The sequence below is a fragment of the Cuculus canorus genome, chromosome 1, assembly GCF_017976375.1.
Source record: "Cuculus canorus isolate bCucCan1 chromosome 1, bCucCan1.pri, whole genome shotgun sequence".
NCBI lineage: Eukaryota > Metazoa > Chordata > Aves > Cuculiformes > Cuculidae > Cuculus > Cuculus canorus.
In genome coordinates this window covers 2,379,016-2,451,104 of record NC_071401.1, presented here as the reverse complement: position 1 = coordinate 2,451,104, position 72,089 = coordinate 2,379,016, and the positions used below count along the sequence as shown (strand labels likewise).

General features: G+C 44.2%; 1 protein-coding gene across 2 annotated transcripts; it reads left to right on the top strand.

The window, feature by feature from the left end:
* The first annotated feature begins 34,229 nt into the window (after positions 1 to 34,229).
* On the top strand, positions 34,230 to 66,381 carry IRS2 (insulin receptor substrate 2). Of its 2 annotated transcripts, none has more exons than XM_054058997.1 (2): positions 34,230 to 37,883; positions 63,975 to 66,381. In XM_054058997.1, exons 1-2 carry the CDS (start codon positions 34,382 to 34,384, stop codon positions 63,977 to 63,979), a joined length of 3,507 nt encoding a protein of 1,168 aa, XP_053914972.1. In that variant the 5' UTR covers positions 34,230 to 34,381; the 3' UTR covers positions 63,980 to 66,381. The 2 variants fall into 2 exon arrangements, with proteins under 2 accessions (XP_053914972.1, XP_053914964.1); XM_054058989.1 differs by lacking the exon at positions 63,975 to 66,381 and adding an exon at positions 39,177 to 40,952.
* Positions 66,382 to 72,089: the final 5,708 nt, after the last annotated feature.

Genomic DNA, 72,089 nt, shown 5'->3' with positions numbered 1-72,089 from the left:
GTAATTAAAACCTATTTAAACATTTTTCTAGTGAAGTAATGGTACCTCTGAACAACTGTCCTGGATTCACCTGGAATGGTTAATTTTCTTCAGCTTCTCATACTGGCCTGCCAACGAGAAGGTGGGGGTTGGACATGGAACCCCAAAAAGAACTGAGTTAGAAACTGGGACTCGTTTCCTAACCAGTCTTATAGGCACCTGGCACAAAGATGATGGCATTGAGTGGGTATAACACATCACCTATCAACGCATTAGCCTCAAGGACAATAAAAAGGCATAATGGACTGTTAAAGACTACACTGAGAGCAATGGATGGGGTGGTGGGATGTCCAAACATTGGGATACATGCTTAGCAAAACCCACCTGATTAGTTAACACCAGGGTGATCTACCAATCAAGCTGGCCCAACCCAATTGAAATTTCCACATATCGTAGGATAAAGTCCCCACAGGGTATACCAAGAAGATGTCAGGGAAGACAGTCTGGGTTAGGCTTGCCTCAGGCAAAGGCAAACCTGTCCACAGGATGGTTTTGCTCAAGGACCTGCATGCACTTGGTGGGTGATGCAGAGGGAATGGGAATCCCAGCGTGTACCTCAAGGTTTGATTTTGGGTGAGAATAGTCAGTGAATTAAATTTTATGGTGATAATTGCTAAATAACCCTATCACTGTATGTCATCACTTCTACAGCTGCTATATGCCACATCAGTGGTATTACAGTAACAATCATCCAAACTAATGAAGAACGAACTCTGATCAAACTGAGCGAAGAGTAGTGGTGATGGAACCAGAATTGCCTTCAGCAACTGGTGCCGAGCAACTTCCTTGAGATCAACATCTTCAACTTGCAGATCATGGACATGGATTATAGAATCATAGAATCACCAGACTGGAAAAGACCTCTGAGATCATCGAGTCAGCGATACCTATTTGCCACTAAACTGCATCCTCAAGTACCATATCTACTCAACTTTTAAATACCTTGGGGATGGTGACTCCACCACCTTCCTGGGCAGACTTTGCCAGTGTCTAATGATCCTGTCAGTGAAAATTTTTTTCCTAATGTCCAATCTGAACCTCCCTTGATGCAGCTCGAGGCCATTCCCCCTTATCCTATCACCTGTCACTTGAGAGAACAGGCCAGCATCCTCCTCTCTACAACCTCCTTTCAGGTAGTTGTAGAGAGCATTAAGGTCTCCCCTCAGCCTCCTCATCTCCAGGCTAAACAACCCCAGCTCTCTCAGCCGCTCCTTGTAAGACTTGTTCTCCAGCCCCATACATCAGCTGCAAGCTCTGGATCTCAGGGTGCAACAATCCAACACCACACATCATCTGTCCTGCCCTTAATGACAGATGAAGCCCAAAGTCATGGATTAAATGAACTCCATAGATATTTTAGAGGGATGGCCCGTACACTAAACTAATGATGTATGTGATAAATGCAAATGAAAGAATACTTTTAAAAGAGCACAGTTGGGTCAACATAGAATAGTATATTGCTCCTGTTGGCTGCTGTGCTCCTCTGGAATAAACTGTTGGTAAACCTGACAAAACAGACACTGTGCCAGCTCTTCAGCTGTCACAGCCTCAAGCCTGGCGTGCTACCTTAAATGGCCATTAATTCCAGTTTAACCTAATGGGCTGGACTGTGGGCTGGTGTGGCCGGGAAGCAAACACACTATTTTCACTCTAGGTATGCTAACCTCCACAGAGAGTTGCAGCAGAGGGCTGGGGAAGCTATCTGCTTAAATTGTTCCAGCATGAATCACCAAAGTTTTCCTGGTGGCACTCTACTTTAAGGCACATTTATGCAGTTAGCTTGCTGCTGTTTGTGAGTAAAATATCCTTTTGCTTTACGCTCTTCTGAGCATTAAAGAGTCTGCATCTTGGTCTCCAGCATTTCATGCTGCACAAAATTGGTATATATGGTGACCTGGACAATCAAATTGCCTTCACACAGTGATCACACATATTTTCTTACCTTCTCTGTCTTTCTCTTTCAGGGCTTTACTGTCACAAAAGCTCTAATGAATACTCTTCCAAGAAGGTTGGTGTGTTCTCATAAGAAGACCAGTAGTGTAAAAGGTCTACTTCTTCGTAAATTGCCGAAAAATAAGGCATGGAACAAAATTAAAACTGACCTTTTTTTGAGACTCTCATCTAGTTCATCTTCTGTAATCCATCCTGTTCATATATTACCTTTCCCATTAAGCAGTTTTACCTGAGTTGCCAATTGACTTTTAATTCTAGACTGAATCAATCCATTCTAACTGGTCTAGGGTTAAACTTAGAACCAACCTTTATACCTATTAAATTTGGGGGGAAAAACCCTCTCATTTTTATGGTGGGTGTAAGATAATTCAATTTGGATTGTCTGCACCTTTGTAGTTATGCCCTTCAACCTTACATCTAAAGCAGAGAGTGGAGTTTGCACACTCACTGTGCCATGTGATTTAGGACCTCTACACAGTAACGTGATGTCCATTTGATCCTGTTCTCACCACTGAGAATTTAGAGGGACAAGCAAATCGTGGCATTTAAAGAGGTTGCCACCTGTAGACAGTTGGTCCTCCATCCCTCCTTTTTTCCCAACAAAAGGTTACAGCTGCCTCAGGAGAATGGCAGCACAGAACACAAGAACGATCCTCAAATTTTTTATAAACTTCTGATTAAAATATTTTTTTATACAGTTTTGAATAAAATAAACCATCAGGTTTTGCACTGATATGGTAACATTTGGACTTGCATTTGATCCACCTAACTCCTGTCTGGGAGATGGTTTTCTGGCTGAGCAGTTGTCACACAGGTCATGACATTGCCTATAATGGACTTTGTTTTGTAAACAGCAGCACACTCTGATAATGTTTTAATCTCCTAGATCCTCGGGATCCTCTCAGGAGAGGCACCCCTCTGTTTTCCCCCATTACCTCCTTTAATCTTTCTTAGGTCAACTGGATTGGTTAATACAACCTGCCAATACATGGCTATGGATGATAGTCATTTCAGGCATCAGAGAGAGACCTAAAAGAGGATGCATGTCCACAATCTAAGGTATTAAAGTGGGAAGCATGAGTGACCAACCTAGGGCAAGACAAAGTGTTTCCCAGACACAATTCTCTGTTCTCACCTTTACTGTGGGGATGACTAAGTTAGGAATGAACTTGCTAATGGCCATAAATTAAATAACCACATATCAGTGCTGCTTTATTTTAACACGCCTAAAAGATTTGAGGTGATATCTGCTTCCCAAAAAGCCTACCCCATCTTGCGATGGAGTTAGTAAACTCTAAAGAGGGGAGAAAGCGAGACCAAAAAGATGACTGTCAGCAGGAAACATTACAGTCACACCAGGAGAAGCCATTCTTGCTGCTGAGTCAGTCTCCTATGTGAGCATGAGTCAAATCCCTTAACTGTGGCAGCACAACCATGGAAGATTTCTAGTTATAGCACTTTATTGGGGCTCCTAAGCAAAGTCTAAGGGAGGAGAAACCTCTGTATTTAAAAATTAAACAGCTGACAGAACTGAATCTTTTCCAATAGGAGTAACACCAGGTTAAAGTCTATAATAGAAAAGCTGTTACCTTACAGGGATGCTTTAGTGAGAAAATTCATAGAATCATAGAATCATAGAATAGTTTGGGTTGAAAGGGACTTTAAAGATCATCCAGTTCCAACGCCACTGCCGTGGGCAGGGACACCTCCCACCAGATCACGCTGCCCAAGGCCCCATCCAACCTGGCCTTGAACACCTCTAGGGATGGGGCAGCCACAGCTTCCCTGGGCAACCTGTGCCTCACCACTCTGATAGTGAAGAAATTTCTCCTTATGTCTAGTCTAAATCTGCCCCTCTGCAGTTTATACCCATTGCCTCTCGTCCTATTACTACAATCCTTTGTGAACAGTCACTCCTCAACTTTCTTGGGGGCCCCTTTCAGGTACTGGAAGGTCGTTCTAAAGGTCTCATCGGAGACTTCTCCAAGCTGAACAACCTCAACTCTCTCAGCCTGTCCTCACAGGGGAGGTGCTTCAGTCCTTGAAGCGTCTTCGTAGCCCTCCTCTGAATGCGTTCCAACAGTTCCATATCCTTCTTATGCTGAGGATTCCAGAACTGGACACAGTACTCCAGATGAGGTCTCGCAAGAGACGAATAGAGGGGCAGAATCCCCTCCATCACCTGCTGGTCACACTTCTTTTGATGCAGTCCAGGATACAGTTGGCCTTCTGGGCTGCGATCACATATTGATGGCTCATGTTGAGCTTCTCATCGAGCAGCACCCCCAAGTCCTTCTGTGCAGGACTGCTCTCAATCACATCAACCCCCATCCTGTATTGAAACCGCAGACTGCCCCGACCCAGGTGTAGTATCTGAAGAGATTTGTTTAAAAACGCTCACCTGTATGTAACTTTATTTACTTTCTCATAGTTTGTGCTGCTAGAAGATTGCTAAAGTTCTTTAAAAACATTTAAAAAAAAAAAAAAAAGCATTAAAATGTGCCTGGATCCTGGCTTGTCACTCAGAGACAGCATTCGTTTCCGATGCACGCACACACAGAGAATTGCGTATGTAAAATCTACTCAGCCTTGTATGATGAGCCCAAAACCAAAAAATTAACAGCATGAAAAAAAAGGGTGGAAGAATATAGCAATTTCAGTAGGCAGGCACTGACTCTGTATTTTCCATAAAATATGAAGGCATAACCAACCTTTTTTTTCTCTTAGTGACCTAAACTCAAACGAGTTTTTCATATTCTCACGATTCCACAGGCAGAGCCGACAGTTCTTAAAATATATGTAAATAAGTGTTAGTTACAAAGACAGTCCAGTCAGAGATGTAATGAACCCAAATAGATTTAGCCTTAGCTCAGCTCAGTGTTATTTTCCAAGCTCCTCTCTTCACATGCAAGAGTCATGCATTTAGAACAGGCTGCCTGAGGTCATAGACAGGATTTAACGAGTGCAAGCCTGCTTAAGGAGGCCGATTGGAACTGAGTGGATACAGGGCCTTATTTATGACACAAACATAATCTGAATGAAATTGGTTTAGGTCTTGTTCGTGTTTAAGAGGACTGTGCTACCCTTATGCAATATTTGCATTGGAAAATAAGAGATTTGCATGGGAGTGAATCACTAAAATTATTCACAAGGCATTACAGGATTTTACAGTGGATCTTTCATAAGGGAATCAGGACAGATACTGTGGCATTGACTTCAAAATCAAATTTGGATGCTATGTGTGATGTTTTGTTCATTTTTTTTTTAGTAAAAAGACCATCATTTGGAATTTAAAATAGAAATCTCTTGCCTTTTAAATAAAACCTTTTGTTCCAGAACCCTTACAACCTATCTATCTGCATCATGGTGTTAGTGCAGGCATTGAACACGGAGAAACAATTTAGGCAGAATGAGAAAGCAGCGTTTGGAGCACATAAGGTCATCTCTTGAATAGGAGGATTTTCTGCTAGCAGCTGCCACTGCTGAATCTGACCAGTGACTGGAAGGCATCATGCCAGAAGCTAGGACTTAAAAAGATCTTTAGGCTGGGGAGCACAAAATTGAAATGGAGAGGAGCTGATCAGCTTTTTTTCTAGTTTTAAAGATAGGTCAGGGAGGTGAATCGGGCAAAGATTGATGGGGTTGGCTCTTCTGGGTTTTTCTACGAGGAAACTTACTGAGGTAAACTTAATTAGCTTTGAAGCCAGTATAGTTGCAGTAGTGCCTGTCCATGTTATTTACCTATAGGAGGATGTCTTCATTTTCCACCTGTCAGTAAAATATTCAAGATAAATCAGAGAAATCATTCTTACTCCATTAGAGAAGCGCACATATGGAAGTTTGCTCTGGTACAAAGTCAGGGCCAAATCCACGTCAGGCGAGATTTATCAGAATAGCCATCCCTGTAAGACCTCTTGAATTAGGGAGAGCCTTTATGAGCAAGAAAAGTGCTTTACCTATGTAACACACACCAGTCTAAAGTGCAAAATAAGCTGTACCACTTTTGTGTCATGATAAGTGGGCTTCCCCTTAGGCTGTTACCACTATAAAAAGGATGCAAGACAAACCACCTCAATGACCATTTGTACAGCTGCCAAGTGTACCGCTGTTCAGTGTTACTGCTTAGGCCAACCTCTATGTCTGTTTAAATTCACATCTATCTTCTTTTATGTTATGCCATTCGCAAGACCGGTCCTGCAAAAAGCTGCCATCAGCGACGCTCATGCAATGTTTGGTCTGTACTGTGGCTACTGTTTGTGTTCTAATGCCACAGTGAACACACAGAAGAACACAGCTAACACATAGTTTTGCAGAGATAATCTAAAGGAGATGACTCTATTGATTTGGACCTGACTTTCCTAAAAAGCTTAATAATTTATCATCAATTATCTGTCAACATATGACAGATCCCTTGCACTAAAAACACAGTCAAGATAAGGTGTTTTAGTTTTGTACTAAGGTGAATTTTACAAGGTCAGTTCCAGGCAAGAGGACAGGACTGATCTTGCTGAATTAACCTTGTGGTAAAATTAAAGTATCCAGCACTCAGCTCTGTTTCCAGTTTGGCATATCGGACATATATTAGTGATTTTAATGCACAAAAATATCATATCTTTGTTTTTAGCAGCAAAGACCTAGTCTTTATACTCTGGTTTTGCATTACCTCAGAAGCAATTCATAGAATAATAGGATCACAGAATGGTTTGGGTTGGAAGGGACCTTAAAGATCATCCAGTTCCAAGCCCCTTGATATGGGCAGGGACACCTCCCACCAGACCTGGCTGCTCAAGGACCCATCCAACCTGGTCTTCAACACTTCCAGGGATGGGGCAGGCATAACTTCCCTGGGCAACCTGTGCCACTGTCTCAACACTCTCGGGGTGAAGAATTTCTTCCTTATGTCTGTTCTAAACCTTTCCCCTTCCAATTTAAAGCCATCCCCCCTCGTCCTATCACTACATGCCCTTGTAAAATTCTGTAGTCCATCCTCCACACAGCACAAAGCTTATCAAAGATAAAACTCTACATACAACTGAAATGTGCTGCGGCCACCCCTATCCATGACAAGTCCTCTGAAACAGGGAGCAGTATGGCCTGAGTGTTTCATTATCCTCAGTGATGCAATTTGCATTTGGAATTAGCATGTCTGCACAGTGCTCTGGAATCACTATGTCTACACAGCTGTTACAACATTGCTGCTTTGCATTCTTGGAAGATTCCACAGTTCATTTCTTTGCCCCTCTGTTTTTTCCCATGCTGCTCATTGTGAAAGATCCCACCAGAAGGCACTGGAGTATTTCCCACAATTTCTTTCATTTCATCACAAAGTTCCAAGTGAGTTCTGTTTTCAAAGATCTGTTAGGCATCAGGCAGAAAGCACTGAAGACCACTGGGAGGTTCTTGGTGCTATTTGTATATCTATAGGGACAGGGACATGCGCACAGCTGAAGTTGAGCAGATACAACTGACTAAACTAAGCATGAAATGGTGAGGCTCAGTCGTGATGCAGAACAGGGACAGTCAGCAATTTCAATAGAGTTTGAGTATATTAATGTTCAAGAGCCTAAAACGGAGCAATTGCCCTGCAACTGTAAGAATGGAACATGCCTTAAGGATTTCTCTTGGTGTGGTGAAATACACTCATGCATTTTCATCTTGGGGCTCACTGTTCTCATTTGGTCACCATTTCTGCAGAGAGAAATGCATGGGGAAAATGGTCAGGATTATTGTGAAGGAGTCACGTACAACAACTGAAAAACTTTCTGGCTTATATGAGTTGGCAACACACAGGCATTTATTGATGAGTTTAAGTACTTCAAGGTAGCTGATTGTGTTTAGGTCATTAGATTTAGACTATACATAAGAAGGAATTTCTTCACGATGAGAGTGGTGAAGCATTGGAACAGGTTACCCAGGGAAGTTGTGGCTGCCCCGTTCCTGCAATTGGTGAAGGCCAGGTTGGAGGGGGCCTTGGGCAGCCTGATCTAGTGGGACATGACCCTGCCCATGGCAGGGGGCTTGGAACTGAATGGGCTTTGAGGTCCCTTCCAACCCAAAGTATGTTATGATTCAATGATTCTATGATTAATGTGACTGATAAAGCTATTCTCACTTGAGATTGTACCAAATGGAAGGCAGCATTTTTACTATGACATAGCAAAACCAGGATCACCATGGCAGACTTCCTTATATTAGAAGTGATGGGTAGGACTAAGAAACTGACATTTTCAGAAATGCTGGGCTATTTAATGCAATTTTTTTTTTAAGGGCAAATACAGAAAACAATAGTTCCATGGTTATTCTTCTCTGTCCAAAAGAACTAGCATACCCACACAGTCATGTTTTCCCTGTTTATGAAGCCTTTCACTGGATGCTCAACTAAAGAACAGGTCACTTATACCCAACCAAATGGTGTGATTTTAAACTGTCCATCAACAACCCTCAAAAACTGGATGCTTGATTGGCAAGATCTGTCTCGTGTGAGAATTATTTCCTCTGTGTCATACAGATTCTTTCATAGCAAAGTAGGCAGAGAAACACTGAGTAAAAGAAAGTAGTGATTGTGCACTCCTCCATCCAATCTAGAAGAAAACAGTCAGTGATACTCTACAATTCAAATGTGAAATTAATGCAAATTTGTGAACAAAACAGAGCAGGAGTCCTCTTAGAGCAAGAGTAGGAAAATTCATATACATGAAGGGGTTTAATATATCATACACACGGACTTTATTGAATTCTGCAAAGCTTTTTATATAATCAAGCAATGCTATGAAAATCATTTCAGAAGATATGTTAGTTAAGACAAGACACCAGAGGAAAATATTCTCTGGCACTGTAGAAATTCACTGTCCCTTTGGGCAGATGAATGTGTGTACGTGGTCTCACACTGTGCTCATTTTATTCATGGCTTTGCAGTCTGGAAGGACAAACTTGTACCTGGAAACTGCTTTTAAGACTTTCCTGTCCTCTGCCTCCCAAAAAAGCTGTCTGAAGGATCACAGTCATTTTCCTGTCCTCTCTCTCCTTTTAGTCATGCTAAAGTTAACTTTCTTCCAATTTCTCCCTCTTTTTATCACTCTGTTGTGTACACAAAATCAGTAAACACGTCATCCCTTGATTTCCTTTCCTTCTTGCGTAGATTGAACAGGTGTTCATCCAGTGGAGGCACCTGTGGCCATGGTTGCTGCAATGTGGCATGGGTGGGAAAGATAAAAAGGAACAGGTAGTCATGCTAAAGAAAAAGTCTCTGTGCCAAGAATAATAGAATATTGCTCTTTCCTTAATTGTGCAATATCCAAAATAGAGTACTATCTTTGCCTGAAGATTTCTTTTCTAATACCCATAGGTTAAGTCTAAAGTCATCTGCTAAGTGAACAGGATTCTGCAGTCAACAAAGATTAAAAAAAATGCTTGGTATCTCCACAGTTATTCAAATATCTGTGTTGTCAGGGTTGGGTGATTTATTTTGTAGCAACATTCTCCAAAGCTGAAGGCATAATGAAAATAAGTCAGAAAATTTATTCTAGCATCTTTTTCTATCCTGTACTTGCTCTTAGAATAAACATGCCTTCTACACGGCAGGCCACACAGAGCTGCCACCTTGGATGTCTGTCATAGTATAATAAGGGTCAGAAGATTTAGTTGCAATCCCCATATATGACTGAAGTAGCTGGTAGAATGAGAAAGATAATAATCATGAAGGGCTGTTCAGCAGACTTTGTCTGAGAGTTGTTCCACATTTATAAGAGGGGGAACTGAGGTCTTGCACATTGAGGCACTTCAGCGTTCAACTCCAAAGCTAAGTGCTTTTATTCTGCTGCTGGTTCCTCAGAAATTTCAGTGTAAACTTTCATTAACCAATAGCAACGTAAGATTCTAGCTCTTCAAGGAAGGTGACGTCAGTATGCAGACCGTTTGTGTTATAGAGTCAGAGATGGATAGGAATCTTGTTACCTATCACGAGACACAAATTCAAGAACTGCTGTGAATTGCAATGAAGTCTACCCACATTCAACTCAGTTCAGAATATGTCATTTGAGTCAAGGAAACAAAAGTTATCATAGAATTATAGAACTGTTTAGGTCGGAAGGGACATCATCCATTTCCAATCCCCTCGCCATGGGCAGCGATACCTTCCATTAGATCAGGCTGATCAAGGTCCCATCCAACCTGGCCTTGAACACCTCCGGAGATGGGGCAGCCTCACCTTCCCTGGGAAACCTGTGCCAGTGCCTCGCTACTCTCATGTTGAAGAAATTCCTCCTTATGTCTAGTCTAAATCTTCCTCCTTCTCATTTAAAGCCATTCCCCCTTGTCCTACCACTACATGCCCTTGAGAAAAGTCCCCCCTCCCGCTTTCTTGTGGGCCTCCTTCAGGTACTGGAAGACACTCTAAGGTCTCCCTACACTCTTCTCCAGGCTGAACAACACCCATGCTCTCAGCCCATCCTCACAGCAGAGGTGCTCCAGCCTTCAGATCATTTTTGTGGCATTCCTCTGCGTAAGATACCATGAGGCACATAACATTCCTTGAATTCTCGGAACTATGAAAGTTAGGAGCACTCCAGCTAATCCTAGAAGCCACAGAGTTGTGCAAGTCTTCTTGAAGATTATGTGTAAAACAGGGATGTATATGTATTGCTTAACCTTTGATGAAGCATCTGTTATGGTAGAAATACCGTGTATTAATTATAAATGAATGTGTCTTTAGGAGACACAGCCAGGCACTAGTTCTTAAATGTATTTGTTCCTACCACGCTCCTTGGAAGAGGCAGTATGATCATAACCAGATTAGCATATAAAGGCTGTAGCATACACCTTGGCATAATGCTTTATGCTTCAAAAGATAGCAGAGGTATTCAAACTTTTGGCATAGATGCATAATTTGTGACAAGATACAGGTCTCAAGACTTGTTGCTTGCTCCAAGTCCTTGGTTGTTAGAGATAGATTCACAACAAGAATCTCTGATGCTGTGCGTGGTTAAGCCTTTGGGGCATGCAATTAGGAGCCTGAATGCCTTCCAGTACCTGAAGAGGACCTACAAGAAAGCTGTGGAGGGACTATTTACAAGGGTATAGAGTGGTAGAAAGGAGGGGAATGGTTGTAAACAGGAAGGGGGAAGATTTAGACATTAGGAAGAAATTCTTCATGATGAGGGTGGTGAGACACTGGCACAGGTTGCCCAGGGAAGTTGTGGCTGCCCCATCCCTGGAAGTGTTGAAGGCCAGGTTGGATGGGGCCTTGGGCAGCCTGATCTAGTGGGAGGTGTCCCTACCCATGGCAGGGGGGTTGGAACTGAATAGGCTTTGAGGTCCCTTCCAACCCAAACTATTCTAAGATTCTATGATTCTATAATTCTATGCCATGATTTCCGATCTACAGTATGGGTAGTGAGAAAGTTTTGGCTTGTCTACAGGTTTTGTTGGCATAGCCAGCATAAAAAGAGGGAAACTGCTCAATACTGCAAATGTCTGAAATAAATTATTTTATTTGAAATGTTTTTCAATCCCAAGAGCAGTCAAGAAAATATTATCAATAGGAAAGGTATTTACTAAAACCAGAATTTCACTTAAACAATGCATTGTTATTTCTGGAGGTCTCCTACTTTATGACCCAAGAAGAGTACTCTTTGTTCAAATTATAGGCTTAATAACTGCATTGATGATTATCAAAAGTATTTTGGTGAGCCTAAGACTGGATTTTGAACCTGTGTTGCAAAACCCTGCTTTGAGGATTTGCTCCCTTCATCAGTAGAGCAGAATTCTCAAAGGCAAAAGAAATTCTTTACTCAGTAGTCAAAGTCTTCTTGAAGCAATCTGGCGAGCTATTTGCACCAAGTCAGTGTGTTGAAATGTTTTGCCAAATTGCTTAGTAGGTTAAAACGAGTTATTTGAAATCACCTTCAACACATCCCTTCAGATATCTCTCTTACAGGTCATCCATGCCATTATGGTTTAATGTGGAAGAGACTGAATCAGGTTAAATAATAGTTACCTGAATTAGAGCATGCTGACTTGACTTAGAATCACAGAATCATAGAATAGTTTGGGTTGGAAGGGACCTTAAAGATCATCCAGTTCCAACCCCCCTGTTATGGGCAGAGACACCTCCCATTAGATTAGGCTACCCAAGGCCCCATCCAACCCAGCCTTCAACACCTCTGGGGATGGGGCAGCCACCACTTCCGTGGGCAACCTGTGCCAGTGCCTCATCACTCTCATTGTGAAGAAATTCCTCCTTATGTCTGATCTAAATCTGCCCCTCTCCAGTTTGTACCCATTGCCCCTAGTCCTATCACTACAAGACTTTGTAAAAAGCCCCTCCCCAGCTTTCTTGTAGCCCCCTTCAGGAACTGGAAGGTTGCTGTAAGGTCTCCTTACAGACTTCTCCAGGCTGAACAAGACCAACTCTCTCAGCCTGTCCTTGTATAGGAGGTGCTCCAGCCCTCTGGTCATCTTTGTAGCCCTCCTCTGGACCCATTCCAACAGTTCTGTATCCTTCTTATGTTGAGGATTCCAAAACTGGACACAACACTCCAGATGAGGTCTCACAAAAGAGGAATAGAGGGGATTTAGTCTAATTCATTCAACATAGAGTAATCTCAAATATCTACTTATAAACATTCAGTGCAAAGCTGTATAGTTAAGAAATTTAAGTTCTTTCATCAAATTTAACCAAAAATAATAAAAAAACCCTCACAGAATCATAGTCCCGCTTGCAATTTTGGTAAAGAAAATGAATGGGTTTGAATAATTTTTGTATCTTGAAGATTCAGAAGCCCAGTTGCTTCTTTTCCTCATGATTATATAATGGACATTTTTTCAGTTAAAAAAGAGAAATGCTTTATAGGTGGCCAGAAGTAGAAGTCTGCAGTGCAAAGGACTGGATCAGGACTAATCACCCTGGGCTCCTTTTGTCGTCCGCTGGAAAAAAAAAAACGGGAGGAGGAAGACAGAAAAAGCATTTTAAGGCATGATTCATACCATCCTAATGTAGGCATCTAAAATAGGTCAGATTCATTGAGCTCTAAAATGTCTGGTTTTCTCTATGGACAGAGGTATGGTGACCCCAGGGAATCACTAGCATACAAGTGGATATCTATGTTATCAAGCAAGGTGAAATGATTTCCACTCTGTGTAACTTTTGTGACCAGGAACAAATATACATAAAAGAATCACAGAATCATAGAGTCATAGAATAGTTTGTTTTGGAAGGGATCTCAAAGATCATCCAGGTCCAACCCCTCCTGCGTTGGGCAGGGACATGTCCCACTAGATCACAAAATTACCGAACGGACCTTAAAGATCATCTATTTCCAACCCCTCTGCCGTGGGCAGGGACACCTCCCACTAAATCAGGCTGCCCAAGCCCCCATCCACCCTGGCCTTGAACACCTCCAGGGATATGGCAGCCACAACTTCCCTGGGCAACCTGTGCCAGTGTCTCACCACTCTGATAGTGAAGAAATTCCTCCTTATGTCTAGTCTAAATCTGCCCCTCTCCAGTTTATACCCTCCTCAGAGCCTTCTCTTCTCCAGGCTGAACAACCCTAACTCTCTCAGCCTGTCCTTGTATGGGAGGCGCTCCAGCCCTCCGATCATCCTTGTAGTCCTCTTCTGGACCCATTCCAACAGTTCCATATCCTTCTTATGTTGAGGATTCCAGACTGGACACAATACAGGAAACATTGCTTCTATAAAAAGGTTTTAATACAACATTGCGTGCTAACACTCTTGTTCCACATTCCCTACAACATCCTAGATGCTCTAAAAAGTATAGATTGAAATTTCTGTCACAAGAGAAAACGTAATACGGCATTATCCTTTATCCTGCCTCGAGAAAGTGATTGCTCACTAAACTTAAAACTAACGCTTGCCAGGAAGCACAGAGCCGTGATCCAATTAAAATGTTCACATAGAATTCAGTGCTGATTAGTATGTGCATTATAATTAGTGCATACAGCAGTACCTCAGGGTAGGTATACATGTATGTGTATATACACATACTAATAGAAGGGTTAAAAGACAATTATAGGTAATAACGGCAGTTAAGAAAAACTGAGAGCTAACAGACAAGTCATATAAATTAATCAATTAATAAAAGCTGCATATTAGTATCCAAAAAATATATCTATGAAAATTTATGGGTAAACACAATAAGAACATGTCATTCGTGGTGTCCCTCAGGGATCCATATTGGGACCAGTGCTGTTTAATATCTTCATCAATGATACAGGCAGTGAGATAGAGTGCACCCTCAGCAAGTTTGACAGATGAGACCAAGCTGCATAGTTGTCACACCAGAAGGATGGGATGTCATCCAGAGGGATCTGGACAACCCGAAGAAGTGGGTCTGTGTGAACCTTATGAGGTTCAACAGGGCCAAGAGCAACATCCTACACCTGGCTTAGGGCAACCTGTGGTTTCAGTAGAGGATGGGGGATGACATGATTGAGAGTAGCCCTGCAGAGAAGGACTTGGGGGTGCTCATTGATAGGAAGTTTGACACGAGCCACCAATACGCACTCATAGCCCAGAAAGCCAACCGTATCCTGGGCTGCATCAAAAGAATTGTGGCCAGCAGGTGACGGAGGGGATTCTGCCCCTCTATTTCTCTCTTGTGACACTTCATCTGGAGTACTGTGTCCAGTTCTGGAATCTTCAACATAAGAAGGATATAGAACTGTTGGAATGCATCCAGAGGAGGGCTACAAAGACGATTCGAGGGCTGGAGCACCTCCCATATGTGGACAGGCTGAGAGTTGGTCTTGTTCAGCCTGGAGAAATGAAGGCTCCAAGGAGACATTAGAGCAGCTTCCAGTACCTGAAGGGGCTACAGGAAAGCTGGGGAGGGACTTCTTACATGGGCATGGAGTGATAGGGGAAGGGGGAATGGCTATAAATTGGAGGGGGGAAGATTATATCAGACATTAGAAAGAAATTGTTGACACTGAGGGTGGTGAAACACTGGCACAGGTTGCCCAGGGAAGTTGTGGCTGCTGCCTCCCTGGAAGTGTTGAAGGCCAGGTCGGATGGGGCCTTGAGTAGCCTGGTGAGAGGTTGCTGCTAGTGGGAGGTGTCTCTGCCCATGGGAGGGGGATTGGAACTGGATGATCTTTAAGGTCCCTTCCAACTCAAACCATTCTATGATTCTGTGATTTGTTATATTCTTAATTTCTGTAGGACTACTCAGTACAACAGAGATCCTAGTGATGACAATTCCATTGCTAGCTGTGGAAAAGAAAAAGCATTCATTGAATATTTGTACTTTGCATTTAGAAAGGCAAATGGAGTCTGTATTGCCAAAGTATCATTTATACTGATATTCTATTAAATGGATGGTATAGAGCATCTATCAATTTATTTTAATTGGCAGGACCAGATCTGAAGATTTCATTAGGAATCTTGTACTGCTGCTCAGTGGCAAAAAGCTTTGGCATACTGGAGAAGTCCAAGAGGCCTTGAAAAATCTAAAGCTGTGTTGGTATTTCAACAGCATAAACAGGATGACCAAGGTAACTGTAGATGAGTTAACTCGACCTTGGTTCCGTGTGAAAGAATGGAACAGCTGAACTGGGATCCTGCCCAGAAGGAAATAAAAAATGGTAACATAATTACTGCCAGTCAACATGACTTTATGCAAAACAGGTTAAGTTAAACAAACTGTACAGTACTTTTATGAGATAAGACTTTTGATTATTTGATTTGCTTAATAAAGGTAACTAAGTTGACAAAACAATGTCTTTCAGACTTCCATCAAGCATTGATATCACAACAACGATTAAAATACTCCAACCAGAACAAAACTAAGAAAACAAAAATTAAATGAGACTAAACTGTATAACTCAGAAATTCAATGTATTGCTATTAACTAAAAATTAGCAGGTGTTACCAGTGTGGTGCTACAGAGATCCCTTCCTATCTGAGACGTTGTTATTCCATGTTGCGAATGTTAATCCTATGGCATGAGAAAAAAACACAAAACTGGTAATATTTCTAGAAATGCAAATGACCAAAGAAGGAGAAGAATCATGAGGATAGAATCATAGAATCATAGAAAGGTTTGGGTTGGAAGGGACCTTAAAGATCATCTGGTTCCAACCCCACTGCCATGGACAGGGACACCTCTCACTAGATCAGGCTGCCCAAGGCACCATCCAATCTAGCCTTCAACACCTCCAGGGATGGGGCAGCCACAACTTCCCTGGGCAACCTGGGCCAGTGCCTCACCACTCTCATCGTGAAGAAATTCCCCCTTATGTCTAGTTTAAATCTGCTCCTCTCCTGTTTATACCCATTGCCCCTCGTCCTATCACTACAGTCCTTTGTAACAGTCCCTCCTCTGCTTTCTTGTTGGCCTCCTTCAGTTAATGGAAGGTCGCTATAAGGTCTCCTTGGAGCATTCTCTTCTCCAGGCTGAACAACACCAACTCTCAGCCTGTCCTCGTAGAAGAGGTTTTCCAGCCCTCTGACCCTCTTTGTGGCCTTCTCTGGACCCATTCCAACAGTTCCATATCCTTCTTCTGTTGGCGATTCCAGAACTGGAATACAAGCAGGAAGTGATATAGACAGCTTTCTAGCTAAGCAGAAACGATACAGGTATTAACAGTGCCAATTATACTCTATATATTTGGGGAGAAGGACATACAGATTACATTTACTCTAAAAAATGGGAAGGCAATGGTTCATTGTCATTGTTTTAGTGCAAAATAGTAGAAAGTTGACTAATATGATCCACAGTCTTACTCTGGAAGCGTCAGAGATGGTCTGCTAACAGGTATGGTGGTGAGATCAAATTAAGCTCTCTATAGAGAAAGGCAGAAACAATGAAATCTGCCACCCTACAAACACTTATTACTCTGTTTTGGACTATACACACACAGCAGTTTCTCAGGGATATATTGTAAACACAGTGGATGGAGAACTGATTAGCAGAGGTTATGAACATCTGCATAAATTCCTTCAAGTACCTGAAGGGGGCTTCAAGAAAGCTGTGGAGGGACTGTTTGCAAAGGTTTTCAGTGATAGGACAAGGGGCAATGGCTATAAACTGGAGAGGGGCAGATTTAGACTAGACATAAAGGGGAATTTCTTCACGATGAGAGTGGTGAGACACTGGCACAGGTTGCCCAGGGAAGCTGTGGCTGCCCCATCCCTGGAGGTGTTCAAGGTCAGGTTGGATGGTGCCTTGGGCAGCCTTATCTAGTGGGACATGCCCCTGTCCCTGGCAGGGGGGTTGGAACCGGATGATCTTTAAGGTTCCTTCCAACCCAAACTATTCTATGATTCTGTGATAAATAAAGCACAGAAGAACAGCAGGGATTTTTTTCCTTGATATGCTTGGGGAAGCAAGATTTTGGCTGCATTATTTGTAAATAAGATTGCACAACTTTGCTAGACCTTGTGGTGGTTTTGTTTTTGTTTGGGATTTTTTGTTTTGAGTAAACACAAAGCAAGTCTCAGAGCGAATCAAGAACCTCAAGACAGCGCTGAAATTTTGAGATGTTTAACGGGAAACCCATCCTGATAGCATCCTGCTTATTTTCCTGTCTCTTAGTCCCCAGGGACTTGAGGTGTAAGAGGTGGAATGGTCCCTGGGACACCTGTGGGACAGTCATTGTTGGAATCGGAGGGCAGAGTCATCTCTCCACATCCCCCTCCCCTCTGAATTCCTCCCTTTTCTTATAGTCTCTCTTCTCTAGGAGTATCAGATAAAGACACTAATTTTCCACTCCTTTTTCCCTTCCTGGAATGCTTTAAAAGGGAAATGACAAAGAACCACTGCAGGTCTTACCCTACTCTTATAGTTCAGAAGGAAGAAAACTTGTAAAGAAGCAGTTTGATGCTAACTTGAGAAGTTACAACAGATTGCATGGAGCCAGCCCCAGGACCATGATCTCTTTATCTTCTCCAGCCTCCAGCACTAGGTCTTCAGATGGAAACGAGGGAGTAGGACAAGGGGCCTCTCAATGTTTGGGTTTCATTTCTGTAAGGAGCCAAACCTGAAGTGCCAGCTTCGGATGAAGAAACTGCTTGGGGTTTGTTAATGCAGTGGGGTCAGGTTGGCTGCTGTAGGGAAGCCAGGATGAAACTGAAGAGAAATACGTGGGGAGATGCATATCTGTTGGTATTAGTCAGTACCTGTGGATGAGATAGAAGTAATGGCTGATAATGTGATGGGGAATCAGACTAGGCCATCAGGTCATCTAGTGAGGCAGCAGCCCTCATGCTGCCCTGCCACATGGCCATACACCCCCACACCAAGGGAGGCAAAGCGTCCTTGGTGTCTTACTACGTTATGGTCCTGCCACCTTCCCACTCTGATCACAGAATCATAGAATGGTTTAGATCTGAAGGGACCTTAAAGATCATCCAGTTCCAACCTCCCCTGCTATGAACAAGGACACCTCCCACTAGGCCAGGCTGTATAAGGCTCCATCCAACACGGCCTTCAACACCTCCAAGGAGGGGGCATCCACAACTTCCCTGGGCAACACGTGCCAGTGTCTCACCACTCTCAGCATCAAGAATTCCTCCCTAATGTCTCATCTAAATCTTCTCCCTTCCAATTTAAAGCCATTCCCCTCCTTTCTATTACTCCATGCCCATGTAAAAAGTCCCTCCCCAGCTTTCTTGTAGCCCCCTTCAGGTACTGGAAGGCTGATATAAGGTCTCCCTGTAGCCTTCTCTTTTCCAGGTTGAACAACCCCAACTCTCTCAGCCCGTCTCTCAGCCTGATCTGACATGTGATCCTATATTTGATCAGTTTGTCAGTCGGCTGCATCGAGTACATCAGTCCATAGAGTAAAAAGAGCCTGCAGCAAAAATGGGCATGATATGAGCCAAAGAGGGAGAAGTGTCAGGCAGGACCAAGTGTACAAATACCACGGTTAGTGCATGACATTTGGCAGACTGGGAACTGAGAGACAAGTGTGGGGCAGCAGTGACATCAGAGCTGCAGGACACACAAAAAAAAATCATGTAATCTTATAATCACTGACATTCATGTGAAATCAGAAGATCAATATACATGTGAAAAGGGATAAAATAGATAGGTTACAAATAAAACACTGATAACCAACATTCCTGGAGGTGTTCAAGGCCAGGTTGGATGGGGCCTTGGGAAGCCTTATCTAGTGGGACGTGTCCCTGCCCATGGCAGAGGGGTTGGAACTGGATGATCTTTAAGGTCCCTTTCAACCCAAACTACTCTATGATTCTATGAATCCAAAGAAATCAAAGAATCATTATAGAATCATCCATCCTGGCCTTGAACACCTCCAGGGATGAGGCATCCCCAGCTTCCCTGCGCAACCTGTTCCAGTGCCTCACCACCCCATGATCAAGAATTTCTTCCTAATGTCTAATCTAAATCTTCCCCCTTCCAATTTAAAGACATCCCTCTCATCCTGTTAGTCCATGCCCTTCTCAAAAGTCCCTCCCAGCTTTCTTGTAGGGCCAGGATATTTCTGTTTGAGACCAGTGATAGAATTCAGTATTTCTTCAATGCAACACTTACAGACAATTTGCCCAAACACAATCAGACTCCAGCAGAAGAGGGTTTTGTAAGCTGCTATTCCAAAGTTTTGTTTCTTTCCAGGTAGCCGCCTGAAAATCTGTTCATTTACTTCTTTCCCTAGACAGGTTACTTCTTTCTTTCTTTCTGTTTGCCTCTTACTGCTCCTGGAGGCAGTTCCCCAGCAGAACAATCACAAGCATTCAGCTTTCCTCTCTGCCCTACAGTTAATTTGGCTATTCGACTTTGTTTCTGATGGCCTTTGTGTCTGCTTTAGGTAGAATCATAGAATAGTTTAGATTGGAAGGGACTTTAAAGATCATCTAGTTCCAACCCAACTGTGATGGGCAGGTAGTAACCCTTTTTCCTCTAGCTTTTTTTCTCTAAACTTCAGAAGGCAGCCTAATTTCCTCCCTCATTTATCTTGCTATCAGGATAATGTTCCTAATAGCAGCAGTAAAGAAGCATTGAAGTAGATGGTCAAGGGTTTTTTATAGAGTCCCCATCACTGGAGCATTTTGAGCTGCACAAATATTTACTGGGAATGACACAAGTACAGTTGTCCTGACTTAGGGCAGTGTGATAGTCCAGATGATCTCATGTTTACTTCCAGAGCCGTTTTATTGGATTTCTATGATACGTACACCTTATAAATAGCCCCAGGTTTATTACTGCTGAAAGGGAAAAAAGGTCTTCTTGGGCAGCCTGATCTTGTGGGAGGTATCCCTGCCCACCACAGGGGGGCTGGAATTGGATGATCTTTAAGGTCCCTTCCAACCCAAACTATTCTATGATTCTGTGATTCTTTCTGTCTCTCCCTTTTTTTTTAATCTTTTCTTTTTCTGTCACTTATTTGATTGTGCAAATTAAAGACTATAAGACTATGATTATGAATCGTTGCTTACTCTTACTGTTTGAGATAAGCTATTGGCGCGATTCTTACTCATGCACAACATTTGCCGATTTAATTTGTGCAGGCACGTGACCACTGGGGAGATAAAGAGACATTTGAGGAAACAGACTCACTACAGAGGGAAATCCTGCCTGTTTTTTTCAAGGCTTGCCCTTAAAAGGACTGACTGCTTTCAAGAAGAATTATCATCTTTCTGCATTATTTAGGCAGTGTCTGGGAAACTCACTGGAGCCTCAGGCTCCCATTGTGTTGAACATTGTGTAGATGAGTAATTAATGATGTGCCTCCTTCTGTTTTGTTTAATATATATATTGTATGTATAAAATGAATTGAGGAAGATTGCTGATGCGGGGAGTCAAATGGGAGAAAGGCAATTCTGCAGTTCTCCAGTCCCATGAATGGTGTGGCTGAGAAGCAGTGGCTTCAGCTTGCGCGTTGCCTGACTGATGGACACTGCAGGCATGCTCAGCATTTAATGGCTTTAAATTGGAAAGGGGAAGAGTTAAATTAGACATTAGGAAGAAATTCTTGATGATGAGACACTGGCATAGGTTGCCCAGGGAAGCTGTGGATGTACCCTCCCTGAAAGGACAGCTTGGATGAGGCCTTGAGCAGCCTGGTGTAGTGGGAGGTGTCCCTGCCCATGGCATGGACTGTCATGGGTGGATGGATTGTGGGGTCAAAGAGGGAGGAGTGGGTATATCCAAGATTCTTGTTGTAGCAACCGCTACAGTGGTTGGAGACAATTTATGTGTCTAAACAATAATAATAAGGCCAACCAAATCCTGGGCTGCATCAAAAGCAGTGCGTCCAGCACGATGACGGAGGGGATTCTGCCCCTCTATTCCTCTCTTGTGAGACGTCACCTGGAGTCTTGTGTCCAGTTCTGGAATCTTCAACATAATAAGGATATGGAGCTGTTGGAACGGGTCCAGAGGAGGGCTACAAGGATGATCAGAGGGCTGGAGCACCTCCCATACAAGGACAGGCTGAGAGAGTTGGGGTTGTTCAGCCTGAGGAAGAGAAGGCTCTGAGAAGACCTTATAGTGACCTTCCAGTACCTGAAGGGGCCTCCAAGAAAGCTGAGGAGGGACTGTTTACAAAGGCTTGTAGAGATAGGATTAGGGTCAATGGGTATAAACTGGTGAGGGACAGATTTAGACTAGACATAAGGAAGAATTTCTTCACGATGAGAGTGGTGAGGCACTGGCACAGGTTGCCCAGGGAAGTTGTGGCTGTCACATCCCTGGAAGCGTTGAAGGCCAGGTTGGATGGGGCCTTGGGCAGCCTGGTCTAGTGGGATGTGTCCCTGTCCACGCCAGTGGGGTTGGAACTGGATGATCTTTAAGGTCCCTTCTAACCCAAACTGTTCTATGATTCTATGACAATTACTTGTTAAAAAATTACTGTCAACTAATTTCCACAAAAGAAAAAAAAAAAAGATTCATACATGTTCTGCTGAGTGTTTATAGATGCAAAACAAAATGGTCACTTAATGTCAATGAAATATTCATGTGAACATTACATTTTCATTACTAAAGTGGGAGACCACAAAATCAAATACAAGTGAAGAGTGTGCTTTCAATTAAACTGCTGATTAAGCAAAGGAACAGCGTTTGTAAGAGGGTGGAATGAAGTAATCATGGCAAATGAACATGTTTTTAATTTCATCTTTTCAATTTAATTTTAGACATCAGGAAAAATTTCTTCACCAGAAGGGTTCCCAGGCACTGGCAGAGGCTGCCCAGAGAGCTGGTTGAGTCCCCATCCCTGGAGGTTTTTAGGACTGGTAGATGAGGTGCTCAGGGATATGAATTTAGTAGTGCACAGGTACAGTAGGACTTGATGATCTCAAAGGTCTTTTCCAACCACAGAATTCTATGATTCTATAATCATGCAATAAGGGAATGTTTCCGGGTACCTCATTCCATTCCTACACACCTCTGTTTTATTTTGTTCTCATTAGAATCACAGAATAGAATCATAGAATAGTTTGGGTTAAGGGACCTTAAAGATCATCCAGTTCCAGCACGTCCCACTAGAACAGGCTGCCCAAGGCCCCATCCAACCTGGCCTTCAACACCTCCAGGGATGGGGCAGCCACAACTTTCCTGGGCAACCTGTGCCAGTGCCTCATCACTCTCATCGTGAAGAAATCCCTCCTTATGTCTAGTCTAAATCTGCCCCTCTCCAGTTTATAGCCACTGACCTTAGCCCTGTCACTACATGTCTTTATAAACAGTCCCTCCTTAGCTTTCTTGTAGGCCCCCTTCAGGTACTGGGAGGTCACTATAAGGTCTCCTTGGAGCCTTCTCTTCTTCATCTGGAGCTGTATAAGGAGCTGGAAGAAGCCTCTGAAATGTAGCTTCCTAGGAATACGTTTTTCTTGCATGCTCCAGTGAGCTGAAAGGGTCTCCCCTGTCTGCTACCAAGCATTATGAGTTAACAAAACACATCTTTTCTCTCAAATAACTTGGATCTGGTGAGAGATCCCTGGGCTGCACCGTAGTTTCGCCTTTGATTTACCTTTCCCAAACCATACATCTACCCAACAGTTTACCAAAATGATTTCCTGAAATGGTGGCCATCTTTGTGACAAAATGACCTTCTTAGCTTTGTTTAGAAAGGCATAAGCACAACAATTGTGCTAAACATGTAACTACCACATCGGTATAAATTACACAGATGCGATTTATTGATTGTGGAAAGATTGGGTAGTTTTAAAGTCAATGGTTGGCTGTCAAGTGGTTAATTGAACATTGGCTGAAAAATGCCACTGGGTAAGTGATCTAGATATTTTTGCAGGATAATCAGGTTTTAAAACTATATCTGTCTGCCACCTTCCCTTGTTGGCTACATTTAAAGAAATACTGAGTTAGAAATCAGAGTCCTCAAGACATTCACTGTATCCTTGGATGCATCAAAAGAAGTGTGGCCAGCAGATCAAGGGAAGGGATTCTGCCCCTCTGTCCCTCTCTTGTAAGACCTCCTCTGGAGTACTGTGTCCAGTTCTGGAATCCTCAACAGAAGAAGGGACTTTTTACAAAGGCATGGAGTGATAGGACGAGGGCAATGGCTACAAACTGGAGAGGGACAGATTCAGACTAGACATAAGGAGAAATTTCTTCACAATGAGAGTGGTGAGGCACTGGCACAGGTTGCCCAGGGAAGTTGTGGCTGCCCCATCCCTGAAGGTGTTGAAGGCCAGGCTGGGCAGAGCCTTGGGCAGCCTGATCCAGTGGGACGTGTCCCTGCCCATGACAGGGGTGTTGGAACTGGATGATCTTTGAGGTCCCTTCCAACCCGAACTATTCTATGATTCTATGATGCTATGATTCTATGTTTATATGATTCATATTTGGCATCCTTACTTTAACCAATTGTTTAGACTGATGATACTGAATTTTACAATCCTGTTTAATGATTTGTTGATTTTAGTTGCTTTTTTTGCTTTCAGCTGACAGAGAAGAAAATAGATTGTTCACTTTCGAAGGCTGTCTATAATTAATTTTTATTTGCTTTTTCCATGTGCCGGTTCAACCTTGTAACCATGCTGCAACACATTGCATTAATGTATTATTTTAAACAGCTATCTTGCCTCCAGTAGGATTTCAATAAGTTAAAAAATGGTATAATCTTCCCAAACATCCCCTCTGAACTGTTTTGGCAAGACTTGGGAACACACAACAATTGATGAAGCTGTCTTCTCTTTGAAAAGAATCCCACAGAATTGACTACATTTTCACTCAAGTTCATTAATTTCAGTAAACTAATTTTTGTCCCTGGTTATAAATTTTTTAGTGCTGTATAAGCCAGGGGTCTTATATATAAATACAGCAGCTGTACTCTGCATTTCGTGGAATGGTTTGGGTTGAAAGGGACCTCAAAGATCATCCAATTCCAACACCCTGACACGGGCAGGGACATGTCCCACTAGATCAAGCTGCCCAAGGCCCCATCCGACCTGGACTTGAACACCTTCAGGGATGGGACAGCCACAATTTCCCTGGGCAACCTGTTCCAGTGCCTCACCACTCTCATCATGAAGAAATTCCTCATGTCTAGTTTAAATCAGCTCCTCTCCAGTTTATAGCCATTGCCACTAGTCCTATCACTACAAGCCTTTGTAAACAGTCCCTCCCCAGCTTTCCTGAAGCCCCTTCAGGTACTGGAAGATCGCTCTAAGGTGTCCTTGGAGCCTTCTCGTCTCCAGGCTAAACAACCCCAACTCCCTCAGCCTGTCCTCATATGGGAGGTGCTCCCGCAATGGTTTTGCTGAAAATCAGAAAACTGGAAGGTATTTGTACTTCAGAGTTGCTTATTGCTCTCTGAATGCTAAGTGACAGCTGTGGGACAGACACTTAGCCAGCAAGGGAAGCCGTGGGGGGAGGAAAACAGCGATGTTTCATTTTTTCTGTCTCCCTCCTCACAGATGGTCTACTGATGATGGTAGAGAAAGAAGGAAGACACCAGCTGTTGGGTCATTGTTTCAGAAAGGGCAGAATTACAGGCTATTTAGAAAAGGGATTAAAAACAGAAGGCCACAGTATCCTTAGTGTGATGGTGAAGGTGCTGAGGGGCAGGGATCATATAATCATAGAATAGTTTGGGTTGGAAGGGACCTTAAAGATCACCCAGCTCCAAGCCCCCTGCCATAGGCAGGGACACCTCCAGCTAGATCAGGTTGCCCAAGGCCCCATCCAACCTGGCCTTGAACACCTCCAGGGATGGGGCAGCCACAACTTCCCTGGGCAACCTGTGCCGGTTCATCATCACTCTCATCGTGAAGAAATCCCTCCTTATGTCTAGTCTAAATCTGCCCCTCTCCAGTTTATACCCATTGCCCCCAGTCCTATCACAATAAGCCTTTGTGATTGCTCCAGAAGGAGTGAAAAACAGCATTCTCCCCCTCCACAAAAAACTCCTAGTTTAACAACCATTTGTTGATACTCTCAGAAAAGTGCCTAAGGGACATCAGGAACTGCTGCCTTCTCCACTCCCAACTCCTCCTCTGTTTTTCTTTCTCCCAAGGTTACATTTGTCACCCTGGAAGGCAGCGGGGGCACCGTGGCCAGAGGGTGGCAGCATGCACGAAGGGAGAGGAGGAAAGAAGAGGAGGAGGAGGATGAAGGAGGAGTGGGAGAAGAGGGGGATTTGGGGACATCGCTGGGCTCCCACTGCTGCTGCCTCTGAGCCCACTGCGCCTCCTCCATCACCGCCAGGAATGGGAAAACCAGACCAAACAAATCAAACCCACACCAAACCTGCAAACAACAAAAAAACTAAACCAAACCAAACCAAAAATAACCCCAAACAAACCAAAAAATACCAAACGAACCAAAAAAAGAAGATGTTCTAAGAAGAAAATCCTGGTGATTGCAAAGCGCTGACTCATCTCAATCCCCAGTGTGTAATTTTTGCGCCAGCAGAATCTGGTGCCTCTCACCTGCCTGGGTGATTTCTTCCCTGCCTGGGATTATCCCCAAGGAGGGTTAAAAAAAGAAGGGATTTCCACCGAACACATGGAATCCACCAGGATGGGGTTGTGGCGGTGCATTGGGATGGGGATGGGGAGTTGGAGGTGGCCAGGAAATCAGTCATAGAATCATAGAATAGTCTGGGTTGGAAGGGGCCTTAAAGATCATCCAGTTCCAAACCTGCCTGCCATGGGCAGGAGCACCTCCCATTAGATCAGGCTGCCCAAGGCCCCATCCAACCTGGCCTTGAACACCTCCAGGGATGGGGCAGCCACAACTTCCCTGGGCAACCTGTGCCAGGGCCTCACCACTCTCATCATGAAGAAATTCCTCCTAATGTCTTGTCTAAATCTGCCCCTCTCCAATTTATACCCACTGCCCCTAGTCCTATCAATACAAGACTTTTTACAAAGTCCCTCTCCAGCTTTCTTGGAGGCCCCCTTTGGGTACTGCAAGGTCCCTATAGTGTCTCCTTAGAGCTGTCTCTTCTCCAGGCGGAACAACCCCAACTCAGCCTGTCCTTGTACGGGAGGTGCTCCAATCCTCTGATCATCTTTGTAGCCCTTCTCTGGACCTATGGAGTTCCAACAACTCCATATGCTTCTTACGTTGAAGATTCCAGAACTGGACACAAGACTCCAGATGAGGTCTCACAAGAGAGGAATAGAGGGGCAGAATCACCTCCCTCACCCTGCTGGGCACGCTTCTTTTGATGCAGCCCAGGACGCGGTTGGCTTTCTGGGCTGTGAGCACACATTGTTGGCTCATATGGAGCTTCTCATCGACCAGCACCCCCAATTCATTCTCTGCAGGGTTGCTCTCAAATTATTATTATTAACATCAAGAATTACTGAATATGTACAGAGTTGCATAACTGTGACTCCAATTTATTTAAATTCTCTGGAAATCTGTGGGTGCAATATTCACTCAGGCAAATAATCTTTGCTTAAGAAGCAAGTGTTTACAGAGTCTATGATTTCTGATTCTCTTTCCCTCATGTACAATTGTTTGCACAGGATCAGGGGGAAAAAAAGATAGGCAGAAAATCTGCAGACTCAATTTAAGAGGGTAGGGCAACTGTATCCCTGAGTATTACTCTTGTTATAGAGGGATAAAACGTGCTGTAAGCAGTTACTGAATGAGTACTATCAACAAACTATTTTGTAAAACTATCTGGAAAGATGGCCTGTCCTCTTTTCCAAATACCACAGCCGTCACAACTGGGTAGTAGCGCAGTCATGGTACATTAGCACTCAAAGGAGCTGAGAAAGGTTAGAGTGAAAGAAGTTGATAGGAGTTCACGTCCTTTAACAGTAAGGTTATGAAATGTATAACCAGAATGACACTGTCTCAGAAGTAGGCAAATAAACGTACAAGGGAATGAACTGACTTCACCTGTTTATGTAGAAGCTCAAGGACATCAAAATATAAATCACTCTGTTTTGTTGGAACAGGTAACTGCACTCTTGATAGTGTAAGAAAGTGTTGCTGACGCACATAATCTTTCTCTATACTTTTTTCCCATGGCTTCACTACCATCAGCTCTGTGATCCTGGCAACAGGTAGAAGGGAACAGCCAAGCCAAACATCGAACACATCCCTTTCAAGTGTGACTCCTTACGCTGATACTGAAAGATCTTTCAAAATGAGACTTAGAGTAAGAACAAACAAAAAAATGTATTTTTATTGAAATTCAACCTCTTTGTGCTTCTCAGAAGTGTTTTGTGAATAGTCTGGCTGTGACTTTGGGTGGTATTTAAATATAGCTGTATATTCACAGGGCCTGGTGCTTCAAAGCCCCTAAAGTGAGGCTGGAGCACTTCCCATACGAGTACACGTTGAGAGAGTTGGGCTTGTTCAGCCTGGAGAAAAGAAGGCTCCGAGGAGAACTTTTAGTGACCATCTAGTACCTGAAGGGCCTCCAAGAAAGCTGGAGAGGGACTGTTTACAAAGGTTTGTAGTGATAGAATGAGGGGCAATGGGTATAAACTGGAGACGGGCAGATTTAGACTAGACATAAGGAGGTATTTCTTCACCCTGAGAGCGGTGAGACACTGGAACACGTTGCCCCAGGGAAGTTGTGGCTGCCCCATCCCTGGAGGTGTACAAGGCCAGGTTGGATGGGGCCTCGGGCAGCCTCATCTAGCAGGACGTGTCCGTATCCATGGCCGGGGGGTTGGAACTGGGTGATCTTTAAGGCCCCTTCCAACCCAAACTACTTTATGATTCTCTGTGTGTGCGTGAACTGAAAAACAACTGGATTCTCTGTGTGTTGGGTTTGTAGAACCCAGCTTCTGCATGTAACTAAACCCTGTTGCACAGCCCTAGAAGTAATACTTTTATCTGACCATTTAACTACTATTCAGTCTTCCTGAGCAAAATTCCATGAAATTCACTGCCTGCCTGCAAAACATACTGTTGTTTCTCGCTGTTTATCATTTATCCATAATAATTCAGTAACAAAAACACAGAGTTTAAAATACATTCATTCTTAAATGAAATAATCACGCTTCTTTCTTTTTTTAGCTTGGAAGCATGGCAAAGTGAAACCAGCAGGGCTCCATGCCAGCAAAACTGTATTTGCAATATCTAAACTGAACTTCATCGTTTTCCTAAGCAAGGGCTGTAATTCTTTAGCCGTGTCTCTGCCAGTTTAGGGTGGATGGAGGTAACATTTTATGACTGACAAAACTGATGGCAAATGCCCCTCACGTACAGAGCATATTTTGTAAATCACAACCATTACCCAGCACAGTATATTTTTCTTGGAGGAAAAAGGAGATGGCTGGAGCAAGGTATGCTGGCAAAAACATAGTTTAGCAGGCGGGAAAGATGCTAATATTAGCACTATTTTGTTGGTGTACTTTGTATATTAGCAAAGCATTCCCAGCAGAGACCTCAAACTAGAAGATAAACGGGGTGAAACAGAGATGGGGCGGGGCAATATGACAGAAGAAAAGGAACGGGGGAGATAAAACGAGATCATTTTTTCTTTCATCAGGATGGAATTATTCTACAGAGATGATTTAAACAAACACCCTCTGGCAAATCTATTGCAGTTATTGAAGGCACTGCTTTCCCTATTTGTCCACCACTCTGTTCTGCCTGAAATTACTTGGTAGAACAAGAGAGCATGTGCTGCGCTTCAACCAACCACATCCACAGCCCGTTGTATCTCTGAAAACCCACTTACTTAATAAATGAAAGCTATTATGGTCCACAACATATAGCTGAAGTTTAAGACATGCCAGCCTGTAGAAACAGTGACTGGTAGCTGACAGGTGAGATGGATGAGTGGTGGTAGCACGTTTATTTTAATTAAATGCTCCTGTAATTACATTGAAATGACCAGGATTTTTTTTTTTTTGAGGAAGATAGTTTTGAAAAGCAATTTAGAGGAGTTCAGAGGAAACTCTGAATGAGACAGATCACCTACCTAAACTGGGGTCATTTGTTCTAGTGTCAGTCAAGAAACAATAGTACTTTTGACCTGAATTATATGCACACTCGAGCCCCACTTCTGCTTTATGCCCAAGTTATGCATTAAAAACCAAATTCCAAATATAATTATGCAAAATATAATACTGGTTATGAATTGGACACTGGTAAAAACAAACTGCTAAAGATGCTCCTAAATGCAGAAATAAAAAATATATGCTTCAACCTTGAATTCTACTCTATCCTAATGCCTTTGTCATAGAAATTGTTTGGAAACTTAGTTCTGCTGTGATAACCAGTATATCCAACGAGTACTACCCACTCATGGACAACATATATGGAAATACAAAGTAGATGAATTAATATGCATCTTTTTTACATGTCAGACCTAAGAACGCTTGCTCAAGGGCATGAAGTATATTTCACAAACGTCTGGAAAAATCTTTGCAAATTCCAAAGGGCTTGCAGACAAATGGCTCCTTTTGGTATTTATGGACCAAGAATGCTTGGAGTGGCAAGAAATTGTTCCACTAACTAACTCTCTTTATGTTTTCACTAGTGTGAGTGCAGCAGATAGTGTGATCCACTACAGTCATAGGCAGAAAATCAATTACTCCCAAATTTTTATATTGCCTTACCGAGATCTGTTATGTTATCATAGAATAGTTTGGGTTGGAAGGGACCTTAAAGTTCATCCAGTTCCAACCCCTGCCATGGGCAGGGACATCTCCCAGTACATCAGGCTACACAAATCTCTGTTTAACCTGGCCTTGAACACCTCCAGGGATGGGGCAGCCACAACTTTTCCCTGGGCAACCTGTTCCCATGCCTCATCACTCTCATTGTGAAGAAATTCCTCCTTACATCTAGTCTAAATCTGCCTCTATCCAGTTTATACCCATTGTCCCTCATCCTATCACTACAAGCCTTTGTCAACAGTCCCTCCCCAGCTTTCTTGTAGCCCCTTCAGGCACTGGAAGGTCTCTATAAGATCTCCTTGGAGCCTTCTCTTTTCCAGGCTGAACAACCCCAATTCTCTCAGCCTGTCCTCATACGCAAGGTGCTCCAGCCCTCTGACCATCCTTGTAGCCCTCCTCTAGCCCCGTTCCAACAGTTCCATATCCTTGTTATGTTGAAGATTCCAGAACTGGACACAATACTCGAGATGAGATCTCATTTCACCTGACCTAAATTTTCAGTTCCCTTACAATTCTATTGCTTTTTTTTTTTTTTCCAGGTACAGAAATCAAAGAACATTACCGGGATAACCATCACTTTTGGTGAGGAGTTGCTCAGGTACAGAAAGGTCACGGGTACCTTGCCCAAGGTCACACACGGAATCAGTGGCACGTTGCAAGTGCTTTTTTCTTGCTCCTTGTGGAGAGGCCGGTGCCTCAGATCTCCAATTACTTCTTCCCTCCCCCGCCCTTCGCCTTTAAAAAAATAAATAAAGCCAGGTAATTACTCCCTTATACATAAATGTTCATACAGACGAAAGGGAGAGCTCTTCCTTCAAAAGCTGCTTTGTTGCAGCATACTGGTATTTATAAGGGTCTTTTCCAATTCCCACCCTCTCTCCTTTCCCAGTTAGGAGCTGTTGATTTCTAAACGGGTTATTATGACCCAAACCACGGAGAATTTCGGGCAAGAGGGAGCGAAGCGAAGCCGGGCGGCACCAGCGCTACGTGCGGGATGCGGGCGGTCCCGGCAATGCATCATTTTCATCTTTTTCTCCCTTTTTTTTTTTTTATTCCCCTCCCATGGCTTTACACACAAACCCGGCTGCTTCAGGAAATAAAAGCGTATCCCGAGGGTATTAAGGGAGAGAATGGAAAGGGGGGTGGGTGGAGGGGGAGGGAATGTTTGTGTGACCCCAGCCTCACATGTGCAAAGGGAGGCTCTCGCAGCCGCTCTAGAGATGTGGCTGTGATTAGAAACAGGCTGTGCTGGACGTTTTCAGCACAGCCTTTTCCCTTATCCCCCCCCCTAAATTATTCCTGTTCTCCCCGCTGCTCTCATCGGAGGGGCGACAACCGGGCATCCCCGCAGCCCCATTCCGGGCCTCCTCCCTTCTCCCTGGGGAAAACGGGGACTGGTGATTCCCCTCCCTCCTCTCACCGCCCACCCACCCCCACCGGGGCCCCATCACCCTCTGCAATTCACCTCCCCCTCTTCGGCTACGGGAGGAGAAAAGCGCCCAATGATCCCTGATGATGTGCGGGTCCCCGGTAAACAAGTGGGAGGGACCCGTGCAGTCCCCGCATCTCTCACCTTAACCGCGTTAAAGTGGGGGAAGGTGCTAAGTGATGCCCCCTCCCCTCTGTCATGCATCCCGCTCCGGCTGTAGGGGGAGAAAGGTGCCCATTGATCGCCTTAAAACGGGGGAAGGCAGCGAGTAGCGCCCTTTCCCCTCTGCCATTCACCTCCCTTTGGCTGCAGGGGGAGGACGGTGCCTATTGCCCCTCCGTAACTAAAGCGCGGGGATAAACAAGAAAGAGGGATCCTTGGAAACCCGTATCTCTCACCATCACCGCGTTAAAGCGGGGGAAGGCGCTAAGTGATACCCCGCTCCCCTCTGCCATTCACATCCCTTTGGCTTCAGGGAGAAAAAAGCACCCATTGATCCCCGGTGATGTGCGGATCGCCGGTAAACAAGTGGGAGGGACCCGTGGGGACCCCGCGTTAAAGTGGGGGAAAGCAGTGGGGGATGCCCCCTCCCCTCTTTTATTCACCTCTCTTTGGCTGTAGAGGGGGAGAAAGGCATCTATTGCCCCTCGTAACTAAGGTGCGGGGGTAAACAAGAGGGAGGGACCTCGCACACCGCGTTAAACCGAAGGAAATCGGTGAGTGGCACCGCCTCCCTTTCACCATTGCCCCCTCTCCGGCTGCAGGGGGAGAAAGGTGCCTTAAAACGGGGGAAAACAGTGCGTAGCGCCCCCTCTCCTCTGCCACTCACCTCCCTTTGGCTTCGGGGGGAGGAAGGCGCCCGTTGACCCCCGTAACTAAGATGAGGAGGTAAACAAGTGGGAGGGACCCGTGGAGACCCCGCATCTCTCACTTTAACCGCGTTAAAGTGGGTGAAGGCGCCAAGTGATGCTCCTTCCTCTCTGCCATTCACCCAACGCCGGCTGCAGGGGAGAGAAAGGCATCTTTTGACACCCCCCCCCGTAACTAAAGTGCGGGGGGTAAACAAAGGGGAGGGACCCCCGCACACCGCGTTGACGCGGGGGAAGGCAGTGAGTGGCCCCCTCTCCCCTTCATCATTCCTCCCCCTTCGGCTGCAGAGGGAGAAAAGCACCCATTGATCCTCGGTGATGTGCGGATCCCCGGTAAACAAGTGGGTGGGACCCGTGGAAACCCCGCATCACTCACTTTAAAGCGGGGAAAGGCTCAAAGTGATGCCCCCTCTCCTCTGCCATTCACCTCCTTTCGCGTGCAAGGGGAGAAAGGTGCCCATTGACCGCCTTAAAACGGGGGAAGGCACTGAGTAGTGCCCCCTCCCCTCTGCCATTCATCTCCCTTTGGCTGCGGGGGGACAAAAGCACCTTCTGACCCCCCCCCGTGACTAAAGTGCCGGGGTAAACAAAAGGGAGGGACCCTCGCACACAGCCTTGAAGCGGGGGAAGGCAGTGAGTGGCCCCCCCTCCCCTTCACCATTCACCCCCCCTCCTTCGGCTGCAGGGGGAGAAAAGCACCCATTGATCCCCGGTGATGTGCGGGTCTCCGGTAAACAAGCGGGTGAGACCCGTGGGGACCCCGCACACCGCGTTAAAGTGGGGGAAGGCAGTAAGTGATGCCCCCTCCCCTCTGCCATTCACCCCACTCCGGCTGCAGGAGGAGAGAAAAGCACCTATTGACCCCCCCGTAACTAAAGTGCGGGTGTAAACAAAGAGGAGGGACCCTCGCACACCGCGTCAAAGCGGAGGAAAACGGCGGTGGGGAAGGCGGGGGCTGCGATGCCTCGACGGGGTCGTTTCCAGCTGAAAGGTGGACGCTGCCTTTATTGGGGGCCGGGATAAATGAATTTGTTTAATTAAAGCAAAGTGACTGTGCCCCCTCCCGAAGTGGCATTTCCTCGCCCTACCTAAATAAGCCATGCTTGGGGGGGGGGAGGAGGGGGACGGACACGACCCAGCGTCTCCCCGAGCGTTGCGGGGGCGCTGGCTGACACACCAGGTGGAGGAGTGCGGTGGATGCGGGTGGGAGCCGCCGTGCGTGCGTGTGCGAGCAGAGCTGACGCACACACGCGTGTGTGTGGGTGTGCGGGGGGGGGAGAAGAGAGACTAACGCACACGCAGCGCCCGGAAGCTCCGCTGCGGGGGCAAAAAGGTGGTGGGGAGGTCCAGCAGCACCTGATGGCTGCACCGAGCTACGCCCGTGTCTCACCCACCGGGATAGCGAGGGGCTGCACCGGCTCTCCCCGCCGTGCCCCAGGCTGGGGGTGGGGGTGGGGAGAGGAGGGATGGAGGGGGGAGGCTGGAGGGAGCGCGCCAGCCGCGGAGGGGGCGTGGCTTGCAGCGTCCAATGGCGAGCCGCCGCCTCCGCCCTAAGCCCCGCCCCCTCGCTTTCCATTGGCCGCCGGGGCCGCCTGTCGCGCGCGGTAGCAGCCAATGGGAGGCGGTGCCGGCGGCGGCCGCGCGCTCCGCCCCGTCTCGGTGTGTGAGCGTCTCGGTAAGGGCGGCGGTCACGTGTTGTTTTGCTCTTTAGTTGGGGCACTCCGGGTGCGATGTGTTACTTACGGCGAAACTCCCGACGGCGGCGGCAGCACCAGCAGCAGCACCAGCAGCAGCGGAGCCACCGGTACCCGAGCCGGGGGGAGGACGCCGGGCAGCCGCCGGCAGCACCCGCCGGCAGCACCCGCTGCTTAGAAGCGACGGCGGAGGACCTCGCTGCGGCTCTGCCTGCGAAGGAATAACTTTATTTTAACCGCGACCCTTTCTCTCTTTTGTATTTTCTTTTTGGGTTTTTTTTCCCCCTTCGCTCCCCGCAGCTCCTCTCGGCGGCGAGAGAGGAGCCGGGCAGCGCTCCCCGCCCGCGGGGCTGGGGATGGCGAGCTCCGCCGTGCTGGGGCTGCTGCCCCCCCTGAGCTCCCCGCCCGGCCCCAACCTCAACAACAACAACAACAACAACAACCAGGGCGTGAGGAAGTGCGGGTACCTGCGCAAGCAGAAACACGGCCACAAGCGTTTCTTCGTGCTGCGGGGTCCAGGTAGCGGGGAGGAGGCGGGAGGTGCCCGGCTGGAGTATTACGAGAGCGAGAAGAAATGGAGAAACAAATCCGGGGCTCCCAAGCGGGTGATCGCTTTGGACTCCTGCCTCAACATCAACAAGCGAGCGGATGCCAAGCACAAGTACCTCATCGCCCTCTATACCAAGGACGAGTACTTCGCCGTGGCGGCTGAGAACGAGCAGGAGCAGGAGGGCTGGTACCGGGCTCTCACCGATCTGCTCAACGAGGGCAAAGCTGCTTGCCAGGGGTCCCCCCATCGCCACCTCGCCTCCCCCTTCTCCGCCTCTTGCAGCGCTGCCGCCGCCTCACTGGCCGCCGGCGAGGACCTCAACTACGGGCTCATCACCCCGGCTGCCGCCGCCTACCGGGAGGTCTGGCAGGTGACGCTGAAACCCAAAGGTTTAGGGCAGAGTAAAAACCTCACCGGCGTCCACCGGCTCTGCCTCTCCGCCCGCACCATCGGTTTCGTGCGCCTCAATTGCGAACTGCCCTCGGTCACGCTGCAGCTCATGAACATTCGTCGCTGCGGACACTCCGACAGCTTCTTCTTCATCGAAGTGGGGCGCTCGGCGGCCACCGGCCCCGGCGAGCTCTGGATGCAAGCGGACGACTCGGTGGTAGCCCAGAACATCCACGAGACCATCCTGGAGGCTATGAAAGCGCTGAAGGAGCTCTCCGAGTTCCGACCGCGCAGCAAGAGCCAGTCTTCCTCCTCCTCTTCCTCCGGCGGGGCCGCGGGGACCGGCAGCGGTGCCTCGGCCACCCACCCCATCACCGTGCCCGGTCGCCGGCATCATCACCTGGTTAACCTCCCTCCCAGCCAGACCGGGCTCCTCCGCCGCTCCCGCACCGACAGCCTCGCCGCCGGGACCGGCACCAAGTGCACGCCGTGCCGGGTGCGAACGGCCAGCGAGGGCGACGGTTGCCGGGTGGGCTCGGTAGCGGGGAGCCCCGTGAGCCCCGGCCCCGTGCGGACCCCTCTGAGCCGCTCGCACACGCTGAGCAGCGGCGGGGGGAGACAGGCGGGGAAGCTGCTGCCGGTGCTGGCCGGGGGAGGCTTGCAGAACAGCCGTTCCATGTCCATGCCCACCTCCCACTCGCCCCCCTCCGCCACCAGCCCCATCAGCCTCTCCTCCAGCAGCGGCCTCGGCTCGGAGCCGGTTCACCCGCATCACTCTCAGCGCCCATCCAGCGGGAGCGCCTCCGTTTCTGGCTCCCCGAGCGATGCCGGCTTCATGTCCTTTGACGAGTATGGCTCCAGTCCAGGTGGTGACCTGCGACCTTTCTCTTCCTCTTCCACCGCCAGCAACCGCAGCAACACCCCAGAATCGGTGGCTGAGACCCCACCGGTGCGGGAACCCGGTGGTGGCACTGACCTCTATGGCTACATGGCGATGGAGAGACCTCCAAGCGGTCGCCTCTGCTACCGGCCGTGCCCTGACAGTGTGGGTGACAGGGGTCATCGGAAGAGGACCTACTCCCTGACCACCCCGTGTCGACAGCGGTCAGCCCCACCACAGGTCTCTTCTGCCTCTCTCGATGAGTACACACTGATGCGTGCCACCTTCGCTGGCAGCGCCGGCCGCCTCTTTCCCTCCTGCCAAGCTGGGGCTTCCCCCAAAGTCACCTACACGCCATACCCTGAGGACTATGGAGACATCGAGATCGGTTCCCACCGCAGCTCCGGCAGCAGCAGCACCAACCTTGGACCGCCGACGGCAGCGGGAGGAGGTGGCGTGGGGGAAGATGATGATGGCTACATGCCCATGACCCCTGGTGTTGCTGCAACCTTAGGGCAGGGAAGCCGGGGTGGTGATGACTACATGCCCATGAGCCCCACCAGCGTGTCTGCTCCCAAGCAGATCCTGCAGCCCCGGGTAGGGGTGGGTGATGGGTCCCCTGGGAACGGGAGCAGCTACAAGACCAGCTCACCAGGGGAGAGCTCCCCAGATGATAGTGGGTACATGCGGATGTGGTGTGGCTCCAAGCTGTCCGTGGAGAGCTCAGATGGGAGGCTGAGTAACGGTGACTATATCAATATGTCCCCTCGGGATCCCCATCATGGAGCCCAGGCTCCCTCCCTCACCCCTCCAGACTTCTTTTTTGCCCCTTCGGGGCATGGGTCCAGTGAGCCCCCCAAGCCTGGCTGCTATTCGTACAGCTCCTTGCCCCGCTCCTACAAGAGCCAGGGACCGGCAAAGGATAATGACCAGTATGTCTTCATGAATTCCCCCGGGAGGATGATCCTCGAGGAGACGGTGTGTGGAGCAGGCCAGTCCCCTGCCAGCACCTCTGCCCCCTCCAGCCATATGGTGCCTTCACCCCTGCGGCACAGCCGGACTGAGAGCTTCCTGAGCCAGCGGTGCCAGCGGGTGGCCCGGCCCAGCCGTCTTTCCTTGGAGACCTTGCGGACGATGCTACCCAGCATGAACGAGCACCCTCTGCCACCTGAACCCAAGAGCCCCGGTGAATACATCAACATTGACTTTGGGGATGCTGCTGTCTATTCTCCCCCCTCGCTGCCAGCCGACAGCCCAGCCTCCTCCCTGGGCTCGGGCACAGGGCAGAGGCGCTCCCCTCTCTCTGACTACATGAACATTGACTTTGGGTCGCAGTCGCCCTCCCAGTCAGGCACAGTCTCAGTGGGCTCCCTGGAAGCGCTCTCGCCAGGCTCTTCCTCTGGCACCAGCCAGCCCGACGGGCGCTACCTGAAGGCGGTGGAGGTGGCTTGTTTATCCAGCCCATCTGATGGTGGGGATTACACTGAGATGACCTTTGGGATGGCTACCACGCCACCCCAACCCATTGTTCAGAAGCCAGAAAGTGCCCGGGTCGCTAGCGCCACAGCTGGGGTGAAGAGGCTCACCCTCTCTGGGGTGGAAGCTTTTATTCTCTCCAACCCTCCCCCTGACCCAAACCGAGGGGCCAAGGTCATCCGGGCAGATCCCCAGGGGCGCAGGAGGCACAGCTCAGAAACTTTCTCCTCCACTACCACTGTGACCCCCGTGTCCCCCTCCTTCGCACACAACCCCAAACGGCACAACTCAGCTTCGGTGGAGAACGTGTCCCTCAGGAAAAGCGAAGGCCTGGAGGAGGAGCAGGGTAGCAGCCCTATGTGCCGGGAGACCTCGGCTGGCTTCCAGAATGGCCTCAACTACATCGCCATCGACGTGATGGACGGGACCCTGGCAAACTGTGACAAAGCCCGGTCGAAAGCCAGGCACGTCCTGAATGGAGGCATCAATGGAGTGGAGATGAGCGCCTATGCCAGCATAGACTTTCTGTCTCACAACCTGAAAGAAGCGAGTGCTGTGAAAGGTGAGTAGCTGTGTCTGCCACTGCCCGTGATTGCTGTTTGTGCTTAGTATTTGTTTCTCACCACGGATCTTGTTTTGTTGGGTACTCTTCCTCCTTGCTTTCTTAAAAGTCTCTTTTTTCCCCAACACGTCCTGTAATGAACAGCCTTGGAGGAACTTGTTAGTTCTTTGTATGAGAAAAAGTTTAATTTGGGGGTATTTTTTCACGCTGGAATTCTGTTGTGCTATTATTATGAATCTATACTTCTGGGTACCCCAATAGAAACTAATGTTTACGCAGTTACTATGTTTGGGCTGTACTTCAGAGGGTTTTTTATGTAAGATTTTAGAAAGTGTTTGGAAAATGTGACCAAAATAGCTTATGTTAATGCAGCTTCTAAATCCTATTTTAAAATGTAGAATGATTGAGTTAAAAAAACAGGATTGTTGGACGAAGGACATTAGATTACAGAAAAATCCTTGGCTGTCTGGCTGGGTAGGTCAATCATACCAAAAACAAATAGGCTAAATTTAATATCTTGGTTTTGAAATTCCTTCTGTCTTGCAAAAGTTTAACAGTAAATCATGGTGAGCATGGAATGTGAATTGAAAAAAAAAAAAGTAATCTTTCCAAAAGTCACTTTATGCCTGAGCTGTTGCATGTTCTATCACACGTTTCACTTAAAGGCGCACCCTATGGTGATGTGTACGGAGGTTCCAGCTGGCGGCTCAGTCCCAGCGTGAATGACCAGTTGGCTGTTTTGCTTTGATACAGATTGCAAATGCTGCGTATTCAAAGACAAAAAACAAACCAAAGAAATCTGAAACTTGAGGGTGAAAGGGAAAATGGAGCTTTTAATTGTGTAGCTGTTCCTTTGTTGAGGTGCTAGTTATGCTGTTTAAAAAAAAAAGAAACAAAGAAATACGCCCCCCCCCCCCATAGCAACCCGCCTCCTCTTAGTGAGTGAGAATTTGTATGTGCACACTTGGGGGCTGGTTGAGAAGGGCACAGACCAGTCAGGCTGCCAAGGATTTAAAGTTAATGATGAGACACTGTAGGGATTCTCTTTGCTGCAGAATTTATGCAAGATATGATACTTTAATCCCGTATGCATGTATAGCTGTGATGTGTGTTTATGGGTCTTGCGAGGTGGAATGATGTGCCAGGTAAGCGTAGTCGCTTGGTGATGAGTAAATATTGCTGCCGAGAGCGATCGAACAGCGACAAGTTTGTAAGATCCACTTGCAGGTTTTGTTTTCTTCTGTTTTCTTAGCTAGTTGATTTTGAAGAAGAAAATATTTTCTCTTTTGATAGGAAGTACAGGAAGATGGAAAAGATGAGAGAATCCACCGTTTGCAGAGCAAGCTTTGAACCTAATTAAGGCGAGAGGATTGTTGAATGAAATGTCAAAAGTTTGAAAGGATGAACGCTTATTCTGCATTACGGGAAGGGTTGAGAGCAGAGTGTGATTTGTCTGTTGGTAGTTTTACGGGGGTCGTTTTTCAGGGTCTCTGGTCTGACCCAGATCAGTGCGGATGCAGTAGTTCCTGCTTTCCTTATCATAGAATCGCTTGGTTGGAAATGACTTTAGAGATCAAGTCCAACCGTACCTGTCCACTACTAAACCATATCCCGGCTGCATTCCCACCACCCCTTGCTTTGCAAACATTATTTTTTTCACAAAAATGAGGAGTTCCCACCACCCCTTGCTTTGTAAACTGATTTTTTTCACAAAAACAAGGTTTGTTTTTTTTTTTTTTCCTCAAGCCACCTACAGCCCCAATTGCAAACCAAGCCCCATGTTGGGAAAGAGCTATTTCCACAACATTCCCCAAACTGCTGAAGGGGGTGGGGGAAAAAAGGGGGAGGGGAGCTGGCACCAGTTAATGAGAAAACCTGGAGTGGATGGAAGGGCGCTTGCAGAGCTGGAATAAGCAGAGCGAACCAACTGCTGTCCTTCCCATCCAGTAAACAAAAGGATAATACAGTAAACATAGCTGTGTTAATTTGGTACCTGACGTACAGAGGAGAGGGTTCAGTTCTGCGATGTATTTGTCAAAGGATGATTACAGGCTTGCTTTATTTTAATAGTTAATCTGCATGCATATTTATTTTTCCGCTTCCCTGAAAGCTTTTAAATGCAGACCACAGGGAGAAGTGTTCTGGGGACACTCGTTGCGATCTAATCCCGCTGTAGGAGGGGAGGCTGCTTTCTCTGCCACTTGGTTTCACCAAGGAACGTGCCCCACCTGCTGAGTGTGCTCAGGGTTATGGGGCTTGGAGGTGACTGTGGTCGATACTGGGCTCAGGTGGTAAGGAAAAAAAACTCAACGCGAGCATCAAGAAAGTCGGGGAGGAACTTTTTGTAAAGGCATGGAGTGATGGGATTGAGGGGGAATGGCTTGAAATCAGAGAGGGGCAGGTGTATACTGGACATAAGGAGGAATTTCTTCATGATGAGAGTGGTGAGGCACTGGCACAGGTTGCCCAGGGAAGTGGTGGCTGCCCCATCCCTGAAGGTGTTGAAGGACAGGTTGGATGGGCCCTTGGGCAGCCTGATCTAGTGGGACATGCCCCTGCCCATCGCAGAGGGGTTGGAATTAAGATGAACTTTAAGGTCCCTTCCAACTCAAACTATTCTATGATCAGCAGTCACCAGTGCGCAGGTACCAATCCCAGGGTTTCAGGTGAATTGCCCTTGTGGGAGGCCAACTGGAAAAGTCATAGCATGGGGAAGGATAAATATATCACAAAGGACTTTTATCTAAGTCATTAACACTTGCAAATTCCCTACTTCCTCTTTTGGTTTTCTTTGGGATTTCACCCTGAAGTTTGTTTATGGAACGACTTCTGCCACTGCTTAAAAAGATCACCAAGTATTGTGCCAGTGTATTTCAACTTCAAACGTTGTGATTTGGGAGACAGTAAGGTTTTGATGTTTTACAGAGAAACACACATGCAATCTAAAGAAAATTGTATTTTGAGCCCGAGCAAGATTATTTTGACGTGGTAGTAATTCAGGTAGATTTGAGAGAATCTAGTTTTGTAAAAATTAATGATTTGCACAAAGATAGCTTATATAAAATTAGCGTTCTTTTACTTGTTTGCCTTTTTTTTCAGGCTTTTGGCTTTATTAGCAAAGTGAGAAGCTTTTTTAAAACTTGAAGAACTATGAAAGGTTTTTAGGGATTCTAAAACAATGGGAAATCCTTATTATTTAATATTTAGAACAGAAGAATCTCAGAGATTAAGGGTATGCAAAGAAACTCCTTGTAATTACCTTCTCAGTGAATTAATATTTCCGTCTGTGTAAAATGCATGTAAAAAAACAATTTGAATTCTTCCTCAAGGTCTGTAGCAGTAGATGTGTTTTGGCGTGGATACCTGCTTAAAGGAAATAATTTGTATCATTTAAAGGTGGCTGTTTTTTACTTGTAGCTTGTCTTTATGCTATCAGTAACTTGCCTCTGCTGTAGAGAGTGCTGTGCTTTTGGAAACCTCTCTCCATATTATCCTGTCAAGCAAGCAAGTGCATCCACAGCTGCTGTCAAAACAGAAGAATTAAAAGGTTGCTTGAAATTATCAGTTCATTTAGTTTTGCTGTGTTCTGAAAATGTGTGAATATTTAAGAATTGAAGAAACACTTGCCTTCCTCTGTGTATAAATAAAATTGTTACTGGTTGGTTAAAACTTGTTACTTGCTGATAATCAGCCTTTGTTCTTAAATTATGACTGCTTTTTCGCTTAAAAACTTATGCACTGTTTATGGGGTTTGTTATTTATGGAGATATTTATGCTGATTTTTCTCATGGCGTGTGAATTATTTATTCTGGTATATTTATGACAGATTACACCCTATAATGATGTGACTTTTTATGATGGATCTTAGTTCCATGAAGTCAAATGGGACTTTTGTCTTTGTTTTGGTGAGGTTAAGATTTTTCCCTTTGTGTGTAATCCTGAAATTCTGAAGTAAAATTCCTATTAAATGTAGTGAGTTTATAATAGGAAATTTTCCTGGATTGAAAACACCAGACTTGGGGTGGGTTATCTTGAATTTTGTTTTCTTTTTCCGTTAACAAAGTGCTCTGTAACTTGTAAATGTTTCTAGTAGCTGGTCTAGTTTTCTGGAAGTGAACAGATGCTGTGTGTAATGGTGCAAAAAAAACCCCCGAGGGTTGTTTTCCTCCTGTGTTAGTTTCTTTTGTCTTGATTTATTTAAAGAAGTCATCATCTGTAATGCATCTACTTGAGATCGTAGTAAGTTGATTTTTGATAATAATGACCCCCTCCCGCCTTGTGAATTAGCTCTTACGTTTGTGAGGCTTTTATGATTGCAGCTAAACAATAAAAAGCCTATCCTGAGAAATCTTTTCCTGTGTCTTTCTAATGGCATTTTTTAGATCATTGAAGACATAAACCTTGTTTCCTTTTTCTTTGGAATTACTTTGCACAATGAGTTACATCTATTTTTTTCTTTCTAATATGCCAACTGTCATAAAGTTCTGGTTCTCAGACCGGCATGAGGATGTTTAATTGTCTCTTGTACAAAACTTGTATTAATTTTTAAATGAATTCTTAAAAATATTAAAAAAACTCTATTCTCTGTGAGGAAAAACTATACGCCTTTTCAAGTCTTGTTTTGAATAAATTAATTGTAAGTGTAGGAGTTTTTCTTACTGATAAGTTTTGTGAGAACATCAAAATGAAAGTGGAAAGAACTGAAATACTTTTAATACCTTACGTGGTTTATTTTTGACCTCTCATGCACAGAATTAAAAATTCGATGGTTTCTTCTACTGCCTCTAGAAATGCACTTCTTGTCGCTCAGCTTATATTTTACACCAAAATGGGTAGGTCTGAATGTAGTACTGCCTTTTGTGAGACGTGAAATGCAAACTGAGGTTATCTAAGATGAAATTATACCTTTGATATTTTAAATTAAGCTGATTCTACGGATATCAGCTTTTTATAAGCAGGTAGATACATGTTTTAATATTCTCCTTTTCCTTTATGCTTTAGATTATATTTAGTTACGCTGCTTATAGAAAGAATGTCATAGTTACTTTGAGTCATTTAATATAAATTGTTATAGACCAAGTTGAATGGTGGGTTTGTTCTAAAATGAACCAGTACAGTCATTGCTCAAGGCAGAGGAAGTGCTTAGGTTGATGATTGCTTCTGATTACTTGATTTCTTTCAAGATAGCAACCGAGACTAAGGTTCGCTTGTAAGTAAAGTGGATAAAGGAATGTTTGAACAGAAGTGCATTAGGACAGGTTTAATATGGAGGTGTTTTTTTTTTAAATAAGGAAGGAATAACACGCGTTTCTTTACACTTGATTTACTGTTATTTTTAAATAGCATTATTTACACTAGAATGCTGAAGTGGTTTAAAAGTTGAAACACAGCAAGCATCCACAGAAAAATTAAGCTACAGTTAAATTGTATGTAATCTAACTTGCCTCCCTGTTTAGCAGTTAAATGGCAACATGGGTACATCAGGTGTTTTCAATTTATATCGGATTTTCTTTAAGCACCAGTAGTATGTGTCTTTTTAAAGTAACAAGCACATAAGAAATGACTGTATCTGAGGTGTGTTTTTTCCCCCAGTTTGTTGAGGCATACTATACTTTTGTACTGGTCATCCGTGTGCTTTCTCTTTGTGTGTTGTGTATTAGTCATGATAGACTTCAGCAGAGCTTGTAGAAATTTCACTATTACGTTGTCCTGCTGTGTGCAACAACAGTTTAAAGTGAGTATAGCAACTGATTGGATAAATTAGGATGTGTAATAAGGAGGGTTTCACAACTGTGTTGTTGTTTTTTACAGTGTTGGCTTAGAAGCAGTCTGCGTATACATGGAAATCAGTGGCACCCTTTGAGGTTTTAGAAGAGGGTGGAGTGACCCCAAAGTTCAGATATGTTTTGCTTGTGTGTCTGTTGTCTGGTATGTAGTTATTTTTAAAGTTTTTGTGTGTATGGATCTAGAGGGTCAAGAGTGGCAGCCTTGCAAAGCTGTGTTCAGCTGAGCAGTCCCCTTATTGCCCATTGTTGAAAAGTCTGGTTTTCCTTCTGCCACTTCTCTAAAGAAAAATTTTCCTTGTGGGGTTTGTTTGTTTTCTTTTTGTTTGTTTGTTTCCACTGGTGTTTGTCTCATCTGCCTTTAGCCATATAGCATGTGGGCATCTTGGGCTAGTGAGTCCTCCAGGCGTTCTGAAGAGCCAGCAGCAGTAAACAGAGCCAGCAAGGGTGACTGCTCCCATGTCTTTTAAATTCAAGTTATAAAGTAGCACAAATTTTTCTCTGCATCTGTCAGCTGTAGAGGAAACAAGGATTACCAGTTAAGATTTGCGTTTGCAGTTTACATGCTAATTTAGGTAGGATCATAGAATCACCAGGTCGGAAAAGACCTCTGAGCTCATAGAGTCCAACCATAAATGAATCTCTTAGTTGTAGGGTTGTAAGACTTTGTATTTACAAAGTGAGCTTTTAAGGCTTAGGTGTCACGAGCCCCATGGAAAACACTGAGAAATTAGTATAAAGATTGCATACATCTTTACAAAAGCTCACCTAAAAATATACTTCATGGAGTGTTGAGGTGCAAAGACGTAACATGTGAGGATCACTCAAAGTCAGCAGCAGCGTGCAATCTCTGCTGGATTGCTAGTTAGACAGTAATGAATAACTTTGAAGAATAGCCATGATCGCAGCAACTCACCTGATCAGTGCATTTGCGTGGAGTTGTGCTATGACTTGGTAGCTGAGGTGAAAAACGGGCCACTGACATAGCACTATTTAGGAAAGATGCTCAATCTGATCATGAGAAATCCCTTTGGAAAATGATGATTTATAAGACCAAACCCAACACTCGGTGTTCTATTACTGTCCAGGCCTTTTTTACTTAGAATATTTTTTTTTTTTTTTTAAATAGGATGTTCTCAATTTTTTTATCGGTGATGAGCGCTCAAAATTGTGCATAGGTGTAGCAAAAGTAATAATTAAAAAAAATCAGTTCTTGTGCACAGTGAAGAGCAATCCACTCTGGAAAGAGGCACATTACAAGTTAACAGTGGGCAAATACTTTCCAAAATAAACATACTTGATACTAGGGTGATTTTTGTTTGTTTTCAAATCCAGATTTGCCTGTCTCTGTTTAATAAAAGTTTTTTTAGAGTGTTTTTTTTTTAATCTCAGTAAATCAATCAAAGAAATAGTTATGAGAAAAAAACAACCCAAGCCCCAGACCTAAGCCCCTACCTCTGTTGATAACGTCGACATTGCAAAAGGGTAATGCAAAAGCTTGATTCCATAGATTAGGAATGATTCAGTGTTTTGTTTACATTATTTGTCAATCTCTTCAGCCTCTGAGAGGAGAACACTTCCTTCCTGGCAGATGGCAGCCCCAGGGCCGTGCACCTGCCATTACAAGCACTACGCACTAGTAATCTACCCCAGCATCGCTGTTGACAAGAGGCTAATGGTTGGAGACTGTCTGCCTGACAGCCTAAACAAAATAGGAACATATTTGTCCTTCAGCAAGGGTTTGAGAGATGTTAGGAAGGACAGTCAGGGTGCTGTACTGAAGATTGATAATGGAATTTCATTTAGACCTCTCCAGTAGTGTTTGCAGTGCGAGCCACTTGGAAGATAATGATGCCGCAGAAAGCAAACGATGTCGCAAAGACTGGATTTTCTGTTTCTCCGGCGGACTGATAGCCGACTTGATATTAATAGCTCTGTGTTGGTGGGAGGAGGACGCTTTGCGTGACTTAGCAGGCTGTGCTGCTGTCCTCACTGAAAGCCGAGCGTTGGGTGTACTTGTGCAGGGTCTTGTGCTGGGAAATGGGGCCAAAGCAGTGTTAGAAAGTCTCTTCAGTTGTTCGAGTGGTATGTTTGGTGCTTTCTTAATGCATTCCCCTTTCAATAATTTGATTTGTAATATTATATGTTTTTATTATGTCAGTAGACCAGGATCTCTTGTTTTCTCCTTTATTCATTTCTCTTACATCTTCTCTTCTTGCTTTTCTTCTTTGAAATGAGAATGGGGGACATTTTAAGGGGACGCTACCCAAGGAAAAAGTATATTTGAAGTAGGCCAGGATGTTCTTTGCTAAATTTAAAAACTACCCAAATATTACCCAGAGTTTGTAGAGTATTAAGCAGGATTACATGACGCACGGATTAGACATTGTTGAGCAGCTTGTTTTTGTTTGAAGGGGTCAGAAATGGAGGCACTGGGGCTTTAGTGTGATGCCAAAATAGCAAACTTGCTAATACCAGAAACAGCAAAAGTTTCTTAGAAACAATAGGTAGTGGAGAGTTTTCCAAGCTTTTTTAAGTGATGCTTTGGTAAAATTTGTTTGATGCATGCCGTGATGATGAGTGTGAGTTATGAAACTCATTGATCCATTGGGCCTCAATCTGTTTTACAGCTAAAGTAGACCAAGAACATCACTGGAAGTGCAGCTTGAGGCAGAGGACTTTGCTTCTCTTCAAAGACAAATAAATAAATCATTACCAGTAAAAATAGGAAAGTCATGTCAATGAAATAAGATCTAAGCAGTTTCAGATTTGTCTCTTGTGTTGTGTCCTCCCAGGCAGTATATCGTTTAAAAACTAAGACAGTCCTAATGTCCATTTTAATTGCTCATTGGATCTAGCTTTTGGACACCAGAAGTCCCAGGATGGCTGAAACAACACATCTCTGGGGGGAGAGTTGGGCTTAACTCTTACATAGAAGACAGTGGGGCTGAAGAGTTGCTCAAGAACAAGAAAACAATCATGATGTTGGCTTAGTCTGCTTTCACTGATGAAATGACTGAGCCTATGGAAAGTTACTTAGTTACTTGCAATAGATGGTACTGCTACATTTTAGCATTATTTAAAAGAAATGAGAATAGCGTGAACAAATGGATGCGAACCACATCAGTTTTCTAGTTAATGCAAAACCCTTTACATCACTAAGTTCATAGAATGGTTTGGGTTGGAAGGAACCTTAAAGATCATCCAGTTCCAACCCCTCTGCCATGGGCAGGGACACCTCCCACTAGATCAGGCTGCCCAAGGGCCCATCTAACGTGGCCTTGAACACCTCCAGGGATGGGGCAGCCACAACTTTCCTGGGCAACCTGTGCCAGTGCCTCACCACCCTCACTGTCAAGAATTTTTCCTAATGTCTAATCTAAATCTCCCCCCTCATCCAATTTAAAGCCTTTCCTCCTCATCCTATCACTTCATGCCCTTGTAAAAGTCCTTCCACAGCTTTTTTGTAGGCTCTTCAGATGTTGGAAGACCATTATAAGGTCTCCCCACAGCCTTCTCTTCTCCAGGTTAAGCAGCCTCAACTCTCTCAGCCTGTCCTCATACCAGAGGTGCTCCAGCCCTCACATCATCTTCATGGCCCTCCTCTGGCCCCATTGCAACAGTTCCATATCCTTCTTATGTTGGGGTTTCCAGAAATGGGCACAGGATTCCAGGTGTTGACTGCTTCAAGTACAGTAACTGAAATATTGAAGAGTTATGGTATGATTTTTTTCTGTAGCCTTTTTACCAGTTTCTCTTACGCTGCTTTTTTCCTTGTTTGTTTGTTTTTGTTTGGTTTTTGTTTTCAAAAAAACTCCAGTGAGTGTTTTTAATTTACTTTAAAAGGTAGACCAAATGTCAGGTGATGTGTCTAACCAAGATTTTCACTGATACTCAAAAAAGACTTGCAAAGTAATGATGAGATTTGGATCTGGAACGTGGAGGTTACATTGTTTTATAAGGCATTTGCACTCAGTTGTGTGGTAGCATGCGTTTCTACAACATAAACATTTGCAAGAGTTTCTGGGAGGATGGATTTGCATCTTTTACAACAAGTTTCAACCCTGAGCAATTATTTCTGTCAAAATCAATGAAATATAGCTATAATATTAGTGTCTGTTTAACATTACAAAGAGAAAAGGTTTGCTGTTATTGTATAGAAACTTGTATACAATCTTGTATAGAAACTATTGGTAAAAACTTGTGATGGTGATTATTATTAAAGTTGTTTGTGAACTCTGAAAAGTCACTTTATAATAAAATTACAACTATTTAGTTTTGATCTAGGATACAACTTTGAGCATTTCTGTTTGGATTTGGAATCAAACTTGTATAACAATGCAAGGGTAATAATTCCCTCAGTGATGAAATTACAGAATTAGAGCTCATGACTTTAACAATAGTTACAGAGAGTATGGGGGAGCATTAGGCGTAAATGCAATCCTGAGGCACAGAATACCTGAGAGAATTTGCCATAGACTTAAAATGGTTACTATTTACAACTATAATCCCAATACTCTAGCAGTTACTCTCACAAATACCAGTGAGAGATTCTGACATGCACCAGTGAATGCTAGGATAATATTGCTTTCTTTTGGATATCTACAGAAAAGTTACATATTACACTGTTCTGTCTTAATCTTCAACCGTCAAATGAAAACCCTTTCAAGATAAGCTTTTAACTTGAACCATAACTGTGATGCACCTGTAAATAAATAGTAGATTGTGTGGGTGCTAAACAAATAAATTGATAGTACTCAGCTGTTGAATGTTAGCCAAGAGGATGATTTCCAGATACAAATCCACTATGAGAGTGGTAAGGCGCTTGCCCAGCGAAGCTGTGGATTCCCCATCCCTGGAGATGTTCAAGGTCAGGTTGGATGGGTCCTTGGGCAGCCTGGTCTACTAGGAAGTGTCCATGCCTGTGGGAGGTGTCCCTGCCCATGGCAGGGGAGTTGGAATTTGACAGGCTTTAAGGTCCCTTCCAACCCAAATTATTCTATGACTCTACGATTTCAGCACTGGAAGTGATTTCTAGTCCAGATCGTCTCTTTATTTTTATTTCTGTTAATATGAATATTCAAGTGACAGAAAACTAAAAGCTTTGTAAAATATGGTAGCATGAGACAGTCCATCTGTTTCATTTATTTGTTTGTTTGTAAAGTCAGAACTTGATAGCAGTGAAATAGCTGGACTTTTTTGTTATTGATTTTTAGTAGAACTAGAATTCAGCCCTTAGGAAATAAATTGATGGACCTTCATTTTAATAAATATATACTTGACTGTGCTAGGCAGTGGGAGCTATAGGCTTAGCTCTTGCAGCTTGAGTGAACACAGTAAAACTCGTGCACCGTAACACAGAAGGAGCTGGGCTGTCTCATGAACAAGCTATGTAGGGTGTTTAGATACCATGCTGTTGTTGGATGAAGTCATTGCAAAAGGTCGTTTACAGAGTCTTCCTCGAGTCTGAAATTATTCTCGAAGTCTTGAATCTCCCTCACTGGTCAGGAGCATAGCAAGCTTTAACTTGCCGTATTTGCCATGTAGATGCTGTCGTGTCGTAATAAGAGAAAGTACTGCAGCGTGGTCCTGCGTTAGGTACAGGATGTAGCATAGTGGGGCTATGACTGTAGCTGTTGCGATGATCAGCATTGCCATCTGTCTTTTAAAAGTCTGAAATTCTCTTTATTGGATCAGGTGCTGACAGAGTTACTTTTCTCCTAGTATGTGTGTTTGTCTTAGCGTATATAGTGGCACCTTTCTTAAACTTCTACTTCTGTGATGTGGTGACTTTTAATGTGACAGACGATTCCAAGATTTTGCATAACAGCAATTAGATATTAATAGGGGGTCTTAGAACCATTTCTCTTCCTTCTCATGAGTTGTCTTAGGTCCCTTTTTTGTCCATTTATGACCACATAATATCTTTATGGAATGGTAATAATTAATTACTTCAATTATTTCTTTTCTATGTACTTTCATTAAAAATAGCTACTGGAAATAAGGACCTCTGTCACAATATAAAGTAGTCCAGGGGCTGTAATTTGGAAAGCCGTGGTGTGGAAAAACCAATCAGTTACAATGATTTCAATATAGGATGCGGGATGATGTGATTGAGAGCGGCCCTGCGGAGAAGGACTTGGGGTGCTGATTGATGAGAAGCTCGACATGAGCCGACAATGTGGGCTCACAGCCCAGAAGGCCAACCGTGTCCTGGGCTGTGTCAAAAGAAGCGTGGCCAGCAGGGTCAGGGAGGAGATTCTGCCCCTCTATTTGTCTCTTGTGAGACCTCATCTGGAGTATTGTGTTCAGTTCTGAAATCCTCAACATAAGAAAGATACGGATCTCTTGGAACGGGTCCAGAGGAGGGCTACAAGGATGATCAGTGAGCTGGAGCACCTCCCATACAAGGATAGGCTGAGAGTTGAGCTTGTTCAGCCTGGAGAAGAGAAGGCTCCAAGGTCACCCTAGAGTGACCTTCTAGTACCTGAAGGGGACCTCCAAGAAAGCTGAGGAGGGACGAAGGCTTATAGTGATAAGACTAGGGACAATGGCTATAAACTGGAGAGGGGCAGATTTAGACCAGACATAAGGAGGAATTTCTTCACGATGAGAGTGGTGAGACACCGGCACAGGTTGCCCAGGGAAGTTGTAGATGCCGCATCCTTGGAGACATTGAAGGCCAGGTTGGATGGGGCCTTGGGCAGCGCGATCTAGTGGGAGGCGTCCCTGCCCATGTCAGGAGTGTTGGAACTGGATGATCTTTAAGGTCCCTTCCAATCCAAACTATTCTATGATTGCCACATAAATGGTGGGTTTTATCATCTGACAGTGTTCTTGCCCTTGATGTAGAACTGAGAGGTTCTACACGTCAGGGAGATGTGTCTTCCCTGTCAGGGAGCCTATCCACTTGGCATAAATGAAACATTGAACTTCCAGAGGTCTGTGGCTTTTGAGATTGAACTTGCTGTTTGGAGTCTATTTTAAGCAGAAGGACTTGAAATGAGTCTGATATTCATATGTGGATCAGCTGGCGTAGCTAAGTATTCCTGCCTGCCCTGGACTGCACTGTAGTTAGTTGATGATGTATTGTGCTTGTTCAGTAGATGTGAAATTAAAAGGGATTTGTGTTTTCTCTTGCTATGCAGCTGCTGCACTGTTGGCTGAACGCTTTTCAATGTATTTCCTGGTCAATCACAATATGTGAGATATACAGCAGTATCAGGGCCTTAGCACTTGGAAGCTAACTGGGACTTTAAAGGCGCAGACGCCTTGGGGGAAATACTGCTCTTTTGCAAAGAATTTCTTCATGCGTGTTGTCTGCAATCTTTAATTTTCTTTTCTTTGCAGAGCGTCCTTCTAGAGCACCATCTTAGCTTTATAAAGTCTCACTTACAGCACGGTACACTGCAAGAAGTTTTAGTTCTTTAATGTGGTGTGCTGAAGACTTGCTTTCCCGCCCCTTCACCAAAAATCATAGAGAAGCAGCTGAGGGAACTGGGGTTGCTTAGCGTGGAGAAAAGGAGGCCGAGGGGAGGCCTTATCCCCATCTACAACTATCCAAAAGGAGGTTGTAGTGAGGTCGGTGTTGGTCTCTTCTCCCAAATGATAGGATGAGAGGAAATGGCCTCAAGTTGCACCAAAGAGGTTCAGATTGGACATCAGCAAAAATTTCTTCACGGAAGAGGTTCTGGAGCACTGGAATAGGCTTCCCAGGGAGGCAGTTGAGTCCCCATCTCTGGAGGTATTTAAAAGATGGGTAGATGAAGTGCTTAGAGATATGATTTAGTAGTGGACAGGTACTCTTGGGCTTGATGATCTCAAAGGCCCTTTGCAACTTGGAGATTCTATGAAGTGTTCGTCATAGCTATTTGAGGTGTCCTAAGCGGCTTAGAGAGCGGGGATGCTGGCAATGGGAGAAAATACACGCAGGTGTTTATGTTCCAGAAAGCCTGAAGTCTGAGGGAATTCTCTGCTGAGCTTCCGAGACTAGAGCCAAACTCATAAGTGACAAAGATGTTTTTTAATCTGTTTTATAGGAGCAGTCCGAGCAACATAGTACAATTTCAAGAAGATGACAGTGTCAGTTATATAGTTGTGTGGTCAGATATATTGCTGTAAGTAGAATGTGTTTTTCGAAAGTGCTATACGAGCCCTTTTAAGAAAATTAAGTACCATTGGTTGCTTATAAACATATTTACTGGCAACAAATCAGGGGAGCCATAAAAGAAAACAAAACAAAGACACCTGTGTAAGATCACTTGGCAGAGGAGGAAAAAACAGAACTGGTGAAACAGTAGAGTACACCTCTGTTTGTGTAAATATTTACTGAGAGCTCTTGTAATTACAGAAGAAAGAACATCTTGCTCTGGAGTTAGCAATATTGCACGTAAATGATGTTACGTTCTTTGGTCTTTATTCTTTAAAGAGTCTCTTTGAAGCTTTGAGAACAGTGCTGTGAAAGCTCACTGTGTTCTGACAACATAGTATTTTTCATATTTTAACAAATACTTTGGGGTTGTTCGGCCTGGAGAAGAGAAGGCTCTGAGGAGACCTATGATCAGCTACCAGTACCCGAAGGGGCTACAAGAAAGCTGAGGAGGGACTTTTGACAAGGGCATGGAGTGGTAGGATGAGGGGAATGGCTTTCGGTTGGAAGGGAGAAGATTTAGATTAGACATTAGGAAGAAATGCTTACAGTGCGGCCGGTGAGACACTGGCACAGGTTGCCCAGGGGCTTTGTGGTTGTCCCCTCCCTGAAAGTGTTGAAGGCCTGGTTGGATGGGACCTTGAGCAACCTGATCTGGTGGGAGGTGTCCCTGCCCATGGCGGGGGGGGGGGGGAGGGGGTTGGAAATGAGTGACCTTTAAAGTCCCCTTTAAACCCAAACCATTCTATGATTCTATTAAATATTTCTTTCTTGGGGAAAGTAACATTTTGTGTTACATGGCTCACAGTTGAAAAACAATGAAATAAGTGCTGTTTTCTAAGCTGAGAGTTGTTGCATGTCTCATATATTCTTATTTGTTCCATAGGGTAGGCAAAACGTGGCATTTTGCATTCACCTGCTTTAGCTGCCTTTCTTAGACATGAATCTTTAACTTGTGTTTGGTCTTGCAGAGCTAATGAATGTGTGCTTGCTTCACTTTTTTTCTGCAGTAAACTGTTGAGTGGGGAGGATTCAAGATGCATCCAGTGGAGCTGGGAACAGTCACATTCGTTCCATACTATCTATGTTTCTCGCTTGAGAAAGAAAGTAAAATCCAAGTATGACAAAGGAAGTTAATTATTCTATATGCTTTTTCTATCACATGTCATTTTATGGCCAACTTCCAGTTTCTAAACTGGTGTTCTCAGAAGATAAATTTAACCAACAAATTACTTTTCTGAACAGTTTACTAAGCTTTTTGCCTCTGCTTTCCAGTGGAGTATGACTTAGCTTCCAGGAGTGATATGTGATGATATTTATGATTCTCATGTGACAGAAAAATAAAATAAACCACAAAATATTAGCATCTAAAATATGCAATACAAGCCTTATCAGCATCAGAAAGAAAATACCATTTCAGAAAGAAATGTTAATTCATCTTGAGATTAAATTCAGAGCAGGAAGTTACAGGTGCCTCTGTTTGTTTTAAAAATACACCCTAAAAATGGTTTTATTTTTCCAATGTTTCTCAGAAATGAATTTGACTCAAGGGAGAATACAGTCCGGTTTGTAAATAAGAAATAATAGAATCATAGAATAGTTTGGTTGGAAGGGGCCTTAAAGAATATCCAGTTCCAACCCCCCTGCCATTGGCAAGGACATCCCACTAGATCAGGCTGCCCAAGGCCCTATCCAACCTGGCCTTGAACACCTCCAGGGATGGGGCAGCCACAACTTTCCTGGGCAACCTATGCCAATGCCTCACCACCCTCATCATGAAGAAATTCCTCCTTATATCTAGTCTAAATCTGCCCCTCTCCAATTTAAAGCCATTCCCTATTGTCCTATCACTCCATGCCCTTGTAAAAAGTCCCTCTCCAGCTTTCTTGTAGGCCCCCTTTAGGTGCTAGAAGGATCTACAAATACGTTCTTTGAGACATCATTTGGTTTTGATTAGTAAGGGGTTGTCTGTTTATTGAAGGAATGTAGGAGATGTTTGCTGGAGGGTTGTGTTTGAGAAAGTGTGACTGTTTTCAAAAGGGCTTGGTGGGCTGCTGTAAGGAGTGCCGTGTTTTAAGGCTCAAATGGACAAATGTTTTGGAAATAACAGGGACAGGGTACCTCACTAAATCTGTTAACAGGGCTTTCAGGGAGAAAGTAACCACTGTGCCAAGCATAGCCATGGTTTGCAAGCCTACAGTCCTAAGGAAATTAATGAGGTGTCAGCTCATGGTCATTGACGAACTGGCTGGGAGTGCTTCTCTAAACACTATCTGGAGAGATGATCATACCCTTTCCTCAGGTGCACAATGGGGCCAAGATGTTTTGATCATTCCACGTGGAGGTATTATAATTTATAAGGTTAAACTCAACTTTTTTGGTTCAAGGCAGTATCTGTCTCAAAATCCCATGTCTGAGCTGTTTAACCAGGACATCTACGTTTTCCAAGCCCTTGGTTCATGGCATAGGCACTCTTCTGACTGCAGGGTGGTGACAGACAAAAGGCACAGGTTTTCATTATCTCCCAACCCCCATCCTGCCCCTTGATACTCATCTTAGCAGGGGGAAGCCCAGCCTCAGGCAGGGAGGGAGTCCCTGAGCACTGTGATAGGTTCTCTGGTGGCTTCCCATAATGATCTTGCTCACCACTCAGGATTTCAGGGCTATCTGTGGAGCCCAATCACCTTGTTTCAGGTGTAGCCATTTCTGAGTATCTAAATTGTGACTGTTTTCTCTCTACCTAAATATACGTGTTACATAGATTACAGATGCCAGATTTAACAGGTGCCACAGACGTAAGGAGTGTAGCCAAATACAGCAAGTTACATAGGTGATTATAAAATAACAGCTGTAATACCTTAATGAGCAGAAACAGATCGCTTAACGTTCTTTACTAGTGATATGATAAACTTGTAATTCAGTCAGAAATAATTTTCCTATGGAAGTATTTTTAAGATTTAAAACCAAAATATTCACAGGAATAGACAGTTTTTCATCTTTTTCTGGTGTAGCGTGCCCATGACAGCATACTGAAAGTGGTGTCTCGGTGTCACAAGCAGTGTGAATAACAAGCTGTGTTGCAAATGAAGTGAAGGAGCATGCTCAGGGCAGGAAAGAGGAATATTGCAATGAGCAATAACTTACTCTACTTGGAGGAAAACCTGCTGGGTTACAGCTTGAGCACGATAGAACACTGCTTTGGTTTTTAGCTCCTCACTATTGTGAAAGGTTTGTAAGTGATCTGGTAGTATGAGGAACTTTACCTTTTACACAAGGTATTGTTGTAATAGCTTTTCTTCTCACAAATTTAGTCTTACAAATTCTTTTTGCGGTGGTTCCACTGGAGTGGTGATTTTTTTCTTTTTCTTTCAGTTCTTTTGTGTGTTGCTAACAGGAACAATACGTTTCACTGAGAGAGCTGGGTTTGCTCATCCTGGAGAAGAGGACGCTCCAGGGAGATCTTAGGGCAGCCTTTAAGTACGTGAAGGTGGCCTCCAAGAACACTAGGGAGAGACTTTACAAGGACATGTAGTGATGGGATGAGGGGGAATGTCTTCAAATTGGAAGGGAGATGAATTAGAGTAGATATTAGGAAGAAATCCTTCGTGCTGAGGGTGGTGAGACACTGGCACAGATTGCCCAGGGAAGTTGTGGATGCCCCATCCCTGGAGGTGTTCAAGGCCAGGTTGGACAGGGCCTTGAGCAACCTGGTCTGGTGGGAGGTGTCCCTGCCCCATGGAAGGGTGGTTGTAACTGGATGATCTTTAAGGTCCCTTCCAGCCCAAACCTTTCTATGCTTCTTTGTTTTTTGTAGTCTTACTTAAGCAGCAGCTTTTGACCTAATGTCAAAGAGAGGAAGCTGGACTAGACAAGTGTTTAGCTTGCTTCAGTACAGCTGTTTTGTGCTGTATTGCTCATTTCATTAATTGACTTCGGGGAGGCTTCAGTGGTGGGAGTGGTGTCTTTTCGTCATGGAACGTGAAGTCTGAAACTTGTTGTCTAGCTCTTCATTTCCCTCATTCCTTTGTTACTGACTGGTTCACGCCAATAATGGTAAGAACACAAAGGATTTCTAGGAAAACATTAATAAAAATTGCAAATTATCCTTTAAAACCTTTTTTCTGTCCTACCAGCAGATGCTCAGAGTTCTAAGCAAGGGAGTAACAACAACAAGAAGCAGCAGGGAAAAGATTGCCCTGCCATGCATGTGTCTTAGCCCTTCTTTGCTTTCCCTTTCTCTCTTCACTCCCCACATGCCTCTTCTGTGAGAAGAAGCATCTCTCTGGACATGTCTCCCGACTCGAAAGCCCAAAAGCTGCAGCTGCCAGCCTGATGTCTAGTGTGCGACTGTTCTGTGTGTTTAGATGCATAAATGAATGTATGTAATGCCAAGAGTGTTTCGATCTCCTTGCCAAGTAGTCCAAAAGTCACTTTGCAAAACAGGCAACTAGTTGACTGTGAAAGCTGAGGAGAGCCTTGTGTTTTATAACATACTACTCTCTGGAAGATGGATGTCTTTCTCTAGGGTGGAGGAATGCTGCAGGCTCCGTAAAGGCTTTGTAAATCCAAAGCTTCTTCTGATATTGGGTGCCTAAGCCCACTTAGCGGTGGTAGAGGCAGGGACTAGTCTTTCAAAGAGTGTCTGGATGTAGTGTTTCTGCTCCCCTGCCTGCAAGACATCCATGGCTACAGCACTCATCCAGGCCTGATCAGCATCCAGTTCCATTCTGGCTGAAAAAAAATCTGAATCCTCTTTCTCCCCTTCCCCAGTGCTTCTTAGCTATGTGTGCTTTGGTAGAGTGCCCTCGTTCTTTCTTACTGAAGCTGTTTTCATGGAATAATTAGATATCCACTGTAGTGGAAAGAGAGAATGAACATGACTTCCCACAACTTACATGAGTCCTTATCCCTGTTGCCATGAATATTTAAATTTTCAATATGAATAATTCTTCAATTTAATCACAGGAAAAGATTGCTCTTTCTCCCAAGCGAGAGGGAAAAAGCATGCTTTTAAGCTCTTTGAGAACACTCTAACGCTATCCATTCAGGCATGTGGATGGAGGTAACCCAGTGGCTCAGTAGAAGCTATTAGCATTGATATCTAGAATGACAATCAGATTCTCGCTAGTGGATCAAACCAGAAGCCTGATTATGCTTCTTCCCCCTCATTGTTACCTGCCTGAAATAGGTCTACTAACATGAATGGCATTTTGGTTGGTAATTAGAATCATAGAATCATGGAATAGTTTGGGTTGCAAGGGACTTTAAAGACCATGCAGTTCCAACCCCCCTGCCATGGACAGGGACACCTCCCACTGGATCAGGCTGCCCAAGACCCCATGCAACCTTGCCTTGAACACCTCCAGGGATGGGGCAGCCACAACTTCCCTGGGCAACATGTTCCACTGCCTCCCCACTCTCATCATGAAGAAATTCCTCTTTACATCTAGTCTAAGTCTGCCTCTCTCTAGTTTATACCCATTGCTGCTAGTCCTGTCACCACGAGCCTTTGTAAACAGTCCCTCTCCAGCTTTCTTGGAGGTCCTCTTCAGTTGTGTGAGAATATTAAGCTTTAGTTACAAGAGCTCTTCTTTCTTGTCAGGCCTTGTTGCTCTTGTTGATGACATTATTACTGTGTCTTAGAAGAGGGACAAATATGCTTCTGACATCCTATTTGAGCAAACTTACAAGTGATTGTAAGGGTGGGTGAAAGGATACGGTGTCTACTCCTAAAATTGAATACCAAGTCATACACCTCACAGACTCATAGATCTTTCATCACAACTCTTATTCCTCTGAGCCTAAGATGAAATAGGGCAGAAGAATTGTTGCTTAGAAGTGCTTGTTTCTTTTCCTTGACTATAAGGAGCTAGGATGACTGGCTTCTCAAAGGGTGAGTAGGTCAGAGATGTAAAGGTACTCATTGGGGATGGTGGAAGTTAGCCGAGTATTGCAAATGTGCTAATTCTGTTGCTTTTGTTGTGTCTCTGAAGATGGGGTTGGTAGGTAGTTCAATCTATTAGTCACCAATCCCTTCCTCCCTCACCCTTCATTACTTGTAAGGTGAATATGTTATTTTGCAAAAATTCTGTCTCTTAAGAAACTTCTGTCCTCACTCTGTATGCATACACCTTTGCAAAGTGCTGTTACTAAAGTTTGCATATTGCTTCTGGGAAGAATCATAGAATAGTTTGGGTTGGAAGGGACCTTAAAGGTCACCCAATTCCAACCCCGCTGCCATGGGCAGGGACACCTCCCACTGGATCAGGCCGCCCAAGGCCTTGAACACCTCCAGGGATGGGGCAGCCACAACTTCCCTGGGCAACCTGTGGCAGTGCCTCACCACCCTCGCCATGAAGAAATTCCTCCTTATGTCTAGTCTGAATCTGCCCCTCTCCAGTTTATACCCATTGCCCCTGGTCCTATCACTACAAGCCTTTGTAAGCAGTCCCTCCCCAGCTGTACATGTGAGCTATATGTGTGAACTATTGAGTGGCTCTTCAGCTGCCACAGATTAATCTTTTCAGTGGCAAATTCTCTCTATATATAGTTTCCACATCTGCTTCTGTGGCTGTTTTTCTGTCCCTCTTACAAATTCCCAATGGAAGGCCAAAAGTACTAAATATTTTTCTTTAGTGTTTTGTTTGCTCATAGAAAACAGCTTGATTTTGTCTCATTTAATGTGTTAATTTTGTGTAATGCTTTTAAACAGTTGTATACCCGACTTGCAAGGAAGAGGATGATTGATCAAATTTCAGATAGTTCTGTGTTGAGGTTGTTTTGACTAATTTACTTTATCCTTGATCACAGGATTAAATCGCATCTATACAAACTTGTTTAATAGTACACAGTGGCTGTCGCTCTGAAATTAAGAGATAATAGCAACTGCATTAAATGGATCCTTGAAAAACGAGCATGTCTAGCTTCTTAATTTTAAATTTGAAGTGCCTATTTTTATTATAATTGATATGGGAAATGTATTTCTGGACCAGCACTTTAGCTGTAAATTCATTATAATGACATCTGTAAGTTTAATCCTTTCTTTTCCACATAATTACATTTTAATGTTTAGTTATTCATACTACAAAATCTGTAAGAACCTTGACAAAATGATGTGAAACACAAGTTAGATCAAATTCTGAAATCAACTAAGCATAGCCCTCATAGTCACCTGTTCTTTTACCGGAGTTTGAGCTGCTTAAACTATAGTGTAAGATTGCAGGTAAACTAAATGTTAGTTGCGTAAATATATAGTATGAAATATAGATTATTCTGATTTTTTTTAGTACCTTTGGATAAAAGTTGACAGTTGTTATACCTTGTGGGGATTTCTCGGTGCCATCAGATGAATGTTTTAGCCTCTTGACTGTAGCCATTCCCCCTTGTCCTATCACCACAAGCCTTTGTAAACAGTCCCCCCTCAGCTTTCTTGTAGCCCCCTTCAGGTACTGGAAGGTCACTCTAAGGTGACCTTGGAGCCTTCCCTTCTCCAGGCTGAACAAGCCCAACTCTCTCAGCCTGTCCTCTTATGGGAGGTGCTGCAGCTCCTCTGATCATCTTTGTAGCCCTCCTCCGGACCCATTCCAACAGCTCCATATGCTTCTTACGGTGAGGATTCCAGAACACGACACAATACTCCAAGTGGGGTCTCACAAGAGAGAAATACAGGGGCAGAATTCACTCCCTCACCCTGATGGCCACACTTCCTTTGATGCAGCCCAGGATACAATTGACCTTCTGGGCTGCAATTGCACGTTGTCAGCTTATGTCAAGCTTCTCATCAATCATCACTTGCAGATTCTGACATGCACCACCTTTTCCAGAATATCTAGTTTTTGTTTCCCACTTTAGAAGGTAATATTTTTCCTCATGGTTATCTTCATGCAGTTCTAGATATTCTGATTTTTTAACTACTTGACATGAGAGAAAAGTACTCTAAAGCATATTTTAATATACATAACTGGCTGTATAATTCCTACTTTACTACTTTAAAGAAATTCAGCGAGTTTTTTTATTAACAGTCATGAAGAACCTATGTTGACTTGATGCTTGCTATTCTGAATAGCTAAAACAGCTGAGACATTTCTAAATAACACTATGTACTATTTCTTAGTGGAATAACGCACCAAAAGAGCCTTGTTACTTGGGGCAGAATGTCTCTAAATATGCTCAAGTATGACTTGATAACAACGTATTTTTTTCATTTTATGGTTTAACTTGTTTTTCCTGTCAAATGTGGAAACATTTTACTTTGGATGGATGTTATTCATGGGCTTTGTGAACTGTTTAAGGAGATGTTTAAGCTCTGATTGAAAGCAGTTCCTGTGGTGGTGACTGAGCTCAGCTTTATTTGGTGTGAGCAGACCTGCTGAGCAGATCTCATATTCCTTGGAAGTGCTCGTGGAGAGCCATAGCTCAACATGTTTAGTTGTTCTGTTATCTTGAGCATGGTACCTTTGTATTATACTTGATGATACATACAATGTTCACTAAATTGCTTAATGAGGATCAGACCTAGGTCAGAACTGAGGTTCAGGAGGTTCAACAATGCCAAGTGCAAGATCCTTGCTGGCCTCTTCTCCCAAGTGACAGAGGACAGGACAAGGGGGAATGGCCTGAAGCTCCACCAGGGTAGGTTCCAGCTGGATATCAGAAAAAAATTCTTCACGGAAAGAGTCATCAGGCACTGGAACAGGCTGCCCAGGGGGGTGGTTGAGTCGCCTTCCCTGGAGGCGTTTAAGGAACAGGTGGCTGAAGTGCTTAGGGACATGGTTTAAGGGAGTGTTAGGAATGGTTGGACTCGATGATCCAGTGGGTCCTTTCCAACCTGGTGATTCTGTGATCCTATGGTTCTATGATCCTACATCTGGGTCAGGGCAATCCATAGTTTCAATACAGGATGGGGCAAGACATGATTGAGAGCAGCCCTGCAGAGGAGGACTTGGGGCAGGTGGATGAAAAGCTCAGTGTGAGCTGACAATGTGTGCTTGAAGCCCAGAAAACTAACCATATCCTGGGCTGCATCAAAAGAAGTGTGGCCAGCAGGGTGAGAGAGAGGATTCTCACCCTCTACTCTGCTCTTGTGAGACTCCACCTGGAGTCCCATGTCCAGTTCTGAAATCCCCAACATGAGAAGGATATGGAACTCTTGGGATGGGTCCAGAGGAGCCAAGGCCAGGTTGGATGGGACCTTGAGCCAGCTGGTCAAGTGGGAGGTGTCCCTGGCCACGTCAGAGAGGTTGGAACTAGATGATCTTTAAGGCCCCTTCCAACCCAAACCGTTCTATGATTTGGCTCCTACCGTGCATCTCTCTGGTAGCATCCTGGGAAGCAGGCAAGCTGCATTTTTCATTGGGAAGCTGTGCCAAATTTGTAACCTTACAACATGTGGAGGGTCCGTCCTATAATCCCTTCCATCAAGAAGCCCTCAGACTGTGGTTCAGACCGTCTCCCATGTCAGTGCCAGGTTTGCATGGGGTTATTGCCATCAGGACCCATGCTGTCCCTCCCACCCTCATCCACTGCCGCCTGCCTGCCTGCTCTGGGCGTAGGGAACCTCATCTGCTGAGGTGCAAGGCTCCAGCCTGTGCAGGTGCCTCTAAGCCTTATCTCTTGTGAGGTGGCTGGCCAGGTACAAGGCATGGAGCTGGAGGGTAGGGAGGGCAGTGGAGCTGGCTGGTAGGGACACATTTGCCTTTTCTGTCTGGCCAGCTGCCTTGCTCAGGGTGTTACATCTCCTCCTAGGTGTTAGGGGGGCCAGACACATCTTCCCATGGGTGGGATTTGGTTCCTTGGGCTGTACCATCTAATGGCATGGCCTGATGCCCACAGATGTACATGTTGTTAACCTCCAGATTCAGTTATATGAATAAGATTGCTCTTCCAGGAAACGTTTGTTAGCGGGATCGGAGCCTTAATCAATTTGGCAGGCAGCATGGGGAGGGGAAACACAGGGACAGAGCCACCGAGTGATTTGCCTGGAATCAGGGCAGAAGCCTGTGGTGGAGCTCGGGATTCTGCATCTGGAGCTTGGGATTCTGCATCCTATGCCTGATCCACTCTGGCAGTTGTGCTGCCAGTGGAATAAATTTACTGGTTATGAATAAGCAGCAACGTGTTTTGCCATGAGCTGCATGAATAGTTGTTTCTGTCTGCGTGCTTATTAGCAGATGAGAATTATTTTTAGGAATTAAGGACATTTTTATTCATTGCTTACTGACTTTGAAAATTAATAAGTAGATTAGATCTTCTTTAATTGACTAACCATTGTATTCCCTTCACAGTATGTTTAACAAATCTTTGAGGTTTTGGTAGTTTCCTAGCAATTTTTGTGTGTGTGTTTATTATCTGATTTGTTCCCCAAGAAGCACTGGTGGAATTAGATGACTTTACTTTTGGAAACTCAGCAGGGATCATAGAATCCTAGAATAGTTTGGGTTGGAAGGAACCTTAAAGATCATCCAGTTACAACCCCCCTGCCATGGACAGGGACACCTCCCACCAGACCAAGCTGCTGAAGAACCCATCTAACCTGGCCTTGAACACCTCCAGGGATGGGGAAGCCACAACTTCCCTGGGCAACCTGTGCCAGCGTCTCAAAAACCTCATCGTGAAGAATTTCTTCCTAATGTCTAATCTAAATCTTCTTTCCAATTTGAAGCTATTCCCCCTCATCCTGTCACTACATGATGTGAGTGCACATCTCCAGCTACTGTCAAACTTTTCATCCATCAGCACCCCTAAGTCCTTCTCCACAGGACTGCTCTCAGTCATGTTGTCAAAGGAGTTGCTTTCCTTTTAGTCTTGGCAAACCATTAATTCATCTCAAGCTGTGTCATGAAATAAAATCCTAAGTGATGTCTTAAGTATCCGATCGTACAGTGTCTCTGATTGACTCCAGCAGGACTAATTCCTTAAGTAACGTTAGCTCTGAGAAATTCAATAGCAATTTAGCAATTCTCACATATATGCTAAGATGTATCAACCTCTAGTTTTGTGTCAACTTGAAGGAAAAGCCTTTGTATTGGTTTATCAGAGGCTTATATAGATTCAACCTTGCCCAGTTAAACGCTATGATTACTTTGACATCTAGGTTCTATATATAATTGTTTTGGGTTTATAATCCCCAAAGGAATTAAAAATATACAGGAAAACTGATTTCTTGTATCAATATAGTAAAAATTTATGGGTTATTTCCTTTATAGACTTTTCTTAAGTAACAGTTCCCAATGCGTTCTAAATCACTTCAAGTTTTAGGTAACTTGTGTAACATCCTGGAGGTGTTCAAGGTGGTCAAGGTGGTCTAGTGGGACGTGTCCCTGCCCATGGCAGGGGGGTTGGAACTAGATGATCTTTAAGATCCCTTCCAACCCGAAGTATTGTATGATTCTATGACAATACATCTTCAAACTAAACTTTTCATCTGACTTGTAGACTTCGGGACAACAACATGCAACAAAAATAATAACTATGAACAATTAAAATGAACTAGACACTATTAATAGCACTTGGTGTGAATGTAATATTGCAGTCTGATGTTCTATCAGAATATACCACTTAGTTGGCACCTTTTGGAGTGAAGTGTCAATGTTTGGTGATGTAAAATATACAATCCTGGTGTTTTTAACCACTACTGTTTGTGCATTGCTGCTTTCCAATATTACAGCAAATGGGGAAAATCTACACAATAAGCAACATATTAAGGAAATTCTGAATTTTAATGACCATGTTAACAGTGTTGTGAGTTAGTCAATATAATGATGTCCCTCTAAGGCCGAGGCACATTCTATCTGTTAATTCTTTGCCATGAAAAAACACAAAAGGAATCAGCTGTATTATTTAAAATAGTGATGCAAAGAGTGATGGTCACAATCTGAACTGTGGGAGGGGAGGATATTGTGTTGGGTTTTCTAACCAGTTCTGTCTCCTGTGGTTTGCTGATATGAAGAGCCACAGCTGAAAAGTTCTAAAGAAATCCTTTATTGCCTCTGCAATACCTTGTATTGTATACAAATATAAAAGAAGTTATTGCATGGCTTCTCCCCCCCCTCTCAAAAAAACCCTGTTCTGAATAATCTCTATGGTATTTTTGTGTTTAAATCATAAATATGATTTTTTTTTGCAGCTTTTATTGACTTTCTTTCATTTTTTTTTTTTCAGAGTGAAGGAGTTAGTTTTCTCACCATGACCTCAGACAACAGAGTACAACATTCAAAGAAGCTGCTCAGCATATACCCTTTTATTTTGTTGTTGTTTTGGGATTTTTTTGTTGGTATTTTGGTTTTTTTGGTAACTGAAGCTGCTTAAGATTTACTATTTGTTGTTGTTATTGTTGGTCCGGACAGTTAAGTGTTTTGGACTAAAGCATGCAACAGATCTGGGAGGAAGGGAAGCAACCTGCCTAACTCATGGCATCTACGGTATCATTTTGCTGCTGCTTTGTCAGAAGTTGGAGATGCGTTTCAGATCGTAGGAACTTTTCTGCTGGCCTCTTTAACTACCGGCCAATGCCTTCATTTCCTTTTTCTGTGAGGACAAACTCTATTTATTCTTTGGCATCTTAGGGGATTCTGTAACACCTGCTGGAGCAGTAAGATCTGGTATAATTTCAAGCCTACCACAGTACTACCTCAGTTCAAATTAAAGCCGGATTTGGCGTGTTGGTGTACGACAGGACCTCCTTTTATCTCTATGCTGAGTCTCTCTCAAGAACGGTCATCAGCCTTACTGAACTTGCAACGCTGCTGCTGGGTTGTGAATCACTAACCACAGGGTTTACTTCTCAGACAAAGCCGAACCAGGGCACTGAAGAGTCTAAAATGGGATGAAACTCTGTGAATCGGACTTGGACGGAGTATTCGGAGTAGTTTAAAAACAAAAAATATATATAAAAATGGGTAGCTGAAGCAACGTAATTTAAAAAATATCAAACTGTATTGGGGGTATCTCTCTTTACCTTTGACACACTTGTTTAATCCTCTCTATGTAGGTGTTTATGTAGGTACTTCAGATTGCAAAAGCCTTTTCTCCTATTTACAAGCTCACTTTTGTCAGCTAACCTTGTTCTTAGCTGCGTTTCTTGTAACCAAAAATCCACGTAGGCATGCTAGGAATGCAGAGATGATAATGGGTATTGGGCAGATTCAAGCGCTGATATTATCACAGTATTATCTTGCCATCTAGGAAGTCCTGATATTTGCCTTTTGCCAGGAAAGCACCGTTGCCGCTGCAGACATTATTACAGGGAAGAAGAACCATTGCAGTCACTTATCCTGAGTTCTTTTCAAGGCTACCTGTGTTACCGCATTTCCCATAGCCTGAAAATCAGAGCGATGCGGCAGCTACAGTCACAAATGTCATAGACAATGTTGTCTGTTGCACCAGACTAGCAGAATGTCACACCACCTTGTTTCTTCGTTGCTGAACTGGTTGAAAAGTTTATATACATTTGAAGGGTACCTCCCCAGTGCCTGCTCTGATAGACATGTAAGTATTACTAAATTATTTGAGTTATGTGAGACTTCTTTTTTTTCTTTAAATCATTGTGTTAGGTGGAACATGTCCTTCACAATTACCGATGCATTATCTTTTTCTGGGATTTCTTTTTCTGAGGAAGACGAGTGTTACTGTCTTACAAACGTAATGAATGGCAACGTGGTCTTCCTGCTTACATGCTGAATTTTTAGAACTGAGGATTGTATCACAAGACAAAGATGAATGTAAACTAATTCCTTCTTTACCCCACGATACACTGTTTTTTCAGTGTAATTTTGGGGGTCTGAAATCACAGCAATGCATAGGCTAATACAATATTAGATCTAATGTCAATTTAATTATCAAATCTATCTTTTTGAGGTTGGTTGTTTTTTTTGATAATAATACTATAAATGGTTCTAAGACATTCTAAAGTGCTGCTTGTTCAAGTCTGGAACTGAAAAAAACAAATACCTTTGACATTTTCTGTCTGAACCTCCCCCTCATAGCACTGAGTGTGGTACCTGCTGAATTCAATGCTTTGAACTTCTAGTTTGAAGTAGCCCCCTGTACCAATTAAGAAATCATGCCACTAGAAAAAAAATGGCTAAAATGCGTATAGCGACTTAAAAACTTGACAAGATAGTCAATTTGTCTCTCTCCTGTATAGTTCACAAAGGCATATGCAATACTTACATTCTTAATTTAGTTTACAGAATGGAACCAAAATGTATAAATGTTATGTTTGCTAAAACTTCACGATGTATATTGGGTCTTTGTACATTTTGCCTGACTTACCTTAAATTTAAAATATTTTTTGCTATATAACCTTAACGATTATTAAGCAGTGTTTTCTTTTTGGGTACGTATTGTTTCTGGATATCAAGATGTTAAATATATTTCTTGCTATTGTGATATGACAAGAGACTTAACTTATCTTGCCGTGTCTTCCAATGTACACGCTGTATATAAGGATAAATGTGATGCTGCTGGAGACCAGAATAAATGAAACTAGAGTAGTGTATTGTATTTAGTCTGTATTGATCATGGATGCTCTCCTTAATAGCCATATGCAATAAAATACATTATTTATGAAAGGAGTAAAGTATTTTTGTGCCTCTTTTATCTAGGGGTGGGATCGTTTTTCTGGTTGTTTACATAAAGTCAGTTTATTCTCTCTTTAAAATGGAAACGCACTTTTTCTGAATACATACTACTCTGCATATACCTAACTGCTTTCCTTTTAATGTGTATGACACTCATGAAAAATCATTAAATCATTTAAAATTTTGTTTAAGAATAAAAAGATCAGTATTATAAAGGTAAAATTTATTTGAGGAAATAACGAGGGAAATAACAGAATTTGGTCTTAATTTTTAATTCCTATTTTAAAAGTGAATAGAAGACTGAGACTCCTTCTACAAGCCTATTTAGTGGGAACAGACTTGCTCTATACATGCCGTATGGTTACTCACACTGGTACCAGGTCAACAGGAACCAAATCATAGAATGGTTTGGGTTGGAAAGGACTTCAAAGGTCATCCAGTTCCAGCCCATAGACCAAGCTGCTCAAGGCCTCATCCAACCTGGCCTTGAACACCTCCAGGGATGGGGCAGCCACAACTTCCCTGGGCAACCTGTGCCAGTGTGTCACCACCCTCATCGTGAAGAATTCCTTCCTAAGTCCTAATCTAAATCTTCCCCCTTCCAAGTTAAAGCCATTCCTCCTCATCCTATCCCTACATGCCCTTGTAAAAAGTCCCTCCCTAGCTTTCTTGCAGATCCCCTTCACGTACTGGAAGGCTGCTGTAAGGTCTCCCTGGAGCCTTCTCTTCTCCAGGCTGAACAACTCCAACTTGTTCAGCCCATCCTCATAGCAGAGGTGCTCCAAGCCACTGATCATCCTTGTAGCCCTCCTCTGGGCCTGTTCCAACAGCTCCATATCCTTCTTATGCTGAGGATTCCAGAACAGGACACAATACTCTAGGTGGGGTCTCATGGGAACAAAGTAGAAGGGAAGAATCACCTCCCTTGACACGCTGACCACACTTCTTTTGATGCAGCCCAGGATAAGGTTGGCCACCTGGGCTGCGAGTGCACATTGCTAGCTCATGTTGAGCTTCTCATCAATGAGCAACCCCAAGTCCTTCTTCTCGGGGCTGCTCTCAATCACATCATCCCCCAGCCTGTATTGAAACCGGGGATTGCCTCGACCCGAGTTTAGGACCTTATACTTGGCCTTACTGAACCTCATGAGGTTCACACAGGCCCACTTCTCCAGCTTGCTTCTCATTCGCGATGTAGGTATTCTCATCTGCTGTCTTGTGGGCAGGGACTCCAGAGTGTGGTCATAGGCACCATGAGGTCATCATAACCTGATTTGTTCCTAATCTATAGGAATGTCCCTTATACCTCTGAAAATGACCGTATTCCAATGTTCCTTGCACGCATGTGAATGACCTGTATGAGAGTCACTGATTTATGACAGGGTTTGTGGTGATGAGCTGCAGAGGATGACAACAGTAAATTCGTAAAAAGCTTGATGGCCATTTAACAGCAGAATGTTGCTGAGATCTTCTTTGCTTTAGCTGAGGTCTGAGTGACACATCTGTGATGATCACTTGCAAGGCCTGTTGGTGCAGAAGGAGACATGGTCTCTCTGTGTACAACATCTAAAGTCATTTGGGGTGAAATCCTGTCTTGGAACACGTCTGTCTCCTGGCCAAATTACCACTAAGTGGGCTTATACTTTCATGCTTACCTTATGTTTTGGGGATAGTTCCAGGACTGTACTCATAAAACTCTCTCTTAAAAGCGCAAAACCTTAAAGTTGCTTGAATGGAAAAGAGCAATTCTGTCTCTTGCTGCAGTAGGATCATTCTGTGGTTGCTGGAGTGTCCACACAAGCCACAGAATGCAGACATAAATCACAGATAATGTATATGCTGCCCAAGAGAGAACATACAGTTCCTTCTCTCCTCTGTCCTGACCATCTTAGTTGCAGTCTTTGCTAGGGGACATAAAATGGGATATTGTGGATCATATGGTGCTTACATCCTTGAAGAGTAAGAGCAATTGCTTTAGTCTTTGAAATTGCTCTGGAGAAACACAGCTGTCCAAAAGCATCTTCTCCTTTTCTGGCATCAACGGAGTATGTGAGTGCTACCTTACAATACCATAGAAGAATGTGTTGGGTATGCTGTCTGGAAATCAAGTGTCAGATTCTCTGGATGGTTTGATTTCCAATAACCACAAAATAAAGGGAAACTTTGGGTACTTGGCCCCCACACAGCATGATTTGATGTCATGTCAGTGGCTTCCAAACAGAGCAACATTAGCACTGATCTCAGAGTGGCTCTTGAGTCCTTGTCCAGTGACTATTCTTCTCAAGGATCTCAAAGCATTTCATAACTTGGAGCCTCCTTCAGAACCTTGGTTTACTTAGAATCATAGAATCCCTAGGTTCTAAAAGACCTTTGAGACCATCAAGTCCTACCGTACCCATCTGCTGCTAAATCATATCCCTAAGCACCTATCTTCTGTCTCAACCTTCAAAACCTCTGCTACTGCTCCTGAAAATAGTTTTCCTTCTGATTAAGTAAGGATCCTATCTGAAAATGTGGGTGTACCCAACAATGTAGTTATTACTTTCCCATTCATTCTCTAGCCTGAGTAAGCTGTGTTGAACAGGGGTGAACATCCAAGCCTACTCTTCTACCTCAGATAAGGCCATAGAGTGACAGGACGAGGAGAAATGGCTTTAAATTGGAAGGTAGAATATTTAAATTAGACATTAGGAAGAAATTCTTCATTATGAGGGTGGTGAGACACTGGCACCAGGGAAGCTGTGGCTGCCACATCCCTGGAGGTGTTCAAGGCCAGATTGGATGGGGCCTTGAGCAGCCTGGTCTGATGGGAGATGTCCTTGCCCATGTCAGGGAGGTTGGAACTGGATGATCTTTAAAGTCTCTTCCAACCCAAATCATTCTATAATTCTATGAAACTTCTTAATCAACATCATGAATGCAAAAAAAAGAAAGCAACTCTGTGACTGACTTCTCTGACGTTTGTGGGCAGTATTATTTCATACCAGGAAACACAAATGCTTTCCGTATATCAAAGGAGGAACCGTCCTGCATGTTACAGAAGACTGGCAGCTCCTCCCTGAGGAAGTGGCTCAGGGAAGAGTGGGACCCCCACACTGGGCTCCCACTACTCTTCAGGCTTTAGGGTTGAAGCAAGTTGCATGACAAAGCAGGCTATTGCCATCAAACCCTTGAGATAAATATTGCCGACCTGCAAAAGGACCAGAAATTGTATTATTCCATTACTTCAGCTGTGTGAAACCTACGTGAAGCAGTCATGGTTCATGAAAATGTATATATACTTAAACAGCCTATGGAGATAGGGGAGAAATAAAGGATAAAGCAAGTACAGCACCATATCTATAATTTTACTTAATCTATCCCAGAGGTAGCTGTGAGGTGTTTACCCTTTCCATAAGGAGCAGTGATTACCTCAGATGATCTCGCGCTTGGGATAGGGTCAGGATATAAACAGAGACTGGGAAGTAAGTCAACACCGAGCTCACCCTTAGTAGGGTCACTTGGATCACCTACAACGTATCCACCAACTGCCCTTTCACTGCTGCCAATTTTCTGTCTAAACATCACAAGCTCTTGCGCAAAGATAAACCCTGAGGCCCTGGTCTCAGTGGCCACAGATTAGGAATATGCCACTACTGCCTTCACGGTGATTTACTGCCATCGAAGCTCTCACTCAGAGCTGATTGGGAAGTTATTTATATACTTTTGATATTTTGTTTTGTAAACTCTGAAGGCTGTACTGTGTTGTGGTATAAGATTGTATCCGGTTCTGGAATCCTCAGGATAAGAAGGATATGGGGCTGTTGGAACAGATCCAGAGGAGGGCTGCAAAGATGATCAGAGGGTTGGAGCACCTTCCATCTGAGGACAGACTGAGAGAGTTGGGGTTGTTCAGCCTGGCGAAGAGAAGGCTCCAGAGAGACCTTAGGGCGACCTTCCAGTACCTAAAGGGGGCTACAAGAAAGCTGGGGAGGGACTGTTTACAAAGGCTTGTAGTGATAGGACAAGGGGCAATTGCTATAAACCAGAGAGGGACAGATTTAGACTAGATATAAGGAGGAATTTCTTCAGGATGAGAGTGGTGAGGCACTGGTACAGGTTGCCCAGGGAAGTTGTGGCTGTCACATCCCTGGAGGTGTTGAAGGCCGGGTTGGATGGGGACTTGGGCAGCCTGATCTGGTGGGAGGTATCCCTGCCTATGGCAGGGGGGCTGGAACTGGATAATCTTTGAGGTCCCTTCCAACCCAAACTATTCAATGATTCAATGATTCTATGATTCTACAATTCTATGATTCTATGATTCTAAGGTTGCCTTTGAGCTGTAACCTCAAAAAATGTAATTATGATTAGTTATTCATCATATCTATCAAGATGTTTCATATCAATATCTTGATTCTTAAGTGGAATACACAAAGAACGTTGTTTTTTTTTTTCCTAGAATGCCAAATCTCATAATGACTGCCCATTTTCTCAAAGCTAAACTGCTTTTAAATGCAGTTAAATGACATTTTTCTGCTCCCGTTCAGTGTGTCAAGGCAAGCAGAGAGGAAGTTTCACAGCTAGTCTGTGCCTTTAGCCAATGAATCAATAAAGGAATCCAGTATTATTTTAGTTGCAGATAAATGAAGGTTTTTCTAAGGGTTTCAGAAGAATAAAGGTTATATTTTAATCTTATTTACCTAAAGAACAAATTTTGAAGTGTTTCTGCTTTGAGTAGTGTCTTTTCTTAGAGACTGACTTGACAAAAGAGGAATAATATTTTCCTTTTCTGCCTTTGATACAGCATGATTAATATCCTAGTGCTGGATACTATATTATTTTAATCAAATAATGGACAGGAAATACTTGGACAATACAAACATTTCATTACTTTATGGATTGTGTCTGTATTTCTCAGAAAGTAACAGACTCCAAGATTTTTCTGATCAAAAGGAATAAAGAAAATGAGATTTCTGATTGAGCAGCTGTAGGCCAATCCCTTCAAACCCAGAGTTTGTTTAGCCTGGAGAAAAGGAGGCTGAGTGGAGACCTTATCACTTTCTACAACTATCTGAAAGGAGGTTGTGGAGAGGTGGGTGTTCATCTCTTCTTCCAATTGACAGGTGATAGGATGAGGGGAATGGCCTTGAGTTGCAACAGGTGAAGTTTAGATTGGATGCTAGGAAAAATTTCTTCACTGAAAGGGTTCTCAGGCACTGACAGAGGCTGCTCAGGTAGACGGATGAGTCCCCATCCCTGAAGGTATTTGAAAGACAGGACGATGTTTTGCTCAGGGATATCGTTTAGTAGTGGACAGGAATGGTTTGGCTTGATGATCTGAGAGGTCTTTTCCAACCTAAAAATTCTATGATCATACAGGAAACCCCATAGTCTTTACAATAGTGGGTACAAAAGCACTGTAGAAACGGACACCAGCTTCCCCCAAGGCCACTGGGACAGGTAGAGCTGATGGGATGGATGCATCATCTGCCAGTCTCTGGTCCTGCTGCTCTTGCTCCACCAGACCAGGCTGCTCAATGCCCCATCCAACCTGGCCTTGAACACTTCCAAGGAAAGGGCAGCCACAACTTCCCTGTTCAACCTATGACAGCTTCTCACCACCACCACCATCAAGAATTTCTTCCTAATTCTTCCTTGTGTCTAATCTAATGTCACAAAACATCAAACTCAGCCTCAGCTGATTCTTTCCACCGTT

Excerpts from the sequence above, each read along its gene's own strand:
- IRS2 (XM_054058989.1), top strand. The coding sequence starts at position 34,382 with ATGGCGAGCTCCGCCGTGCTGGGGCTGCTGCCCCCCCTGAGCTCCCCG. Across the intron at positions 37,884-39,176 it reads AGAAGCGAGTGCTGTGAAAG|GAAGTACAGGAAGATGGAAA; the intron begins GTGAGTAGCTGT and ends CTCTTTTGATAG.